At 45.9% G+C, this 71,456-nt stretch overlaps 3 protein-coding genes across 4 annotated transcripts; all 3 read right to left on the bottom strand.

The window, feature by feature from the left end:
• Positions 1–17,760: 17,760 nt before the first annotated feature.
• Positions 17,761–29,346, bottom strand: LOC144169139 (defensin-like). The gene is made up of 4 exons (XM_077698166.1): positions 29,208–29,346; positions 23,355–23,434; positions 18,401–18,460; positions 17,761–17,915 (listed from the first exon to the last, which is right to left on the bottom strand). The coding sequence occupies exons 2-4, from the start codon at positions 23,395–23,397 to the stop codon at positions 17,797–17,799; spliced, it is 222 nt and encodes a 73-aa protein (XP_077554292.1). The 5' UTR covers positions 23,398–23,434; positions 29,208–29,346; the 3' UTR covers positions 17,761–17,796.
• Positions 29,347–44,436: 15,090 nt separating this feature from the next.
• On the bottom strand, positions 44,437–51,109 carry LOC144169138 (defensin-like). Its single transcript, XM_077698165.1, has 4 exons — positions 50,963–51,109; positions 48,987–49,066; positions 45,077–45,136; positions 44,437–44,591 (listed from the first exon to the last, which is right to left on the bottom strand). Exons 2-4 carry the CDS (start codon positions 49,027–49,029, stop codon positions 44,473–44,475), a joined length of 222 nt encoding a protein of 73 aa, XP_077554291.1. The 5' UTR covers positions 49,030–49,066; positions 50,963–51,109; the 3' UTR covers positions 44,437–44,472.
• Positions 51,110–61,888: 10,779 nt separating this feature from the next.
• On the bottom strand, positions 61,889–67,142 carry LOC144169136 (defensin BmKDfsin6-like). 2 transcript variants are annotated; one of them, XM_077698163.1, is made up of 4 exons: positions 67,034–67,142; positions 64,922–64,990; positions 62,725–62,793; positions 61,889–62,194 (listed from the first exon to the last, which is right to left on the bottom strand). In XM_077698163.1, exons 1-4 carry the CDS (start codon positions 67,053–67,055, stop codon positions 62,076–62,078), a joined length of 279 nt encoding a protein of 92 aa, XP_077554289.1. In that variant the 5' UTR covers positions 67,056–67,142; the 3' UTR covers positions 61,889–62,075. The 2 variants fall into 2 exon arrangements, with proteins under 2 accessions (XP_077554289.1, XP_077554290.1); XM_077698164.1 differs by having other exon boundaries at positions 62,725–62,784; positions 67,034–67,121.
• Between the last annotated feature and the right edge of the window lie 4,314 nt (positions 67,143–71,456).

Here is a 71,456-nt window from a genome sequence, read left to right as displayed (position 1 = left end):
TGTCCCAGCTATCATGCACCAAGATTTAAAAAAAGAGTAAAGGCGTAGCTCGAAAGAAACCAGGTGCATAATGTTTGCAGTACTGTGAAGAAGCGCACAGTATTTTTTTCTTTAATGAAACCTAATTAACTAATTGTAATTAATTATCTAACTCGAGAAATACTGTCCTAATTACTAAAGTGTCAATGAGGCACTTGTAGGTAACCACGAGGGGCATCTAACTGCGGTATTTTCAGCGATGAACTAATTGCGTACACATTTATTTTGACTGATAAAGGAAACCCGCGAAATATGAAAAATACCACGTGACGGCGCCTCCGCGCGCACCATAAAGCAACGCCCTCAAACAGGCGGCCTCTGAGTTAGCCAGAATAAAATAGACAAAAGAAAGAAAGAAGAAATCGCGACCGAGTTTATTCCTTATCTGCACACGCGTCCCGCGAATCTTGCTGCTGCTGCTCCTTCCATGCATGCTTTTATCAAGGTGATGCGCTGTCTCTTCGGGCGGGTAACACGCGAAGCAGTTGCTTTCAATCAGCTTTGTTTGGGGACGCTGCTTTACAATGCGCGCATAAGCGTAGTCACGTGGTATTTTTCATATTTCGCGGGTTTCCTTTATCAGTCAGAATAAATGAGTACGCAATTAGTTCGTCGCTGAAAATAGCGCAGTTAGATGCCCCTCGTGGTTACCTACAAATTCCTCATTGACACTTTAGTGATTAGGACAGTATTTCTCGACTTAGATAATTAATTACAATTAATTAATTAGGTCTCATTAGCGAAAAAATTACTCTCCGCTTCTTCACAGTACTGCAAACATTATGCACCTGGTTTCTTTCGAGTTACGCCTTTACTCTTTTTTTAAATCTTGGTGCATGATAGCTGGGACACCCTGTATATATATATATATATATATATATATATATATATATGTCATCATCATCACCAGCCTTATTACCTCGGTCCTGTGCCAACTGTGACTAATTTATCCCCGCAAACTTCTTGATCTAATCTGACCATCTAACTTTCTGCCGTCCCCTGCTAAGCTTGCCTTCTCCAGGAATCCACTCTGTTACCCTTAATGACCACCGGTTATCTTGCCTTCGCATTACATGCCCTGCCCACGTCCATTTCTTCTTCTTAATTTCTACTAATATGTCTTTAACACCAGTTTGCTCCCTGACCCACTCCGCTCTCTTATTGTCCCTTAATGTTGCACCTATCAGTTTACGCTCCATTGCCCGCTGAGTCGTTCTCAATTTAAGTTGAACCCTCTTAGTGAGCCTCCAAGTTTCTGCCCCGTAGGTGAGTACCGGTAAGATGCAGCTGTCATACACTTTCTTCTTCGGGGACAATGGTAGGCTGCTATTCATTATCTGAGAATGTCTGCCATATGCACTCCACCCCATTCTGATCCTTCTAAATATCTCTGCCTCGTGGGTGGGATCAGGGGTCACAACTTGGCCTAAGTAGATATATTCGCTGACCAGTTCCACTGCCTTGCCACCTATCTCAAACTGCTGTGCTGAGATAGGTGGCGAGGCATATATATATATATATATATATATATATATATATATATATATATATATATATATATATATATATATATATATATATATATATATATATATATATATATATACATATATATATATATATATATATATATATATATATATATATATATATACGGATGACTAAAATTTTACAACAAATTAAGTGCGTCACTTACGTCTCCGCCATTTGCACACAGTGAAAACGCAAGTCGTTTTTCAGTATCGCTTTGCTTGCTATGTCTCACCTACCACGCCAACCTATTGCGATAGTTCGGTAATCCTTGTTGTCAGCCTGTGAATCTCACATATTACGCAATATGAAGTTATCCGAGTTACGCTTGTTACACATGCAGAACGGTGTGGCCAAAGATTATTGCGATCTCTTTATTCCTGGCCAACAGGGACCTTGACTTGCCTGAAAATTCTGTGGCAGAGCAAAAACGTTTTATGGTAAATAAATGAACAGTGGTTGGACATATGCCGCAGAATGCATCAACTTGGAGCTACATCCAGGGGGAACAAAATCAACACGTTAAAAATTTGGACTGGTTGGTACACATACGAGAAAAGCAAAAAGAGTGTAAAGAACGCGACAAAGCAGAAAACAGGACAAAGCAATGCCTAACAACCGCTGATAGTCAGCGCTTCGTCCTGTTGTCTTTCCTTGTCCCATCGTTTGCACTGTTTCTGCTTTTATAACACAAAGTATTATTTGTTTTGAGAAGAATCAATCAACGATCGCAAGAATGGGAACCTTTCAAAACTTCCTTCATGAAAATACACAATAGAATAGACTTATGCTCATTTTGGCCGTCTCAAAACATAGGGGCGAGGCGGGATGCCAAGAATCCTACCCTATTTAAAAATACGGATGCGTACGTCAGTAAGACGTTTCGCTGATGTACAGTAAAAAATAACAAAAATCACTTCTGACTCTGCGGCCTCACTAGCAGCGTTAGTCGTGTGCAAATAGTATGCGGATCGGGTATACACGAAGGAAAACTTGCGGGCACAAGACAAGGGTTAGTTGGGCAGCTGTAACACAATGAAGATTTCACGAAGTGTAATTACCTACCCAAAATGTTCAGTGGCTGCACAAAATGTACCTGAAGCTTCTGGCCTTTTATACAGCCTCTGTTGAGGATGAAGGCTATCATACACGTGTAGCAAACATGTTAAAGTTGCAGATTACATAGCGAAGTTGTATGATAACGCAATCACCAAAGCGAAAATATCCGCGCTCGATAAATGGGGCGTATAGCTGCTTGGCCATCAGAACCGTGAGCGATTATTCTGGCCTTGTGTTTTCAAGGGAGGGCGGATGTGGGATGGCCAGGGCTTGTAAAAACCAAACACGAAGGTATCGTAGATGTCCTTGCCGTTGCATGATAAAGACGTAAGTCGGAGTAAATCCCCGTGCGCTGGTATCTCTCATAGTAGTCGTTTAATGGGGTCATGTTTTGACATAGTGCTAAGTCGACCCGCTGTTATGAATACGAATATAGTTCACTGAAATAGTTTTTCAGTTGAGGCAGCAATTTTAGGCACTCCCAAAATACCCTAGTATGTCTTTATAACAAATTTCCTGTAACAAAAACATCATTTAATTTTAAGCATCAGTTTACTAAAATCTGATGTGATTAGCTCCCATTTAACTGAGTAGTGGGCCATAATAAGTGTTTGTGAAAAAGAATTCAAATACAGCAATTTCACAATAATGAGGGTTTAAGGTATATACATCTGTAGTCAAATTGTGTCAATGCGTATGATGTCAGCAACGGATTGCTCAAACAGTAAAATACTGCAGTTATGGTGCTCGATTCTGTTAAGGACCAATCGACGGGCTGCCTTTAGCGACAAAGTAAAATTTTCTTACTAGCGTATCATCAAACCCCATGATCCCAGGAGTACCGACCCTTTTCGCGAATGGGTCTCAGGGTGGTGACACTGTGATCAGCGTACCATGAGGCGTTATTATGAAAGAGCGGGCACTCAGCAGCATAGAGAGGAACAAAAAGATTGCAAAAAATTTGAAACATCCTTAGGAAACGCACGAACATTAATGTCATGTGATTTGCATGGGGAAGCGTTTTCTATGCGTAAAATATATAGATCGAAAAGGCATTTCCACGGCAAGTACAGCAGTTATCCGAATAGTTTAAAACGTGTGTCTTTATTAATCCCTCCGGAATTGGCTGCAGACTTTCCATACAATCTGTGAAATTCAACCAAACAGCACATAACCCAATATGCGGATGTGTTCGCACACTGTTCACGGTATAACTGGTATAGCTTGGGAACGCCACCGAATAGAGAAATGAAAGGGGATAGTGTGAGATTCGGTATCGTTGTAAAACTAGTCTCACGTTTGTCATTTGGCTCTTTACAGCTTTAAAGCACACTCGCGAGGTGTGAATAATAGCCTTCCTACTCTGTTAACCGTAATGAAAAAATATTGGAATTGACCATCCCGGGATGCTAAGCGAAAGCGGGCGGGATGTCAAACCAGCTGTCCATCTTTGACGAAAGGGGTGCGAGATGTCACCCTTGACCACTTTTGAAAACTGCGATGTCATTCAACTTCAATGTAAGAAAAAAGCCTCGTCCTCCTCACGTGTTCTCTGTGTGAAATCATTTGTGTAGGTGGCTGGGTCGATATTACAGCCTAACAGGAAGTTGTGAATCGGGCGCACGTTTCTGACTGCACGTGACATCGTCATCGGCTAATCGCTTTGAGTCGGTATATATGTGAGAACATTGCCCGTGAAGCCGTTGGTAACGGTAACGTCGAACCCAATAACGTATCGAGCGACCTTTAACTCATTGTATACGTTACGCGGCGGGCAACAGTTAAAAACATAGAAAGAGTTCCAGTAAATGTGAAATCTGTCGGAAGTGCACAGCAGTGATTCGCCACACACGCTGCGCCGCCAGTCATCGCTTTTCGCTGCCACCACTCACGCTCATTCGCTCTCTGTCTCAATTTTCTCTTTATGAATTAAATACAGGTTTGTTCACTGCAATCCAATTTTTCCGCATCGCAGTGCTCGCACGCATTTCCTCTGCGACCGCTCGCATCCTTTTATTCATATTTTGTTGCTTGTTCTGCCTGGAAGAGCAGGAGCAGGAGTTCTGTTCTTTTTGTGCCTTTCATCTCGCACGTACTAAAACCTTTCTGCGCCATTTTGAACGAGCGGCTTCTTTTTATTCGCGTCTCCACTTTTTCTCGCTTACTATCATAAAAGCCAACCCAATGAGCACTCCCAATTAATGGATGCGATAACTGCCGGTTAATTACATATATTTAGCCTCAATGTAGCTGCATCTTCCGTTACGCTAAATAATGGGAATGTATATCACTAGTGCAATACTTTCAAGGAGTTTCGAGCGTTTCTGCGTATATAAACCTCTTGTTCCAAGTATCCTCTTAACTCTTGGCTGGAATGCCGAATCGAGGAACAAGCGGGCTTCTTTTCGAAGTCTTGTTTGTGTACGTGACGCCGCGTGAATGCGGTGGCGAGATTCCGTGACAGAGGACGGGATACAATGAGAGGCCGGGACCCTAAAGCGCTCTCCACTAAAAAGGTTAAACCTCAAAGTGTAGCGTTGCACCTAACGTTGGTCGTTCATATCACAGTCAGACCGCCGGGCGAACGCACGCCTGCCTGCGCAGCCAGAAAACCGGCGCGGCGAAATGGGACGTTACGCCGGTTGTACCCCGGCTACCGGCCAATGTATTCCCTACTTCGCGGCAACTTCACACGTAGCAGCTTCTGGAGTATCAGGATGGAGCATTCTGGCGTCTGAGCCAATGGAGTTTTACAGCAAAGCTGAATTTCTGTGCATGCCTCATGCCAGCACCAACCTCTCAGCGTAGGAGCCACCTTTATCGCAAGGCGTCTGCAGAAAGTTTGCAGTTCTTGCCGAATTAAAATGTCTTCAAAGGAACTGCATAATAATTCCTAAATTTATTTACTTGACAGAACTATATCACCGAAAGGTTGTAAATATTTAAGAATTCCTGTACGCTGTAACTGGTTGGACTTCTACAAGAGAAGCATCGGTGCGAAACACGGCTGTAATTCTTGTTTTATTGGAAACTTTCTGAACAAACATATTTTGAAAATTCGCCGGAGATATGACTCTATAATTACGGAAAGTTTTATTAGCTGGGCATAATTAGTTCACAATATATGGGTTCCAGCCGCTGCTGAAAAGGCTGCGTCGAATTCTGGCGTGCTAAACAGCTTTACTGGTCAACCAGATTCACAGAATAGAATCGCTCATTTTTTTTTATAAAATTAGTGTTTCGTACCAGACCGAATCCACGGCACCAAGACATTGTCGCAGAGGGGGCGAAATAGTGCTTTAGCACTAAAATTGCACCTTAAATAATGGAGAGGTCACCGATGGTCTTCATCTCGAGCACTTGTGGCAAACTGTGTCTTCGATTAGAACACTTTGACGTCCCCCCAAAATTCATTATTAACAACGCCTCACTGTAAATAATGGCACACTGCAGCTGCGCTGAATTTTCTGGAGTCGATAATCGAGAAATTATTGTAATTTCAGTGGTTTCGCGCAACTAGGAAGAAAACGCGTTGTCAAGCTACCGGTGCAAACACCTTGCACTCGGTCATCGCGACCCGGAAATTATCTGTCCTGTTACTAGGCGCTTGCGAGCAGGTGGAAAGTGCTAAGCGCTGTTATGTATGAGCTTCATAAAGCGAACCAACGAACAGCGCAGCAAAACCTGATTTATGGCAAGCGCACGTTGCAACCCTAGGGATTCCTGTTTTGACATTATCCACCGACCCATGTTTTGTCATTGAATGAACGGCCGATATCAACAGCCCGCCGCGGTGGCTTAGTGGCTATGGAATTGTGCTGCTGAACAAAACGTCGCGGGTATGATCCCCGCCGCGGAGGCTGTTTTTCTGAATACGGAAAAAAGTAAAACGCCCGTGTTTCGAGGTTTCTGCGCAAGTTAATGATGCTCGGATGGCTAAAATTAATCCTGAGCTCTCCACTACGGCTTACCTCTCAGCCCAGGGGCAGTTTCGGCGCTCTAAACTCCCTTATTAATCCCTATCAGCAGAATCCTAAAATAAACCGCTCCTCGATTACAGCCAACGGCCAATGAGTAGCTGCGTTCGCGAGTCAAGATACGGCCTTCTTAAAGATTCACTGCTCCATAGCTTGACGTTTTACGTGCAGAGCATCTTAGGACCGCACAATGTCCGTCCGCGTCCGTGCGCATAGCATTTACAATCGCAAAAAATCACGCAGGCGCCGGAAGGATTGCAGCGTGTGTCTGGTAGACTAGACAGAGTTGGTGCCAGTCGTCTTACCCATTGGGCTACGACAGTGAGTGAGTACCCCAGGGTCAAACGGCTTACTCCCTTGCCTGTAACGGTGCGGAGTACGTTAGGACCTCTCAAGATCCGTCGGAGTCCATCCGTGCGGCGCGCACCACTGTCAAGCAACAATGAAGCAAAATTCGATTTGAGCCGTGAGTTGTAGTTTCACTTAGGTAATAATCAAGGTGCAACTGACTGCTGAACTCGAATGACGGTCGACGCGCAAATCGGATGTCACTTGGGGCGCAACTTGGATGTCATTTCGAGTCCCCGTACTCCGCACCCTCGCCATAATCAACGGAGTGGAGATGCTCCGATTTTTTTTAATTTTCTGGTGTTCCCTGCCTCTTTGACACTCTCACATGTACTTCCATTCACCCTGCACTCGCCCTGCCCCGCACTGGTATTTGTGCAAGCTAGCAACATTTCGAGATCAGTAACATTCTCAGTGTACTTTCTGTCCAGTTCCCTTCAAGCCACCTTAAGCCGGTAGCTGGAATTCTGTTTGTTTGCATCAGAAAAGCTGGGAGCATGAACACAACTTATATTTTGCTTGAAACTCCAGTCTTCGATGTTTCTTTCTAGCGTGCACATGGTTTGTTTTTGAAATTGTGTGGAAAGAACTTAATTAAAATTTGTGTATTTCCTCGCAGGCAATTATGCTATAATCAAACAGAACCCAATGGGTCATGCCCTCTTTGTGATCGTTAGAGAAGACGCCGCGTGTTGTAATACTGTAGACCGGAAAATGGACTTTGCAATTTCGCTTATTTAGGCTGCGTAGTACTCACATAAGTTTATGCGATTGCCACTAGAAGCTGCAACAGCTCGAAACACGGAGCAAACAAATACTCAGCATATGTGGACCAGACGTTGTGTGCGCGTGTGTGAGTGTGCATTAACTTGTAAATATGCCCCTCTCTCCCCTGTCTTCTGTAAATATGTCACTGCTATCCTCTGTCTCTCCTCTCTATGAATATCGCACCCTTGTCCCAACTCCCACACCAGCAGGGGTTCTGTTGTCCACCCCTAGGTGTGACAATTTACACCTTCTGTGGTATTTTCTTTCCTTTTCCTTGAAATAAATTCATTCATTCATTCATTCTAAGTAAGTGTTAAGCTTCGCCCGCCACGGCAGGATGTCTACGGAGCTGACTACCACCTCATCCTCCTCGGCGGCGTCTCGCCTTGTCTGTTTCTACTTACGTTCAGATAGCAATTTATCGGGTACAAAGGGGCACCCGAAGAATCCTGAGGACCCCGAAATTTATTGTAATCAGCTGTGCTCGCCTTCACCTCCACTAATTTCGTTCATGCCCGTAGCTCAGTCCAAGCGCCGAAAAGATTTTTGTGACCTTTAGCAACACTTAGCAGCTGAAGGTGCAAACAAATCAAGCAACAGTGCGCATGAACCATGCGCACTGTTGCTTGATCAAGCAACCATGCACAGTTTCCCATATCTGCTGTTCAGTGCTGTCTCACTATCGAAAGAAATGATAATTTCAACTGATTTTAAGTCAGAGATTGTTCAGCATATAAATAAAGATTTATTTTCGCTTTAACGAAAATATATAAAATCGTAGTTAATATTTCGATGTACCAGCATCTCAAGGGGCCCCGCAGGTATCTCTATTATAAAAAACCCAACGGATTGCATTCGTCCATTTTCCCTTAAGCGGACTTCAAAGCCATGTTTTAAAAGGCTAAACAAAAGAATGACAGCGTTTCACTATTAAATTGCTTATTGAGTTGAAGCTTTTTGAGCTAACAGGCGGCTTAACTAAAATTGTCCATTTTCAGGCGTAGCGTTGCGAGAATATTACGTCATCACAGAGCTGATAGTCACGGCTTTCTCGTTGGTGATGGCAGAAACGGTGATGACCTTGTAAATGTTAAGGAAAAATGCAATTTGAAATATAACATTAAAACGGAGGAATCCATTACTGTGTTATTACATAATGAAAAACAAACTACTGAAAAAGAAATTACACCATCTTCCCGTAGGGGAACCCTGAGTAGTATGAAAAGCAGCCATGGGGTCGATTCAAGTGCTCATTAGTTTTCAGTTCGTCGTTTCCGTTAGGCAGAGGTACGCAGCTACAGTGATATTTACAGTTTGGTTTCCATGGTAACTATCACACTTTTTATTTACCGGAACTACGAAATAGGAAATTGCGTTGAGGCCATGGATGTTTCGCATACTACTCAGGGTTCCGCTACGGGAAGATAGTGTAATTTTATTAGACGCGACGGGGCTATGTCCCTCCCCTGTAGTTGTTGCGCCGTCAACACCCCCACTGCGCAAGCTGGGCTTGCTGAAGGCCCGGTGCTGTCTTACCCTTTATGGCTCCTGGAGAGACAGTGTTACCGGTGTCATCTTCCTGGGCCGGCCCGAGATGAGCCGAGCATGTAAAGTTGGGGTGTGGGCGGCGCCACAACACGGGAGAGACATAGCCCTACCATGAGATGCTTGAGCGAGAGTGTTGCCGGTGTATTCCTGGGCCGGCATGAGGCGAGCCTGCTTCCCCTTAAATGGCTCCGGTAGCGGCAGTGTTGCCGGTGTCTTCTTTGGCCGGCGGATGGAGGGGCGACGGATGACGAAGTCGAGATTCAGAGATGCTTGGCATTTAAAAGCGCGATGTAGAGTTTAACAGATGCCTTTGCTTGCAAGTGGATAGGCTGCAATACGACGGCTTCCGGTATTTGGCTAATTTCTTCGTTAAAAGAAATTTCTTTCAGTGGCGTTTGTTTCCGCTTTTTTTTCTTATAATACCTATCAATTGTTAGTTTACCTGTTTAATGGAACAAATATACCTTTGTGGAGATTATATAGAACTCGACATCAAATTACACGGAGTTTCATCAGGGCTACACCTGCGCACGTCAGTGATTTCCTATGTTAAACCTACGAGAAAGCCTGGCGAATTCCCGAAGAATTCCGCAAGTCGACCATAGGGCCCTTGGCAATCATCAGTATGTAGCGAAAGTTGCACACGCAAGCGTTCTCGCCTTCAGCGTAAATGAGAAAAACTGCGCTCATTGTGTGCGCGCGGTATTCTACGCGCGCACGCACGCACACAGGCACGCCCGAACAAACAGATGGCAACTGACTTGTTTACAGCGCAGATTTCGTACCTCCAAGCGTATCCTGCCCACGACTGGCTTTATAGATATCGGCCTAACCATCACAGCCTTGACAATAGTAGCCACCGTGCCGAAAAATTCCCGTGTAAGGACGGCGCGTTCCGTCAGGTGGGCCTACATTTTATCCCCAAACATGTGTCGGTTTGCTGGCTGACTTGTGTCGGCTGTGGAGAGAGAGAGAGAGAGAAAGAGAGAGAGAGAGATAGAGAAAACATTTATTGCCCAGTCACCGACCTAAGTCCGGGTCAGCTAAACGACGGATCCTGAGGCGTCGCTGTCTTCATAGTCGTCCAGACTGTACTTTGGAGATCTTCTGGATATGAAGGCAGAGAGCCTGCTGGGCTGCCCGAACGTCTGTTCCGGGCGGGCAGCCCAGGATACGATAAATACGTCGTATCTATCGTAGAGGGTGAGCAAAGTTTGCTTCTCGACCACGGTGTCTATGTCGCAAGAGCAATTGCGCGCATTAAGCAATTTTGGTCACCAATTTCACAGATGAGTACCCGCATTTAAACAAGGGCGCTGCAATTGCGTTCCTGGAAGAAACTCAAGAAGCAAGTGACGTGATGGCGGTGGCCGACTTTGAACGTGCACCCGAAGATACATTCAAGCTTCCGAATCCCTTCGACGTGAATCCAACGTTACCGTAAGCAGAACGAAACAAATTATTGGCTTTGCTGCGTCGCTACAGGGAGTGTTTTTCGTTGCACTCAAAACTACGTCAGACACCTCTAGGGAAGCACCGAGTAATAACCGAAGATGGAACCCGACCTACCCGACAGTCCCCGTACCGCGCCTCTTCACACGAGCGTAAAGCCATCCGGACTCAAGTCGACGACATGCTCAGCGACGACATTATACAGCCATCGAAAAGCCCCTGGGCTGCGCCGGTTGTACTGGTGAGGAAAAAAGACTGCACATTAAGGTTTTGCGTTGACTACCGGCGACTGAACAAAGTCACCAAAAAGGACGTATACCCCCTGCCACGAATCGACGACGCCCTCGACCACCTCTGCCATGCGAAGTACTTCTCATCGATGTATCTGAAGACCAGCTACTGGCAAATTGAGGTGGAGAGAGAGGCTGAGAGAAGACCGCATTTATAACCCCGGACGACCTATACGAGTTCAAGGTGATGCCTTTTGGGCTGTGCACGGCGCCAGCAACGTTTCAAAGAGTCATGGACACTGTGCTAGCTGGCCTGAAGTGGCACACCTGCCTCGTATACCTCGACGACGTTGTTGTATTCGCCCGGACTTTCGACGAACACCTTGCAAGGTTGGAATCTGTACTCGAGGCTATCCGTACGTCGGGGTTAACGCTGAAGCCCGAAAAGTGCCGCTTCGCTCACGAGGAACTCAAGTTTTTGGGACACGTCGTCAACGCCGCGGGAGTCCTGCCTGACCCGGCAAAAACATCAGCCATAGCGAACTTCCCAAGACCGAAAGACAAAAAAAGCGTGCGAAGATTTCTCGCGCTGTGCGCATACTATCGGCGCTTCGTCGCAAGCTTCGCACGCATCGCAGAGCAACTCACACGCCTGACGAAAGATAGCACCCCTTTAGTCTGGGAAAATGCCCAAGAGGAAGCATTTTGCGTGCTGCAACAACGCCTGCAAAGCCCGCCCCTGGTCGATTATCTCGACGAAAACGCAGAAACAGACGTGCACACGGACGCCAGCGATATAGGTTTGGGGGCCGTCCTCGTCTAAAAGCAAAGCGGGTGCGAAAAGGTAATCGCCTATGCAAGCCGTGGTCCGTCGAAGGAGGAGAAAAACTACTCTGCCTCCGAAAAAGAGTGCCTGCAATCATATGGGCCATTTCAAAATTTCGCCCATACGTGTATGGTAGACCATTCAAGGTTGTGACAGACCACCATGCGCTGTGTTGGCTCGCCAATTTGAAGGCCCCTCTGGCCGTCTTGGGCGGTGGAGTTTAAGCCTGCAAGAGTTCGAAGTTACAATCGTCTACAAATCCGGCAGGAAACACTCCGACGCCGACTGCTTCTCCCGCGCCCCTGTCGACCCACCACCACAAGACTCTGATGAAGACAGCGCGTTCTTCGGAGTTATTACGGAGACCGACCTTGCCGCCCAGCAGAGTGCCGACCCCGACTTGCGCGTAATGATCGACTTCCTCGAAGGACGAAACGTCGCCGTGCCTAGAGCGTTCAAGCGGAACTTACCAGCATTCAGCCTAAAAAACTCCGTCCTCGTGAAGAAAAATTTCAGCCCTGGAACGAGAACGAATTATCTGCTTGTCATCCCCGCAGACCTTCGTGACGAAATTTTGGAAGCGTCCCACGACGATCCGTCTTCCGGACATCTCGGCACAGCTCGCACTATTGCAAAAATTAAGGCGAAGTACTTCTGGCCCCGCCTTACATCTGACGTCACCCACTACGTTCCGAGTTGCCGTGACTGCCAGCGACGAAACACACCGCCGACAAGATCCGCCGGACTTCTGCAACCGATCGCCGTCCCGTCGAGGCCCTTTCAACAGATTGGAATGGACCTTCTATACCCGTTCCCTACGTCACGATCAGAGAACAAGTGGATTGTCGTAGCGACAGACTACATGACGCGCTACGCAGAGACCGCTGCTCTTCCGAGGGGGACAGCACAAGAGGTCGCCAAATTCTTTATAAACCAGGTTGTGCTGCGTCATGGAACCCCTGAAGTCTTTATCACGGACCGCGGAACGGCCTTTACCGCGGAGCTGATGCAAGGAATCTTGCGCTACAGCAACACGGATCACCGAAGAACGACGGCGTACCACCCCCAAACGAACGGAATAACGGAACGTCTGAACAAGACGATTGCGGATATGCTGTCCATGTACGTCGATGTTGAACATAAGACTTGGGACGAAGTCCTCCCTTATGTCACGTTTGCGTACAATACAGCGATGCAGAAAACTACGCAGATGACACCGTTCGAGCTCGTCTACGGAAGACGGCCGACTACAATGCTCGATGCCATGCTTCCGCATGTAGAAGACGACGACCTCAACGCCGACGTCCAAGGATACCTTCAACGTGCGGAGGAGGCCCGCCAGCTCGCTCGAGTTCGTATAACGGACCAGCAGCTGGTGGATGCCGGCCGCTACAACCTCCGACGCCGAGACGCGGAGTACCAACCAGGCGATCGTGTGGGGGTTTGGACTCCCATTCGACGACGCGGACTCAGTGAGAAGCTTCTGTGACGGTATTTCGGACCCTACCAGATTCTACGACGTGTTGGCCAATTAACCTACAAAGTGATCCCCAGTGGTGATTCCAGCACATCACGACAACGCACGCGACCCGAAGTCGTCCACGTGGTTGGCCTCAAACCGTACTTCGCAAGATGACGAACTCTTTTTGTTGTTGTTTTGTTGTGGCTGTTTGTTCGGACTGTCGGTTTATTTTAGCATCGGGTTGATGCAACTCATACAGGGGGGATAATGCCGCAAACCATATATGGTTTTTTTTATTTATTGTTTGTTTTTAATGCCCGGCCGCCCCCGGCTCTGTTATCTGTGTCCCATGCGAAGCGCGTGTTGCATTCTTTATTTTTATGCCGCACGGGCTATCTCATTCAGATAAGCAGAGTGTTTGGCCCTAACGCCACTAGCCCAGTATAATCATCTGTGATCTACAATGTTCTGGATGTGAATCGACGGTTCCAGAAACTCTCGCGCCGAAAGATAAAAGCATGCACAGCAGACGCCGCGGTATTCGATGCTGCGACGCTCACCGACGCAAGTCACTTTGTTGACCGTTGCTTCGCCGCCTCTGTATTCTTTTGAGTTGTTAGGGGTGCACAAGTTCGCTCCAATAAACTTGTTTCTACTTCAAGACAACTGCGTCGTCCTTGTCTTCTTGACAATATCACACGCCGAACGTAGCACACATCAGTCCGAAGTGATTGAATTTTACTTTACTGACCATTACTTTATGGCATCAGCGATTTTTGCTAAGGCAGTGAATGAACATGTGATCATTCAACAACGAAAAAAATTTTATACATTAAACATTTGGTGCAAACATAAGTGAGACTAATTGGAACAACTAGCTGTCTCTGGACCACTTAAGTTTGTCAGTGAAAACACTGAACTTTCTCGTGACATCTACCACCACTCAAGAAGGTGTGTAAAATTAAAACAAAGCCAATTAAACAACCGATGGAATATAATGTAAACAAATTGATGGTATGAAACGATTTGAAAGATATAGCATGTCAAACATAATAGACTGGTGAGCCGGGCAAGTTGGTAGGGCGTCATTCTGGGCAACAGCGCGAAAAAAAGGTGTGGACGAAGGGAACGGACAGGACGAGCGCAGACTCCCAACTAGTTTATCCACGCGATCCGTGCGGAAAATAAGCGTTTATAACAGAAGAGAGAGAGAGAGAGAGAAAAAAAGCATTCAAATCCAACACACTCCCTCGTACCCCCTCTCCCACCACGCCAGCACTCAACACTTCAACATGAAACTCATGAAGAATAAACAGTGCGCCACAACGGGCTGAGAACTGGGATACAACACATCAGAACATCAAGAATAACGGCACGTGCTGGCCAAGTACGCATATTCTTTGTCACGCAGCGCAATAGACGTTTGGCTTACACAATTAGCTCCCGATTTTCTGATGTGAAATGCTTCAATGATTTCCCGGCCTGTCTGCCTGGCGTGTTTGGAAAGAACGGTTGTTTCTTTTAGCAAAGGATAGAAGCCGCATGCGCGGCAGTGGTCTTCCAACCGGGAGTAGGTGGTCGCTTTTAGCGACCTTCTATGCTCGCCTAGGCGAGTGTTGACACATCGGCCACTCTGACCTACATAGCTCTTGCCACAAGAGGGAGGAGGCCGATAAACTATACCCGTCTTGCACGGAACAAAGCTTGGTCTGTGTTTCACACCCCAGCTAGCCTGTGTGCGATTGCCCAATGCGGGGCTGCGCACTTGAGCACGCATCTAGGTAAGCTCATGTGGCGCAGAAAAAAACCACATCAACACCATAGCACTGGGCTACATTTTTTAGCCCATGTCGGAAAGATGTCGGAAAGAACAACAGGATACGCTAGACAAGGAAGAGTTTCGGACTCTGCAGAATGTGGTAACACCCAAAATGCCCAGGGGTAAAAGCTAATACCCTATGTCCCAATTTTCCGCACATAACATTCACAGTGAACGAACGTAGAAGATGCCCATTGAATTGACTAGAGGAGCTAAACAAGCCAACGTCAATGGCGGAATCCAAAAAACATGCATGAGAACTGAAATAAATTAACGAATCGTTTTTAGATAGGCCGCTGACACATTGAGGGGAAAGGCGGACGAAGATAAAACGCAAGCAAAAAGTACAGGCCACTATATGCGTGCGCTAGAACAGCCTCTCTGCGTCTGATTACCGATGCACAGCTTTTGAACATCACCCACGGAATGAAACTATGTAAACCGCCCGAATGTGACAAGATGAGATTGAATGAATAAAACCACGTTCATTCCACATGATACTTTGCTGAAGGCACTGCACTGGAAAGGAAGACAGTGTTATATCAGACGAAACGGTTAGAGCCGCCTCCATTTTATTAACGGACGTTTAAAAGGTAGCTCAGGAGGAGCCGCTTGAACTTTGTGGATATAGAAGAGCCGATCACCAACCGCTGGCACCGCCAGGTGTTGAAGGAACAGAAGGAGTGCTCGCCAGACCTCCGTGGCTCGATCCGGAGGATACGGATCGGGACAGGCCCATTTCCGGATAGAAGAAGGCCAGGGTCTCCGTTTTATGGGGGCCACAGCACGAAGCCTGGATCGGATGTAGAGGGAACACTCTCAACACAGGTGGTCGAGATCATCACGGCAGTTGCGCGTGGAGCAGGCGCCAGTTACAGGTAGTGGTGTGTCGCCCTTGTGAAAGTGGTTTAGCAAAAAAGGAGTAACGAGTGTGCCTGTCTGAATTCTCCGAAGCAGGGCGGACTCTCGCCGTGTGAATACCTTCGATGGGACCCGCGGTATAGAAAGTGGATTGCCTACTGCGGTGAAGCAGCCACTACGTTGTTTTGTGAAATGCCTGTCCGCCACAGCATCTGCCAGCTCGCATGGTGCAGCTAGGAGAAGAAAAGTGTTATTGGAGCCTCTGGCTAGCGCGGTGCAAAGATGAGCATGCGCTAATCTATGAGCCTTCTCTTTTCCGGGGCTACCCCAATGCGAGGGGACCCGGAGGATGGTAACATCTTGACCGCGTTCATGGAGTAAGGCACGCCTCGTGCTGGATCTGCTGCAGATCGTGATCTGTGTAAAGAACATTAAGGCATGCCCGATGGGTAGCCTGGGAAATAGTGTACCCACGATGGAGAACAGAGTCAGTTTCACATGAAATTTCGAGGGCCCATTCCAATTAATCTAAAATGGTCAGTAGCTGTACTCTGCTGCTGTCCATCACCTCTGTTGATACATGGTGGCGTCGGTTCTGGCATCCATTTGTCTGGTCGTACCACGCATTGGCATAGCAAGTATTGTTGGTACTGTGTACTGAAAGTGCAGCGTCTGTGTATACCATGCGTTCAGCAAGGGGAGGAATCTCGTAGGCTTAGCATTTCTCTTGGCATACGCAAGGCGCCGCACTCGCTGAGTAGGGTTCATATTAGGTAGAAGTGGCTTGCCATCGGTGAGTACAGTGACTTCCCACGGCGGCGTTATGTTGGGCAGAGTGGGCAATATGTGGATATAATCAAGGAGCATAGGAGTGTACCGCCGGAAGTTGTCGCGCGAAGCCTCGTCTCCCGTGTACCGATTTGCATGTCGACGAGCTGAGGCAGGTTATTGAGCTTGCTACAGCTCTTGAGCGCATCGAGGCGTGTGTACCTCGGAAGTCCAGTAACCATGCGTTTGGCCTCCTTAGGTAGCCGATCGAACGCGAGTATTTCCGTACGGTTGGCCGGATCATATCGCAGAGCATACATGATACGAGAGACGAGGAAAGCTTGACTCAACTGCCGAATTTGACGTTCATACAGTTAGAGATTCTGCGTAAAGCGTGCAGGATTTGTTTGCTCGTAACGTGTTGGAACCAAGTGCTGGCTGTGCAGTTCTCGTAAAGGTGCATACCGAGTATTCAGATATTATATTTTGGAGTTATGGATCGATCACCGATGTAAGGTATAAAAGACTGCTATTCTTCCTGTTTTATCGTGGTTGGTCGGCCACCATGGATAACGACGAAGTCGGTTTTGTCTGGGGTAGTGTGTAAACCAGTTTCCGTCGCGTAGTCAATTATGATGTTCAGGGTAAGGCGCCCTCCTGCTCACCGATGGGTCCTTGACGCGCCCACACAGTGACATCGTCGGCATACACCGCGTGTTTCAGGCCCGGTACTTCCGCAAGACGTCTGGGTAGCTGGTGCACAGCTATATTAAAAAGCGCTGGTGAGATCACGGAGCCCTGCGGAACGCCTGCCTGGTTTACTCGTACAGCACTGGCGTCTTGGCCAATTTCGCCTTGGTAGTTTCGCCCTTCTGGAGAGCCCGCTATAAAGTTACAAAAATTACAACAACCCATGAATGCCCTGAATTAGAGTCGAGGACATCCTCTTTAAGGCAAAAGAGAGAGTTTGTCTACAGAAGAAAGAGAGGAAGAACTGGAAGAATGTACCAAAACAACGGCATCTGTTCAAGCTCAACTGCAAAACTTGGACCCCCAAAATAAAACGAAGTACGCACTTGAGAGAATCGTTTATTTTTGTCTAAGAGAGACTAGTTCTTGTAGCAGTAACAAGTCATCCTGAAGTTTCCGCAGTAGCCGCCTCTGCGTCCGACGCTCTGGCAGTGAGCATGACACGCCCTTTCATCGAACGGACAGCCAAAGCCACGACCTGCAAATATTTGCATATTGCACATCATCATGCGACTCCTTATTTATGAAAAAAATTACACGGCTTCCTTTGTAAAGCACAGCAGAAGAGGTCGAGCGATAGAACTAAAACTAAGTTTTCAAGTCACACAAAACGTAATATTTTGTTGGAAGGCAGTTTCAATTTATTTCAGCTTTATGTCTGTGTAAGTATTATGCAAATGTAGAAGCAAAAATGCCAGGACAACAGTGACATCGATGACAATCTTACGTTTAGAACAAGTGGGAGTACCGAGAAACTGCTCCTTACACTTCGTTCTTGTTTTAAATTTTCACTGCTCAAAACATTCCTTGGCAATTCTTTCACGTTTTGCAGAGGTATATCGCAAGTTACAGTTCGGGTAAGCAGAGTTTTTTTGCGTGTATACAGAATTTGTCTTCGTCGCATATTACGAGAAGACTCTTCGTCTATTTTAATTAGTAACCAAGGATTAGTATTTTACTCACGGACGCGGACAAGTGGCTTGGATGAATCCTCCTCGTCTCCAGCAGCAAAAGCCAGGAAAGCTGCAAAAATTAGCCGGATGAGCTTTTTCACGCACAGATATATCAAAGCCGTTGTTTACAATAAAAGAAGTATTTACACCTGTTCAGCTACCCCAAGTTCACCTGAATTTGTATAATAAGTGGCAATCAATCCTACCTTTTTTTAACAGACACCACAGCTCTGTTACGGAATTCTGGAAATTCAGACACACTTAGATTTGCATGCGTGTGTAGAGAAAACATCTATTAGTTAGTGCTACGTGATATGTGTCTGCTGGCAGGTATGCCCTCTCCTCATTATGTCATCTTTTTGTAAATGAATCCCGTCTTATCATCGAGTCACAATGGTTGTTTCCGTTTAGCGTGGCGGTGCTTTTGTCTGCAGGGAGCGAGCGCATGCCACGGTGCTTTTTGTATGTGTGTTCTCTAGCATCTTCTGAAGCGCACTTTGTTCAGCGACCCTGTTTTACAGTTGGCTTTTAGTGAGACGCTGAGCGTTCATCGCACTAGCGAAGGCACCGACCACAGACACGGGTGCAGTGGAGCGATTGCATCTTGTCAATACCGTAGTGATTATTATTTGTTTCTTGTGTTTGTAAACATTTATCGACATTATTTTTCCGTTCGCCGATTTTTAAAGCGAAGCTTTCTTTCCTAGTAAAGCCGACTTTCACCATCGCAAAATTGTGACCTTCATTTGATCTCCGCTTTGTCGCACCCTTGGCAACGCATCCCGTCACTCGCCGCACCGAGCTCTGCCGCCGCCAGCGCCATTGCGCATGCTCCCTGCTGAGCTGGAAAGCAGCCTGACCACGCGACTCCCCGCGAGCATAGGTAAAAGAAGCGCCGCCCTCGTAGTCAATGCGAGCTTGGCCATAGATGAGATGTAGCCCGGGCGTCTCCTCTCAGCGTTTCGCGGGAGTGGGAGGCTTTGAGCCATAGCACGCAAGTGGTGTCTGAGGGTCCGGAATTCCAATCTCGCGACGGTGACGCCGGATACTGAGCAAGTGTGTGTTTAGCCAAGCCTGTGCTTCTGGTGATATTGTGCAGCTACTTCGGCGAAGCTGATAATTAAAAAAAACATTCTTTCTTTCTTCCCACAATTGGTGGTCATCCCCCTACTCACATAGAATGTGATGTTGTCACCCACGTGTTGTTTGTGTGCGTGCTCATTAGAATATTTTTAACACAGTTAATAGAGCACTTGGCCCCTCGTTTCTTTTCGTTTAACGTTTGGTGCTCAGTGCTTCTTCGGTAACCTTTTTTTTTGGATAAGCAAAATAGCTTGTTCACTTTGCTTTTTTTTAGAACTTCAACTACCATCACGAGAAGTCCCGCGTGCGCTCTTTACCTTCGGACCGTCTAGTATGCTTTTATACCTGATATATCGTGTGCACTTCTGGAAAATAAGATTCAATTCAAATTAACAAGTACAATCAAACCCGTTTATAGCGAATTGCAATATGCAGCGCGATTAGTTCGATATATCCAATAGTTCAATATAGCCGAAGCCGCCTATAACGAACCTTTTGTTACAAGTTCGCAATCCATGTGAGCCCCCCTCCCCCTCGTCAACTCCACCATCCCCGCATGCAAAAACGAACACAGTAAAGTAGCCTTGACCATACCCAAAATAATTCATTTATTGCAAGTATTAAACCTACTTTCCGACTGAACTGCCTACTTTGCAAAGAAAAAAGCGGTGATTTTTGTTTTCACTTTCGTTTTGGCGCCTTCAACTGGCATAGCATTCTCTACACGAAACATTATATGCACCAGTTCGAGTCCGCGTCCTCCAAAATCTAAGGAGCATTGGCGGAGCACACTGACTGCCGAAAGCGCTTCATTATAAGCGTCGGACGTCTTTCACTCGCGACATCATCGGGAATCTGGGGGAGCTCTCCCCACAGTTCACTGATGCTGCTGTCTTGGTCCGGACTCGCTGACTGCGCGTGTTCCGTCGTGAGTCCCGCGCGTCGGAAACGGGTACCGAAAGTGTCGGGCGGCATGTCGCTCCGTGCGAGGCGCAATGTCTAAGTCGCAACTCTTGCTCCGTGGTCGCGGCCAATCCACATCTCAATTGGCGCTCCGAGACCACGCATTTCGGCGGCCATTCTAGGCGCGCAGAGTTCGATATATCAGATGTGAACTTCGTTATAAGCAATATGTTTCCCATGTATTTCCGTAACTGAATTATTTTTGTTCGATATATAGCATAATTTGCTCTATCCGGATTCGGTATAGCCGGGTTGACTGTAAAACAGCCACTTGGAGAGCCACAAAAAAAATACGAGCATGCAAAGTTAGGACTGCTTTTTGACGAGCTGATGCTTTCCGATTTAACACACACTTGCCGTGCAGTCATCGGCACATGATTGCAATAAAGTGTTCCTCCTTTAACCGCAAGCATGCAGTGGCCATGGTTTCAAGAACTATGCTTCCAAACCTATAAAATATCCCTTTCCTGCCCAACATAAAGATTTTAGAAAAAATGGCCACGAGTAAATAAATTTTGTGTATTTACCCCTTCCCATTGATGCTTCGACAAGTTAAAATTGAAAGCCGAGAGTATTTAACACAGAAAACAAACCCGCACATATGTGTGGCCTGGGCTTCTGTTTGTATGATCTTCGGGTAGTAATAATACCTTAAAAACGGCATCCGGCACAGAAAAACTACGTTTTTACATATTATTTAAAAGTTTTGTATTGTTTTCACGAGTATTTATATTATAAATAGGATTTTGTGAAAATAAATAATAGTGAAGTTTTAATTAACATAATTATTAATTTTAATTAATACTATTATCACAAGTACCGTAAAAACCCGCGTATAATACGGACCCGCGTATAATACGAGGTGTAATTCGGGGTCAGCAAAATCAGAAAAAAAAGTTTTCATCCGCATATAATGCGAGGTAAAGAGCACCGAAAACATTTATTTGCACTGCAGTTACCGTTAAGTCATTGTCAGTTTTCGCTGGCACTGCCTCCCGATGTCCGTTCAGTCATCGTCAGGTTCGCTGTCGCTGTCTGCTGAAGTCGCCTTGTCGGAAATGTCTAGCCACAGAAAGTTGTCCTCAGTGCCATCAAGGGCGTTCGAGATGCCGCATTTCTTAAAAGAGCGACTGACGAGCTACTCTGGGATGCTGGCCCACGCATCCGCGATCCAGCCACAAAGCACCGCTGGAGAAACCCGCGTCAGCCATTCGGTAGCTGTCCCTTACGGGTCTCCTGACCTCATCCACTCTTGGTAGCAGGACCTGATGCAGTCTTTGAAAGGCTTGTTGATGCAAACGTCTAGTGGTTGCAGCTGGGATGTCATTCCTCCTGGCATGACAATGAGTTCGGTGCGGGGTTCGCGCAACAACTTCTTCACGGAATCGGCCAGGTGGCAGCGAAAGGCGTCCAACACGAGCACTGACTGGAATCCCCAACAGTGATCCAGGCCGCCGACACCACACAGACTTTATCCAGTCAAGCACCAGTTGCTTTCTCCACCCACGAATGCTGCCTTCGGTGACGCCGAACTGCCGTCCTGCGGCGCAATTCCTGATGGTCTCGGCACATGAAATAACTTTTCTTTTAAAAGCAGGCGAATACTGTTTTCGTGCTCCCGACATCGTGATAGACTTGCGGTGAACGTGCCGAAATCCTTCGCGTGGTGAAAACAATCAAAATGGCCCCGGCTGAGAGAAGCAGCAGCCAGCTAACGCCACCGCAAGATGGCGCACACTCCGCTGAAACCGAAAGTGCAAATTTTTGGCTGAAAACTTTGGGATCCACATATAATACGAGGCACAAATTTTACATAGTAAAATTTCGAAAAAAAACCTCGTATTATACGCGGGTTTTTACGGTATATACGCAACGAGTTGAAGGTTAAGGCGCAAGAAAACATTACCAATGAACTAGAACAAAACCGCGAATAAGTGAGACACCAATAAAGCAAGAACAAATTATTTATTGCTAGCGCTGCAGTGCACGAGCACGCCACCGTATGCCGCCCAGCAAAATTTTCGTGACGACGAAAGGCCAGCCGACACGTATGTGTGGGTGCATTTTTCAAGCGTGATGACAGTACGCACACGAAGAGAACGGGTGTGTTTTTTAGCTGATCGTGTTTTCCCAAGTCCTGAAAATTGCGTCTTACGCTTGTTATTCAGAAAATACGAGAATAGCAAGAAGAAATACCAGCTTTCATCGTGAAGGCGGCTAGCGTGATTGCGCCGGCTTGGGCGCCGTTTTTAATATGCGATTTCTCGCCCCCTGGTGGCGAAATGAGTGAACCACCCAAACCAATAAAGTCTCTGAAGCGTTCGCAGTGACTACCCAGGGCTCTGAAACCGAAACCGAAACAGGTGCAACTTAGTAAACGAATTTGTTGACCCACACGTTTGTGTGGGCTGTGCCGTAAAGGGATGTGGCAACATTGTCGTATGTTGGCGCCTAAATAGTGGTTGATTAAGTTTAACCTAACGTAAAAATTAAGAGTATTAATGTAATGATAGAGCTCGAAGGCAAATACTACGTGGTATGAATGAAGAAGTAGTGGTGTCTTATAATTACATTAGGGTAATTCTAATGTCTGTCGGCTATAACGGTGGTTGAAATCAGCATTGCAGCATTTTCACCCAAAGACAGCGACACCATGATTGAGTCCGCGCTCTTCTCTCGAGTGGTTGGAGTAACTGAGCAGGCCAACATGGGTTCGCGGGGCCTACATTCAGCAGAAAGGGTTCTCAGCGAAAAGGTGCGATTTCTGATAGCTATCAGCCTGTCTTGCGTGCTTTAGTAATAACTGTTCGGCTGGGGGCTACCTTTTATTTGAATATTACTTGACGAACGTTTCAACCTAAACTATTCTAACGCGTGTACTGTTCTGTAATTGTTAGGACAATTGCAGTGAAACTTACCCAGTAAAAGTCCCACCAGAAAAAGAGCCGAGAAAACCTTCATGTTGGTATTCAGCAGGACAATGACACCTGCACAAAAACTTTCAGCGGTTCTCTTATAAGTAGAATAACCCATAGCGTCAATTGGAATATAAATTGGAGAATCATTCTTTATATTCGGTTGAATTTAAATCGCTATTAAGAAGTAAGTGGGAAATCAAGTCTGCAAAGAAAACTGCGTCTATTTTAAATATCAAGCGATCGTAAAATATTTCATCCGTTTCATACAGCTTAAAAGTAAGCAATTACGGTGCACTGTTTGATTGGGGTATACACGCAACCGTCCCTCTCACGCGATATTTCGCCCTGTTTATACAGGCGCTCTAAAATCATTGCATTTTTTTCTGTATGAAGACACTACCTTGCCCAGATAAAAAAAAATGCTACTTGTTATCCCACAACATTATGCGCCCTGACGATGTTCCATATAAGCAGAATTAACCGATAAACTTGAAAAATATTGTCATCCTCAAAGACACACCTGTAATATTTTGTTACATATTGTACCATTATTATCTATGTAAATACGGCGACGTTTAATTTCCAAATAAACTCTGCATGCTTAGTAAGAGACCACTGATCTCACTGAACCAAAGAAAAAGAGCAAACATTGAAAACGAGAGCACAATGAGGCTGCTTTTGTTTGCTCTGCCCACATTTGACACGCCCCCGTTTCGCTTGTGCACAAAGGTGTGAACCAGAAAAGTATAGATACAGTAAGAAACTGATGCACATTCCGTCTACTTAGAGACTAGAATATGAAAGCACGCGGGAATTCGCAAATGCTCTAAAGAAAGCGGGCCCTGAATGTGTGGACCATGGTAGTGAATGTAGACGTTCTCAGTGATTGAGTGGCGTATTGTTTAATTCATTAAACTTTATTGTACTCGTTATATATATATATATATATAAATATATATATATATATATATATATATATATATATATATATATATATACGTCAGAAGATGATGCAATGGGCCCGGTGAAAATACCGTAGAGCGAACAGACGAACGGGTAACAAACAAACTTTATTGACGTTTCGGCCTGGGACAGACCTTCGTCAGAATAAAATCCAAGCGCACGAGCATAAGCTTATAAGGCTTCAAGGGCCAATCACAGCAAAGAGGGTTATACGTGCTGCGTGGTACGTCAGAACAACTGATAAATATTTAAAAATGATGTGCGATGCAATAGCAAAACATAACTGGTTTTCACAGTAACATATCATTCATGGCTGTAGCGAACAAAACAAAAACAAAAATACAAAAACAAAAAAAGGGAAGAGAGGGTGCAGTACAACAGAACCAGCATTCAATTGCAGTGCAAAGTAGAAAGAGAGCAACCACGACATTCGACCAATGCGTCACTGTTAAACAATATAAGATGGGGCGAAAGAAACTGATAGTAGAGTAAAAACATTAAAACTACACCAGTGAAACTGCGAGCACGCGCGCATTATCATACACAAATGCCCATACACAAAGATGTGTAATCAAGATGTGAAAGTTCACACAGACGACTATGAGTGCGCCAAAAAGGTCAGCGCGCCGATGTTTTCGTTTAAGCCTGATGTCATGGATTTGAATTTGTGAATAAGATAGGATTCTCTGACTTCTCTATCATTGTGCGAGCGGAAACCGGATTCAAGAACTGTCACTTTAATTTTATCAAACGAATGGCCAGCTGCGTTTATATGTTTGGATAACGGCAGATTGGGAAGGGTCCTAATGTGTGACTTATGATTGTTGAAACGTAGTCTGAAAGAGTTGGCGGTCTGGCCAATGTACTGAAGTCGGCATTGCGCGCATTCAAGCAGATAAATAGCATTTTCTGTGTCACAAGTGAAATTTCCTTTGATATTAAGCTTAAAATTTGAAGCTGTACTAGTGGCTGTTGTGGTGGTCGTCATATGGGGGCAAATTTGGCATCGCGGTTTTTGGCAGGGCCGACAACCGATGTAAGATGGGCGAGTGGTTTTAGATGAAGTAAGTGAATCACGTAGGTTCGTGGAACGCCGATAGACTACGCGGGGCGGATGCGGAAAAACGCGTTGAAGTTTTTGGCTTTGCATGAGAATATTATGGTGTTTTTTAAGAATTGAAGTAACTTTTGGGGCTGACGCTGAATAACTTAGAATCAGAGTAGTAGTTGGTTGGGCAAGAGGCGGCCTGGTTGGGAGCAATAGTTCGTTCCGATCAAGTTTGCTAGCGCGTTTTACTGCGTCATCAATAATCTGTGCCGGGTATTTCTGCTTTGTAAGGGAGTCACGGAGTGCTGCGCAGTTTTGGTTAAAGTCGGCTTCTTGCGAGCATACTCTTTTGAAGCGAACCGCCTGACTGTAAGGTATGCTGGTCTTGTTATGCTTTACGTGGCTGCTTTCAAAGTGTAAATATTGATGGCGATCTGTGGGCTTTCTGTAAAGCTTTGTGGTTAGTTTTCCGTCATGCAATGACACTGAGACGTCAAGAAAGTTGATTGTTTCAGCCGAAAATTGGTGGGAGAAAGAAATTTGTGGGTGGCAGTTGTTAAAATCTCTAATGAATGAAAGAAGTTCTTCTTCGCCGTGTTGCCAAATCAGAAAAATATAATCGACAAAGCGTTTGTAATAGAAAGGTTTAAGAGAACGTTTGTCGAGAAATGCGGTTTCGAGAGAGCACATGAAAATGTTAGCGTAGCTTGGTCCGACCCTCGTGCCCATTGACGTTCCGTTGATCTGAATGTAGTGCATATCATCAAATTCAAAGTTGTTAAGCTCTAGAATTAGTTTGAGCAGCGTTGCCAGTGTTTCACTGTCGATGGGATTAGATTCATGAAAGGCGTCATACGTTTCGACGACAGCTCGGACGCCATCGTCGTGAGGGATATTGGTGTACAGAGAAGCGACGTCCAAAGTGACGAGTAGTGAGTCGGGCGGGACGCGAAGTTCAATAATATCACTCAGGAAATGGTTTGTGTCTTTAACAAACGAAGGAAACTTAGTTGGCATTTTGTTTATCAGCGAGTCTACATAACAAGAGAGTTTTTCCGTTACCGTGCCGATACCGGATACGATAGGACGACCTGGATTATTCTGCTTATGTATTTTGGGCAATAAGTGAAACCTACCGGCGACAGGACTAAGAGGGACAAGTGATTTTACTGCATTAGCTGCTATTTTTTTTTTCGGCCAAGGTTTGAAGGGTTTCCTTTATTAGAGTTTTAAACTGTTGTGTGGGATCATTAAGAACACGCTTATAAAAAGAGCTGTCGGTCAGTTGTCGGAGGGCTTCATTAATATAATCACTTCTATTCATAACCACTATTGCGCCTCCCTTATCAGCCTGCTTAATAACAATGTCACTTCGCGTCGCAAGACTTTTAAGCGCATTGGTTTCCTCTGCCGAAAGGTTCTTCCGGTATGGGAGCTGCTTTTTATATATATCCAGAATGTCGCGCGTGACTGCCGAGATATAAATATCTAGGTATTTGTCGCGCTGAGTCGGGGGAGTCCAGTGTTTGTTGGAGGGCAAGGGGTCATGGGTCTCATTAGAGCTGGGATGATCATGGAAATATTCCCTGAGTCGTATATTGCGGCAGAAGTTATCTAAGTCTTTAAAGAGCGCAAAATCGTTGACACCACCGGTTGTTGGGCAGAAACTGAGACCACGAGATAGAAGACTAACTTCACTAGGAGAAAGAGTGGCACTGGACAGGTTTACAATGCAAGATTGATCTGAATTGGCTGGATGCAGTGTTGATTCGCGCCTCTCGACGACTTCAACATCTGTCCGCTGCTGAGCATAGGTTGGTTGTGGAACACCATCACGGGAAAATTTTTTTGATTTAACCAAACCAATCTCGTGAACCCTTTTCTGCTCGTATTCCTGCAATAAATGTACTTCAAGCGGGGCAAGGTGGGACGACTTTTTGAGCTGGTTTTCAGTGTTGCGCAACGCTTTTTCTGATGACTCATAGTTATCAATGAGTATTCGTGTAATTTCAAGCGATGCATTCTTTAAAACATTATCCCATTTATCGATATGGCGCGCAGACATTCCGGACGTGGCTGGTCTTAACACAATTTGGAGCCCGGTTTCTTGAATCCGGTTTCCGCTCGCACAATGATAGACAAGTCAGAGAATCCTATCTTATTCACAAATTCAAATCCATGACATCAGGCTTAAACGAAAACATCGGCGCGCTGACCTTTCTGGCGCACTCATAGTCGTCTGTGTGAACTTTCACATCTTGATTACACATCTTTGTGTATGGGCATTTGTGTATGATAATGCGCGCGTGCTCGCAGTTTCACTGGTGTAGTTTTAATGTTTTTACTCTACTATCAGTTTCTTTCGCCCCATCTTATATTGTTTAACAGTGACGCATTGGTCGAATGTCGTGGTTGCTCTCTTTCTACTTTGCCCTGCAATTGAATGCTGGTTCTGTTGTACTGCACCCTCTCTTCCCTTTTTTTTGTTTTTGTTTTTTTGTTTTTGTTTTGTTCGCTACAGCCATGAATGATATGTTACTGTGAAAACACGTTATGTTTTGCTATTGCATCGCACATCATTTTTAAATATTTATCAGTTGTTCTGACGTACCACGCAGCACGTATAACCCTCTTTGCTGTGATTGGCCCTTGAAGCCGTATAAGCTTATGCTCGTGCGCTTGGATTTTATTCTGACGAAGGTCTGTCCCAGGCCGAAACGTCAATAAAGTTTGTTTGTTACCCGTTCGTCTGTTCGCTCTACGGTATATATATATATATATATATATATATATATATATATATATATATATATATATATATATATATATATATATATATATATATATATATATATATATATATATATATATATATATATATATATATATATATTTAAAAGGATGACTGAAATTGTACAGAAAATTAGGTGCGTCACGTATGTCTCAGCCATTTCCACACAGTAAAAACGCAAGTCGTTTTTCAATATCGCTGCGCATTCTACGTCACACCAACAACGCCAACCTCTTGAGATAGTTGGTGATTCTTGTGGTCAGCCTGGGAATCTCACATAATCCGCAATATGAAGTTATCTGAGTTACGCTTGTTACAAATACAGAAAGGTGGGGCCAAAGATATTTGCGATCGCTTTATTCCTGGCCAGCGGGGACCTTGACTTGCCTCAAAATTCTGTGGCGGAGCAAAAACGCTTTATGGTAAATAAATGAACAGTGGTTGGACATATGCCGCAGCATACATAAACGTAGAGCTATATTCAGCCGGAACAACATCAACACGGTAAAAATTTCGGCTGGTTGGTACATATTCAAGAAAACCAAAAATAGAGTAAAGAACGGGACAACGAAGAACAACAGGAAAAAGGGCCGACTAACAACCGCTGATAGTCAGCGCTTAGTCCTGTTGTTCTTTCTGGTCCCATCCTTCGCACTAGTTTTGCTTTTCTAACACAAAATGTTCTTTCTTTTGGGCAGAATCGATCAACAATCGCAAAAATGGGGATCTTTCGAATCCTCCTTCGTGAAAATAAACAATAGAATAGACTTATGCTCACATTGGCAGTCACTGAAAATAGGAGCAATGCGGCGTGCAATGAATCCTACCCCCCTATTTAAAAATACGGATGCGTACGTCTGTAACACGTTTCCCTGATGTACAGCAAAAAATCAACCAACATCACATCTGGCTCTGCGGCCTCACTAGCAGCGTTAGTCGTGTGCAAATAGTATGCGGAGCGGGTATAGACGAAGGAAACATGTGGGCACAACACAAGGGTTAGTTGGTCAGCTGTAACACAATGAAAATTTAACTAAATGTAATTACTCACCCAAAATGTTCAGTGGCTGCACAAAACGTACCTGCAGCTTCTGGCCTTTTATACAGCCTCTGTTGAGGATGAGGGCTATCATACACCCGTAGCAAACATGTTGATGTGGCAGATTACATAGCGAAGGTGCATGATAACGCAATCACGTAACCGAAAATATCCGCGCTCACAAAATGGGGCGTATAGCTGCTAGATCATCAGAACAGTGCGCGATTATGCTGGCCTTGTTTTTCCAGGGAGGGCGGATGTGGGATGGCCAGGGCTAGGAGAAACCACGAAGGTATCGTAGATGTCCTTGCCGTTCTATGATAAAGATGTAAGTCGGGGGAAATCCCCGTGCGTTGGTATGTCTGATACTAGTCGCTTATGGGGTCGTGTTTCGACATAGTGCTAAGTCGAACCGCTATTATGAACACGAATATAGTTCACTGGAATAGTTTATCAGTCGAGGTAGCATTTTTAGGCACTCCCAAAATACCCTAGTACGTCTTTATAACAAAGTTATTTTAACAAAAACCTCATTTCATTTTAAGCATCAGTTTACTAAAGTCTGATGCGATTAGCTTCCATTAAACTGAGTAGTTGGCCATCATATGTTATAATAAGAAAGAATTGAAATAGAGCTATTTCACAATAAAGAGAGTTTAATGGGTATACTTCTCAAGTCATATTGTGCGAATGAGTATGATGTCAGCGACGGATCGCTCAAACAGTAAAACACTGCAGTTATGGTGCTCGATTGTGTTAGTGACCAATCGACCGGCTGCCTTTAGCGACAAAGTAAAATTTTCTTACTAGCCTATCATCATACCACGCGATCCCTGGAGTTCCGACCATTATTGTTAATGGGTCTCAGGGTGGTGACACTGGGATCACCGTACCAGGAGGCGTTATTATGGCGCTGCACTGAAAAAGACAGAACACTCAGCAGCACAGTGAGAAACAAAAAGATTACATAAAAATTTGAAACATTCTTAAGAAACACACGAACATTAATGCAGTGTGATGCACATGGGAAAACGTTTTCTATGCGTAAAATATCGAGACCGAAAAGTCACTTCCACGCCCAGTACAGCAGTTATCCGAATAAATAAAAAATTGTGTCTTTATCACTCCCGAATAGGCTGGAGACTTTCTATGCCGTCGGTGAAATCCCATCAAATACCACATAACCCAACATACAGATGTGTTCGCGCACTTTTACGGTATAACTGGTATAGCTTGGGAACGCCACTGAACAAAAGTGAAAGGGGATAGTGTGAGATGCGGTATCGTTGTACAATTAGCCTCACGTTTGTCATTTGGCACCATACAGCTTCAAAGCACCCTCACGAGGTGTGAATAATAGCCTTCCTAGTCTGCTGACCGTAATGAAAAATATCGGAATTGACCATCGCGGGATGCTAAGCTAAATTGGCCGGGATGTCAAACCTGCTGTCCATCTTTGTCGAAAGGGGTGCGAAATGTCACCCTTGACCACTTTTGAAAACTGCGATGTAATTCAACTTCAATGTAAGAAAAAAGCCTCGTCCTCCTCACGTGCGCTCTGTGTGAAATCATTTGTGTAGGTGGCTGGGTCGATATTACAGCCTCATGGGAAGTTGTGAATCGGCCGCAAGTTTCTGACTGCACGTGACATCGTCATCGGCTAATCGCTTTGAGTCGGTATGTGAGAACATTGCCCATGAAGCCGTTGGTAACCGTAACGTCGAACCCAATAACGTATCGAGTGACCTTTACTCATTGTATACGTTACGCTGCGGGCACCGGTTAAAAACATAGAACGAGTTCCAGTAAACGTGGTCGGAAGTGCACAGCAGTTATTCGCCACACACGCTGCGGCGCCAGTCTTCGCTTTTCGCTGCCACCACTCACGCTCATTCACTCTCTGTCTCAATTTTCTCTTTATGAATTAAACAGAGGTTTGTTCACTGCAATCCAATTTTCCCGCGTCGCAGTGCTCGTACGCATTTTCTCTGCGACCGCTGGCTTCCTTTTATTCATATTTTGTTGCTTGTTCTGCCTGGAACAACAGGAGCAGGAGTTCTGTTCTTTTTGTGCCCGCTTTCATCTCCCACGTACTAAAACCTTTTTGCGCCATTTTGAACGAGCGGCTTCTTTTTATTCGCGGCTGCCACTTTTTCTCGCTTACTATCGTAAAAGCCAACCCAATGAGCACTCCCAACTAATTGATGCGATAACGGCCGGTTAATTAAATATATTTAACCTCAAATGTAGCTGCAGCTTCCGTTACGCTAAATAATGGGAATATATATCACTAGTGCAAAAGGTTCAAGGAGTTTCGAGCGGTCCTGCGTATATAAGCCTCTTGTTCCAAGTATCCTCTTAACTCTTGGCCGGAATGCCGAATCGAGGAACAAGTGGGCTTCTTTCCGAAGTCTTGTTTGAGTACGTGACGCGGCGTGAATGCGGTGGCGAGATTCCGTGGCAGAGGACGGGATACAATGAAAGGCCGGGACCCTAAAGCGCTCTCCACTTAAAACGTTAAACCCCAAAGCGTAGCGTTACACCTAACGTAGGCCGTCGATATCACAGTCGGATCGCCGGGCGAACGCACGCCTGCCTGCGCAGCCAGAAAACCGGCGCTGCGAAATGGAACGTTACGCCGGTTGTACCCCCGCTCCCGGCCATTGTAATCCCGACTTCGCGGCAACGCCACACGTAGCAGCTTCTGGAGTATTAGGATGGCGAATACTGGCGCCTGCAGCCAATGAAGTTTTACAGCAAAGCTGAATTTCCGTGCATGTCTCATGCCAGCCCAAACCTTGCAGCAGAGGAGCCACCTTTATCGCAAGTCATCTGCACAAAGTTTGCAGTTCTTGCTGAAATAAAATGGCTGCAAAGATGACTCCATCATAACTTCTAAATTCACTTACTAAACAGAATTATATCACCGCAAAGTTGTAAATGTTTTAGCATTCCTGTATGGTGTAACTGCTTGGACTTCTACAAGAGAAGCATCGGTAGGAAACACGGCTGCAATTCTTGTTTTATTGTAAGCTTTCTCAACAATCATACCTAGAAAATTCGCCGGAGATATGACTCTATCATTACGGAAAGTTTTATTAGCTGGGCATAATTAGTCACAGTATATAGGTTTCAGCCGCTGCTGAAAAGGCTGTGTCGAATTATGGTAGGCTAAACAGCTTTACTGGTCAACCAGATTCAGAGAATAGAATCGCTCATTTTTTTTATAAAATTAGTGTTTCGTACCAGACCGAATCCACGGCACCGAGACATTGTCCCAGAGGGGGCGAAATAGTGCTTTAACACTACAATTGCAGCTTGAATGGTGGAGAGGTCACCGATGGTCTCCATCTCGGGCACTTGTGGCAAACTGTGTCTTCGATTAGAACACTTTGACGTCCCCCCAAAACTCATTATTAACAACGCCTCACTGTAAATAATGGCACACTGCAGCTGCGCTGAATTTTCTGGAGTCGATAATCGAGAAATTATTGTAATTTCAGTGGTTTCGCGCAACTAGGAAGAAAACGCGTTGTCAAGCTACCGGTGCAAACCCCTTGCACTCTGTCATCGCGACCCGGAAATTATCTGTCTTGTTACTAGGCGCTTGCGAGCAGGTGGAAAGTGCTAAGCGCTGTTATGTATGAGCTTCATAAAGCGAACCAACGAACAGCGCAGCAAAACCTGATTTATGGCAAGCGCACGTTGGAACCCTAGGGATTCCTGTTTTGACATTATCCACCGACCCATGTTTTGTCATTGAATCAACGGCCGATATCAACAGCCCGCCGCGGTGGCTTAGTGGCTATGGAATTGTGCTGCTGAACAAAACGTCGCGGGTATGATCCCCGCCGCGGAGGCTGTTTTTCTGAACGCGGAAAAAAGTAAAACGCCCGTGTTTCGAGGTTTCTGCGCGAGTTAATGATGCTCGGATGGCTAAAATTAATCCTGAGCTCTCCACTACGGCTTACCTCTCAGCCCAGGGGCAGTTTCGGCGCTCTAAACTCCCTTATTAATCCCTATCAGCAGCATCCTAAAATAAACCGCTCCTCGATTACAGCCAACGGCCAATGAGTAGCTGCGTTCGCGAGTCAAGATACGGCCTTCTTAAAGATTCACTGCTCCATAGCTTGACGTTTTACGTGCAGAGCATCTTAGGACCACACAATGTCCATCCGCGTCCGTGCGCATAGCATTTACAATCGCAAAAAATCACGCAGGCGCCGGAAGGATTGGAGCCTGTGTCTGGTAGACTAGACAGTGTTGGTGCCAGTCGTCTTACCCATTGGGCTACGACAGTGACTGAGTACCCCAGGGTCAAACGGCTAACTCCCTCGCCTGTAACGGTGCGGAGTACGTTAGGACCTCTCAAGATCCGTCGGAGTCCATCCGTGCGGCGCGCACCACTGTCAAGCAACAATGAAGCAAAATTCGATTTGAGCCGTGAGTTGTAGTTTCACTTAGGTAATAATCAAGGTGCAACTGACTGCTGGACTCGAATGACGGTCGACGCGCAAATCGGATGTCACCTGGGGCGCAACTTGGATGTCATTTCGAGTCCCCGTACTCCGCACCCTCGCCATAATCAACGGAGTGGAGATGCTCCGATTTGTTTTGATTTTCTGGTTTTCCCTGCCTCTTTGACACTCTCACATGTACTTCCATTTACCCTGCACTCGCCCTGCCCCGCACTGGCATTTGTGCAAGCTAGCAACATTTCGAGATCAGTAACATTCTCAGTGTACTTTCTGTCCAGTTCCCTTCAAGCCACCTTAAGCCGGTAGCTGGAATTCTGTTTGTTTGCATCAGAAAAGCTCGGAGCATGAACACAACTTATATTTTGCTTGAAACTCCAGTCTTCGATGTTTCTTTCTAGCGTGCACATGGTTTGTTTTAGAAATTGTGTGGAAAGAACTTAATTAAAATTTGTGTATTTCCTCGCAGGCAATTATGCTATAATCAAACAAAACCCAATGGGTCATGCCCTCTTTGTGATCGTTAGAGAAGACGCCGCGTGTTGTAATACTGTAGACCGGAAAATGGACTTTGCAATTTCGCTTATTTAGGCTGCGTAGTACTCACATAAGTTTATGTGATTGCCACTAGAAGCTGCAACAGCTCGAAACACGGAGCAAACAAATACTCAGCATATGTGGACCAGACGTTGTGTGTGCGTGTGTGAGTGTGCATTAACTTGTAAATATGCCCCTCTCTCCCCTGTCTTCTGTAAATATGTCGCTGCTATCCTCTGTCTCTGCTCTCTATGAATATCTCACCCTTGTCCCAACTCCCTCACCAGCAGGGGTTCTGTTGTCCACCCCTAGGTGTGACAATTTACACCTTCTGTGGTCTTTTCTTTCCTTTTCCTTGAAATAAATTCATTCATTCATTCATTCTAAGTAAGCTTCGCCCGCCACGGCAGGATGTCTACGGAGCTCACTACCCTCTCTCATCCTCCTCGGCGGCGTCTCGCCTTGTCTGTTTCTACTTACGTTCAGATAGCAATTTATCGGGTACAAAGGGGCAACCGAATAATCCTGAGGACCCCGAAATTTATTGTAATCAGCTGTGCTCGCCTTCACCTCCACTAATTTCGTTCATGCCCGTAGCTCAGTCCAAGCGCCGAAATGATTTTTTGTGAACTTTAGCAATACTTAGCAGCTGTAGCTGCAAACAAACCAAGCAACAGTGCGCATAGACCCCCCAAAAATGACGTCACTTCAGGCCTATTTTTTGCAACTCAATTTAGATGCTACAAGCTTATTCTACATTGCTTTGCTTTATGCCCCTAAATTTGCCGAATAATTTTTAGTACTTGGGAACCGCGAATATACACCATGCACAGTTTCCCATATCTGCTGTAGAGTGCTGTCTCACTATCGAAAGAAATACTAATTTCAACTGATATTAAGTCACAGATTGTTCAGCATATGAATAAAGATTTATTTTCGCTTAACGAAACTAAATAAAATCGTAGTTAATATTTCGATGTACCAGCATCTCAAGGGGCCCCGCAGGTCTCTCTATTATAAAAAACCCAACGGATTGCATTCGTCCATTTTCCCTTAAGCGGACTTCAAAGCCATGTTTTAAAAGGCTAAAGAAAAGAATGACAGCGTTTCACTATTAAATTGCTTATTGAGTTGAAGCTTTTTGAGCTAATAGGCGGCTTAACTAAACTTGTCCATTTTCAGGCGTAGCGTTGCGCGAATATTACGTCATCACAGAGCTGATAGTCACGGCTTTCTCGTTGGTGATGGCAGAAACGATGATGACCTTGTAAATGTTAAGGAAAAATGCAATTTGAAATATAACATTAAAACGGAGGAATCCATTACTCTGTTATTACATAATGAAAAACAAACTACTGAAAAAGAAATTACACCATCTTCCCGTATGGGAACCCTGAGTACTATGAAAAGCAGCCATGGGGTCGATTCAAGTGCTCATTAGTTTTCAGTTCGTCGTTTCCGTTAGGCAGAGGTACGCAGCTACCGTTATATTTACAGTTTGGTTTCCATTGGTAACTATCACACTTTTTATTTACCGGAACTACGAAATAGGAAATTGCGTTGAGTCCATGGCTGTTTCGCATACTACTCAGGGTTCCGCTACGGGAAGATAGTGTAATTTTATTAGACGCGACGGGGCTATGTCCCTCCCCTGTGGTTGTTGCGCCGTCAACACCCCCACAGCGCAAGCTGGGCTTGCTGAAGGCCCGGTGCTATCTTAACCTTTAATGGCTCCTGGAGAGACAGTGTTACCGGTGTCATCTTCCTGGGCCGGCCCGAGATGAGCCGAGCATGTACAGTTGGGGTGTGGACGGCGCCACAACACGGGAGAGACATAGCCCTACCATGAGATGCTGGAGCGACAGTGTTGCCGGTGTCTTGCTGGGACGGCACGAGACGAGCACGCTTCCCTTTAAATGGCTCCTGGAGCGGCAGTGTTGCCGGTGTCTTCTTTGGCCGGCGGATGGAGGGGCGACGGATGACGAAGTCGAGATAAACAGGTGCTTGGCATTTAAAAGCGCGATGTAGAGTTTAACAGATGCCTTTGCTTGCAAGTGGATAGGCTGCAATACGACAGCTTCCGGTATTTGGCTAATTTCTTCGTTAAAAGAAATTTCTTTCAGTGGCGTTGGTTTCCGGTTTTTTTCCTATAATACCTATCAAATGTTAGTTTACATGTTTAATGGAACAAATATACCTTTGTGGAGATTATATAGAACTCGACATCAAATTACACGAAGTTTCATGAGGGCTACACCTGCGCACGTCAGTGATTGCCTATGTTAAACCTACGAGAAAGCCTGGCGAATTCCCGATGAAATCCGCAAGTCGACAATAGGGCCCTTGGCAATCATCAGTATGTAGCGAAAGTTGCACACGCAAGCGTTCTCGCCTTCAGCGTAAATGAGAAAAACTGCGCATATTGCGTGCGCGCGGTATTCTACGCGCGCACGCACGCACACAGGCACGCCCGAACAAACAGATGGCAACTGACTTGTTTACAGCGCAGATTTCGTACCTCCAAACGTATCCTGCCCACGACTGGCTTTATAGATAGCGGCCTGCCCATCACAGCCTTGACAATAGTAGCCACCGTGCCGAAAAATTCCCGTGTAAGGACGGCGGGTTCCGTCAGGTGGGCCTACATTTTATCCCCAAACATGTGTCGGTTTGCTGGCTGACTTGTGTCGGCTGTAGAGAGAGAGAGAGAGAGAGAGAGAGAGAGAGAGAGAGAGAGAGAGAGAGAGAGAAAACATTTATTGCCCAGTCACCGACCTAAGTCTGGATCAGCTAAACGACGGATCCTGAAGCGTCACTGTCTTCATAGTCGTCCAGAATGTACTTTGGAGATCTTCTGGATATGAAGGCAGAGAGCCTCCTGGGCTGCCCGAACGTCTGTTCCGGGCGGGCAGCCCAGGATACGATAGATACGTCGTATCTATCGTAGCGGGTGAGCAAAGTTTGCTTCTCGACCACGGTGTCTATGTCGCAAGAGCAATTGCGCGCATTAAGCAGTTTTGGTCACCAATTTCACAGACGAGTACCCGCATTTAAACAAGGGCGCTGCAATTGCGTTCCTGGAAGAAACTCAAGAAGCAAGTGACGTGATCGCGGTGGCCGACTTTGGACGTGCACCCGAAGATACATTAAAGCTTCCGAATCCCTTCGACGTGAATCCAACGTTACCGCAAGCAGAACGAAACAAATTATTGGCTTTGCTTTGTCGCTACAGGGAGCGTTTTTCGTTGCACTCAAAACTACGTCAGACACCTCTAGGGAAGCACCGAATAATAACCGAAGATGGAGCCCGACCTACCCGACAGTCCCCGTACCGCGCCTCTTCACACGAGCGTAAAGCCATCCGGACTCAAGTCGACGACATGCTCAGCGACGACATTATACAGCCATCGAAAAGCCCCTGGGCTGCGCCGGTTGTACTGGTGAAGAAAAAAGACTGCACATTAAGGTTTTGCGTTGACTACCGGCGACTGAACAAAGTCACCAAAAAGGACGTATACCCCCTGCCACGAATCGACGACGCCCTCGACCACCTCTGCCATGCGAAGTACTTCTCATCGATGGATCTGAAGACCGGCTACTGGCAAATGGAGGTGGACGAGAGAGACTGAGAGAAGACCGCATTTATAACCCCGGACGACCTATACGAGTTCAAGGTGATGCCTTTTGGGCTGTGCACGGCGCCAGCAACGTTTCAAAGAGTCATGGACACTGCGCTAGCTGGCCTGAAGTGGCACACCTGCCTCGTATACCTCGACGACGTTGTGGTATTCGCCCGCACCTTGCAAGGTTGGAATCTGTACTCGAGGCCATCCGTACGTCGGGGTTAACGCTGAAGCCCGAAAAGTGCCGCTTCGCTTACGAGGAACTCAAGTTTTTGGGACACGTCGTCAACGCCGCGGGAGTCCTGCCTGACCCGGCAAAAACATCAGCCATAGCGAACTTCCCAAGACCGAAAGACAAAAAGAGCGTGCGAAGATTTCTCGGGCTGTGCGCATACTACCGGCGCTTCGTCGCTAGCTTCGCACGCATCGCAGAGCAACTCACGAACCTGACGAAAGATAGCACCCCTTTAGTCTGGGAAAATGCCCAAGAGGAAACATTTTGCGCGCCGCAACAACGCCTGCAAAGCCCGCCCCTGGTCGATTATTTCGACGAAAACGCAGAAACAGACGTGCACACGGACGCCAGCGATATAGGTTTGGGGGCCGTCCTCGTCCAAAAGCAAAGCGGCTGCGAAAAGGTAATCGCCTATGCAAGCCGTGGTCCGTCGAAGGAGGAGAAAAACTACTCTGCCTCCGAAAAAGAGTGCCTACAATCATATGGGCCATTTCAAAATTTCGCCCATACGTGTATGGTAGACCATTCAAGGTTGTGACAGACCACCATGCGCTGTGTTGGCTCGCCAATTTGAAGGACCCCTCTGGCCGTCTTGGGCGGTGGAGTTAAACCTGCAAGAGTTCGAAGTTACAATAGTCTACAAATCCGGCAGGAAACACTCCGACGCCGACTGCCTGTCCCGCGCCCCTGTCGAGCCACCACCACAAGACTCCGATGAAGACAGCGCGTTCTTCGGAGTTATTACGGAGAACGACCTTGCCGCCCAGCAGAGTGCCGACCCCGACTTGCGCGTAATGATCGACTTCCTCGAAGGACGAAACGTCGCCGTGCCTAGAGCGTTCAAGCGGAACTTACCAGCATTCAGCCTAAAAAACTCCGTCCTCATGAAGAAAAATTTCAGCCCTGGAACGAGAACGAATTATCTACTTGTCATCCCCGCAGACCTTCGTGACGAAATTTTGGAAGCGTCCCACGACGATCCGTCTTCCGGACATCTCGGCACAGCTCGCACTATTGCAAAAATTAAGGCGAAGTACTTCTGGCCCCGCCTTACATCTGACGTCACCCACTACGTTCCGAGTTGCCGTGACTGCCAGCGACGAAACACACCGCCGACAAGATCCGCCGGATTTCTGCAACCGATCGCCGTCCCATCGAGGCCCTTTCAACAGATTGGAATGGACCTTCTAGGCCCGTTCCCTACTTCACGATCAGAGAACAAGTGGATTGTCGTAGCGACAGACTACATGACGCGCTACGCAGAGACCGCTGCTCTTCCGAGGGGGACAGCACAAGAGGTCGCCAAATTTTTTATAAACCAGGTTGTGCTGCGTCATGGAACCCCTGAAGTCTTTATCACGGACCGCGGAACGGCCTTTACCGCGGAGCTGATGCAAGGAATCTTACGCTACAGCAACACGGATCACCGAAGAACGACGACGTACCACCCCCAAACGAACGGACTAACGGAACGTCTGAACAAGACGATTGCGGATATGCTGTCCATGTACGTCGACGTTGAACATAAGACTTGGGACGAAGTCCTCCCGTATGTCACGTTTGCGTACAATACAGCGATGCAGGAAACTCGCAGATGACACCGTTCGAGCTCGTCTACGGAAGACGGCCGACTACAATGCTCGACGCCATGCTTCCGCATGTAGAAGACGACGACCTCAACGCCGACGTCCAAGGATACCTTCAACGTGCGGAGGAGGCCCGCCAGCTCGCTCGAGTTCGTATAACGGACCAGCAGCTGGTGGATGCCGGCCGCTACAACCTCCGACGCCGAGACGCGGAGTACCAACCAGGCGATCGTGTGGAGGTTTGGACTCCCATTCGACGACGCGGACTCAGTGAGAAGCTTCTGTGACGGTATTTCGGACCCTACCAGATTCTACGACGTGTTGGCCAATTATCCTACAAAGTGATCCCCAGTGGTGATTCCAGCACATCACGACAACGCACGCGACCCGAAGTCGTCCACGTGGTTGGCCTCAAACCGTTCTTCGCAAGATGACGAACTCTTTTTGTTGTTTTGCTGTGGCTGTTTGTTCGGACTGTCGGTTTATTTTAGCATCGGGTTGATGCAACTCATACAGGGGGGATAATTCCGCAAACCATGTATGGTTTTTTTTATTTATTGTTTGTTTTTAATGCCCAGCCGCGCCCGGCTCTGTTATCTGTGTCCCATGCGAAGCGTGTGTTGCATTCTTTATTTTTATGCCGCACGGGCTATCTCATTCAGGTAAGCAGAGTGTTTGGCCCTAACGCCACTATCCCAGAATAATCATCTGTGATCTACAATGTTCTGGATGTGAATCGACGGTTCCAGAAACTCTCGCGCCAAAAGATAAAAGCATGCACAGCAGACGCCGCGGTATTCGATGCTGCGACGCTCACCGACGCAAGTCACTTTGTTGACCGCTGCTTCGCCGCCTCTGTATTCTTTTGAGTTGTTAGGGGAGCACAAGTTCGCTCCAATAAACTTGTTTCTACTTCAAGACAACTGCGTCGTCCTTGTCTTCTTGACAATATCACACGCCGAACATAGCACACATCAGTCCGAAGTGATTAAATTTTACTTTACTGACCATTACTTTATGGCATCAGCGATTTTTGCTAAGGCAGTGAATGAACATGTGATCATTCAACAACGAAAAAAATTTTATACGTTAAACATTTGGTGCAAACATAAGTGAGACTAATTGGAACAACTAGCTGTCTCTGGACAACTTATGTTTGTCAGTGAAAACACTGAACTTTCTCGTGACATCTACCACCACTCAAGAAGGTGTGTAAAATTAAAACAAAGCCAATTAAAAAACCGATGGAATATAATGTAAACAAATTGATGGTATGAAACTATTTGAAAGATATAGCATGTCAAACATAATAGACTGGTGAGCTGGGCAAGTTGGTATGGCGTCATTCTGGGCAACAGCGCGAAAAAAAGGCGTAGACGAAGGGAACGGACAGGACGAGCGCAGACTCCCAACTTGTTTATCCACGCGATCCGTGCGGAAAATAAGCGTTTATAACAGAAGAGAGAGAGAGAGAAAAAAAAAGCATTCAAATACAACACACTCCCTCGTACCCCCTCTCCCACCACGCCCGCACTCAACACTTCAACATGAAACTCATGAAGAATAAATAAATAGTGCGCCACACAGGGCTGAGAACTGGGATACAACACATCAAAACAGCAAGAATAACGGCACGTGCTGGCCAAGTACACATATTCTTTGTCACGCAGCACAATAGACTTTTGGCTTACACAATTAGCTCCCGATTTTCTGATGTGAAATGCTTCAATGATTTCGAAGGCTGTCTCCCCGGCGTGTCTGGAAAGAACGGTTGTTTCTTTAAGCAAAGGATAGAAGCCGCATGCGCGGCAGTGGTCTGCCAGCCGGGAGAAGGTGGTTCGTTTTAGCGACCTTCTATGCACGCCTTGGCGAGTGTTGACACATCGGCCACTCTGACCTACATAGCTCTTGCCACAAGAGGGAGGAAGCCGATAAACTATACCCGTCTTGCACGGAACAAAGCTTGGTCTGTGTTTCACACCCCAGCTAGCCTGTGTGCGATTGCCCAATGCGGGGCTGCGCACTTGAGCACGCATCTAGGTAAGCTTATGTGGCGCAGAAAAAAACCACATCAAAACCATAGCCCTGGGCTACATTTTTTAGCCCATGTCGGAAAGATGTCGTAAAGAACAACAGGATACGCTAGACAAGGAAGAGTTTCGGACTCTGCAGAATGTGGTAACAGCCAAAATGCCCAGGGGTAAAAGCTAATACTCTATGTCCCAATTTTCCGCACATAACATTCACAGGGAACGAACGTAGAAGATGCCCATCGAATTGACTAGAGGAGCTAAACAAGCCAACGTCAATGGCGGAATCCAAAAAAGATGCATGAGTACTGAAATAAATTGACGAATCGTTTTTAGATAGGCCGCTGACACATTGAGGGGAAAGGCGGACGAAGATAAAACGCAAGCAAAAAAGTACAGGCCACTATATGCGTGCGCTAGAACAGCCTCTCTGCGTCTGATTACCGATGCACAGCTTTTGAACATCACCCACGGAATGAAACTGTGTAAACCGCCCGAATGTGACAAGATGAGATTGAATGAATAAAACCACGTTCATTCCACATGATACTTTGCTGAAGGCACTGCACTGGAAAGGAAGACAGTGTTATATCAGACGAAACGGTTAGAGCCGCCTCCATTTTATTAACGGACGTTTACAAGGTAGCTCAGGAGGGGCCGCTTGAACTTTGTGGATATAGAAGAGCCGATCACCAACCGCTGGCACCGCCAGGTGTTGAAGGAACAGAAGGAGTGCTCGCCAGACCTCCGTGGCTCGATCCGGAGGATACGGATCCGGACAGGCCCATTTCCGGAGAGAAGAAGGCCAAGGTCTCCGTTTTATGGGGGCCACAGCACGAAGCCTGGATCGGATGTACAGGGAACACTCTCAACACAGGTGGTCGAGATCATCACGGCAGTTGCGCGTGGAGCAGGCCCCAGTTACAGGTAGTGGTGTGTCGCCCTTGTGAAAGTGGTTTAGCAAAAAAGGAGTAACGAGTGTGCCTGTCTGAATTCTCCGAAGCAGGGCAGACTCTCGCCGTGTGAATACCTTCGACGGGACCCGCGGTATAGAAAGTGGATTGCCTACTGCAGTGAAGCAGCCACTACGTTGTTTTGTGAAATGCATGTCCGCCATAGCATCTGCCAGCTCGCATGGTGTAGCTAGGAGAAGAAAAGTGTTATTGGAGCCTCTGGCTAGCGCGGTGCAAAGATGAGCATGCGCTAATCTATGAGCCTTCTCTTTTCCGGGGATACCCCAATGCGAGGGGACCCGGAGGATGGTAACATCTTGACCGCGTTCATGGAGTAAGGCACGCCTCGTGCTGGATCTTCTGCAGATCGTGATCTGTGTAAAGAACATTAAGGCATGCCCGCTGGGTAGCCTGGGAAAGAGTGTACCCACGATGGAGAACAGAGTCAGTTTCACATGAAATTTCGAGGGCCCATTCCAAATAATCTAAAATGGTCAGTAGCTGTACTCTGATGCTGTCCATCACCTCTGTTGATACATGGTGGCGTCGGTTCTGGCATCCATTTGTCTGGTCGTACCACGCATTGGCATAGCAAGTGTTGTTGGTACTGTGTACTGAAAGTGCAGCCTCTGTGTATACCATGCGTTCAGCAAGGGGAGGAATCTAGTAGGCTTAGCATTTCTCTTGGCATACGCAAGGCGCCGCACTCGCTGAGTAGGGTTCATATTAGGTAGAAGTGGCTTGCCATCGGTGAGTACAGTGACTTCCCACGGCGGCGTTATGTTGGGCAGAGTGGGAAGTGTGTGGATATCCTAACCAAGGAGCATAGGCGTGTACCGCCCGGAACTTGTCGCGCGAAGCTTCGTCTCACGTGTACGGATTTGCATGTCGATGAGCTCAGACAGGTTGTTGAGCTTGCTACAGCTATTGAGCGCATCGAGGCGTGTGTACCTCGAAAGTCCAGTAACCATGCGTTGGGCCTCCTTAGGTAGCCGATCGAACGCGAGTATTTCCGTACGGTTGGCCGGATCATATCGCAGAGCATACATGATACGAGAGAAGTGGAAAGCTTGACTCAAATGCCGAATTTGACGTTCATACAGTTAGAGATTCTGCGTAAAGCGTGCAGGATTTGTTTGCTCGTAACGCGTTGGAACCAGGTGCTGGCTGTGCAGTTCTCATAAAGGTGCATACCGAGTATTCGGATATTATATTTTGGAGTTATGGATCGATCACCGATGTAAGGTATAAAAGACTGCTATTCTTCCTGTTTTATCGTGGTTGGTCGAACACCATGGATAACGACGAAGTCGGTTTTGTCTGGGGTAGTGTGTAAACCAGTTTCCGTCGCGTAGTCAATTATGATGTTCAGGGTAAGGCGCCCTCCTGCTCACCGATGGGTCCTTGACGCGCCCACACAGTGACATCGTCGGCATACACCGCGTGTTTCAGGCCCGGTACTTCCGCAAGACGTCTGGGTAGCTGGTGCACAGCTATATTAAAAAACGCTGGTGAGATCACGGAGCCCTGCGGAACGCCTGCCTGGTTTACTCGTACAGCAGTGGCGTCTTGGCCAATTTCGCCTTGGTAGTTTCGCCCTTCTGGAGAGCCCGCTATAAAGTTACAAAAATTACAACAACCCATGAATGCCCTGAATTAGAGTCGAGGACATCCTCTTTAAGGCAAAAGAGAGAGTGTGTCTGCAGAAGAGAGAGAGGAAGAACTGGAAGAATGTGCCAAAACAACGGCATCTGTTCAAGCTCAACTGCAAAACTTGGACCCCCAAAATAAAACGAAGTACGCACTTGAGAGAATCGTTTATTTTTGTCTAAGAGAGACTAGTTCTTGTAGCAGTAACAAGTCATCCTGAAGTTTCCGCAGTAGCCGCCTCTGCGTCCGACGCTCTGGCAGTGAGCATGACACGCCCTTTCATCGAACGGACAGCCAAAGCCACGACCTGCAAATATTTGCATATTGCACATCACATGCGACTCCTTATTTATAAAAAAAATTACCCGGCTTCCTTTGTAGAGCACAGGCAGAAGAGGTCGAGCGATAGAACTAAAACTAAGTTTTCAAGTGAAACAAAACGTAATATTTTGTTGGAAGGCAGTTTCAATTTATTTCAGTTTTATGTCTGTGTAAGTATTATGCAAATGTAGAAGCAAAAATGCCAGGACAACAGTGACATCGATGACAATCTTACGTTTAGAACAAGTGGTAGTACCGAGAAACTGCCGCTTACACTTCGTTCTTGTTTTAAATTTTCACTGCTCAAAACATTCCTTGGCAATTCTTTCACGTTTTGCAGAGGTATATCGGAAGTTACAGTTCGGGTAAGCAGAGTTTCTTTGCGTGTATACAGAATTTTTCTTTGTCGCATATTACGAGAAGAATCTTCGTCTATTTTAATTAGTAACCAAGGATTAGTATTTTACTCACGGACGCGGACAAGTGGCTTGGATGAATCCTCCTCGTCTCCAGCAGCAAAAGCCAGGAAAGCTGCAAGAACTGGCCGAATGAGCTTTTTCGCTTACAGATATATCAAAGCCGTTGTTTACAATAAAAGAAGTATTTACACCTGTTCAGCTACCCCAATTTCACCTGAATTTGTATAATAAGTGGCAATCAATCCTACCTTTTTTTAACAGACACCACAGCTCTGTTACGGAATTCTGGAAATTCAGACACACTTAGATTTGCATGCGTGTCTAGAGAAAACATCTATTAGTTAGTGCTACGTGATATGTGTCTGCTGGCAGGTATGCCCTCTCCTCATTATGTCATCTTTTTGTAAATGAATCCCGTCTTATCATCGAGTCACAATGGTTGCTTCCGTTTAGCGTGGCGGTGCTTTTGTCTGCAGGGAGCGAGCGCATGCCACGGTGCTTTTTGTATGTGTGTTCTCTAGCATCTTCTGAAGCGCACTTCGTTCAGCGACCCTGTTTTACAGTTGGCTTTTAGTGAGACGCTGCGAGTTCATCGCACTAGCGAAGGCACCGACCACAGACACGGGTGCAGTGGAGCGATTGCATCTTGTCAATACCGTAGTGATGATCATTTTTTTCTTGTGTTTCTAAACATTTATCGACATTATTTTTCCGTTCGCCGATTTTTAAAACGAAGCTTTCTTTCCTAGTAAAGCCGACTTTCACCATCGCAAAAATGTGACCTTCATTTGATCTCCGCTTTGTCGCACCCTTGGCAACGCATCCCGTCACTCGCCGCACCGAGCTCTGCCGCCGCCAGCGCCATTGCGCATGCGCCCTGCTGAGCTGGGTAGCAGCCTGACCACGCGACTCCCCGCGAGCATAGGTAAAAGAAGCGCCGCCCTCGTAGTCAATGCGAGCTTGGCCGTAGATGAGATGTAGCCCGGGCGTCTCCTCTCAGCGTTTCGCGGGAGTGGGAGGCTTTGAGCCATAGCACGCAAGTGGTGTCTGAGAGTCCGGAATGCCAATCTCGCGACGGTGACGCCGGATACTGAGCAAGTGTGTGTTTAGCCAAGCCTGTGCTTCTGGTGATATTGTGCAGCTACTTCAGCGAAGCTGATAATAAAAAAAAAAAACATTCGTTATTTCTTCCCACAATTGGTGGTCATCCCCCTACTCACATAGAATGTGACGTTGTCACCCATGTGTTGTTTGTGTGCGTGCTCATTATAATATTTTTAACACAGTTAATAGAGTACTTGGCCCCTCGTTTTGTTTCGTTTAACGTTTGGTGCTCAGTGCTTCTTCGGTAACCTTTTTTTTGGATAAGCAAAATAGCTTGTTCACTTTGCTTTGTTTTAGAACTTCAACCTATATCACGAGAAGTCCCGCGTGCGCTCTTTACCTTCGGACCGTCTAGTATGCATTTATACCTGATGTATAGTGTGCACTTCATGAAAATAAGATTCAATTCAAATTAACAAGTATAGTCAAACCCGTTTATAGCGAATTGCAATATGCAGCGCGATTAGTTCGATATATTCAATAGTTCGATATAGCCGAAGCCGCCTATAACGAACTTATTGTTACAAGTTGGCAATCCACGGGAGCCCCCCTCCCCCTCGTCAACTCCATCATCCCCGCATGCAAAAACGAACACAGTAAAGTAGCCTTGACCATACCCAAAATAATCCATTTATTGCAAGTATTAAAGCTACTTTCCGACTGAACTGCCTACTTTGCAAAGAAAAAAGCGGTGATTTTTGTTTTCACTTTCGTTTTGGCGCCTTCAACTAGCATAGCATTCTCTACACGAAACATTATTTGCACCAGTTCGAGTCCGCGTCCTCCAAAATCTAAGGAGCATTGGCGGAGCACACTGACTGCCGAAAGCGCTTCATTATAAGCGTCGGACGTCTTTCACTCGCGACATCATCGGGAATCTGGGGGAGCTCTCCCCACAGTTCACTGATGCTGCTGTCTTGGTCCGGACTCGCTGACTGCGCGTGTTCCGTCGTGAGTCCCGCGCGTCGGAAACTGGTACCGAAAGTGTCGGGCGGCATGTCGCTCCGTGCGAGGCGCAATGTCCAAGTCCCAACTCTTGTTCCCTGGTCGCGGCCAATCCACATCTCAATCGGCGCTCCGAGACCACGCATTTCGGCGGCCATTCTAGGCGCGCAGAGTCCGATATATCAGATGTGAACTTCGTTATAAGCAATATGTTTCCCATGTATTTCCGTAACTGAATTATTTTTGTTCGATATATAGTATAATTTGCTCTATCCGGATTCGGTATAGCCGGGTTTGACTGTAAAACAGCCACTTGGAGAGCCACGAAAAAATACGAGCATGCAAAGTTAGGACTGCTTTTTGAGGTGCTGATGCTTTCCGATTTAACAGGCACTTGCCGTGCAGTCATCGGCACATGATTGCAATAAAGTGTTCCTCCCTCAACCGCAAGCATGCAGTGGCCATGGTTTCAAGAACTATGCTTCCAAACCTATAAAATATCCCTTTCCTGCCCAACATAAAGATTTTAGAAAAAATGGCCACGAGTAAATAAATTTTGTGTATTTACCCCTTCCCATTGATCCTTTGACAAGTTAAAATTGAAAGCCTAGAGTATTTCACACACAAAACAAACCCGCACATATGTGTGGCCTGGGCTTCTGTTTGTATGATCTTCGGGTAGTAATAATACCTTAAAAACGGCATCCGGCGCAGAAAAACTACGTTTTTACATATTATTTGAAAGTTTTGTATTGTTTTCGCGAGTATTTATATTATAAATAGGATTTTGTGAAAATAAATAATAGTGAAGTTTTAATTAACATAATTGTAATTATAATTAATACTATTATCACAAGTATATACGCAACGAGTTGAAGGTTAAGGCGCAAGAAAACATTACCAATGAACTAGAACAAAACCGCGAATAAGTGAGACACCAATAAAGCAAGAACAAATTATTTATTGCTAGCGCTGCAGTGCACGAGCACGCCACCGTATGCCGCCCAGCAAAATTTTCGTAACGACGAAAGGCCAGCCGACACGTATGTGTGGGTGCATTTTTCAAGCGTGATGACAGTACGCACACGAAGAGAACGGGTGTGTTTTTTAGCTGATCGTGTTTTCCCAAGTCCTAAAAATCGCGTCTTACGCTTGTTATTCCGAAAATACGAGAATAGCAAGAAGAAATACCAGCTTTCATCGTGAAGGCGGCTAGCGTGATTGCGACGGCGTGGGCGCCGTTTTTAATATGCGATTTCTCGCCCCCTGGTGGCGAAATGAGTGAACCACCGAAACCAATAAAGTCTCTGAAGCGTTCGCAGTGACTACCCAGGGCTCTGAAACCGAAACCGAAACAGGTGGAACTTAGTAAACGAATTTGTTGACCCACACGTTTGTGTGGGCTGTGCCGTAAAGGGATGTGGCAACATTGCCGTATGTTGGCGCCTAAATAGTGGTTGATTAAGTTTAACCTAACGTAAAAATTAAAAGTATTAATGTAATGATAAAGCTCGAAGGCAAATACTACGTGGTATAAATGAAGAAGTAGTGGTGTCTTATAATTACATTAGGGTAATTCTAATGTCTGTCGGCTATAACGGTGGTTGAAATCAGCATTGCAGCATTTTCACCCAAAGACAGGGACACCATGATTGAGTCCGCGCTCTTCCCTCGAGTAGTGGGAAAAACCGAGCAGGCCAACATGGGTTCGCGGGGCCTACATTCAGCAGAAAGGGTTCTCAGCGAAAAGGTTGGATTTCTGATAGCTATCAGCCTGTCTTGCGTGCTTTAGTAAGAACTGTTCGGCTGGGGGCTACCTTTTATTTGAATATTACTTGACGAACGTTTCAACCTAAACTATTCTAACGCGTGTACTGTTCTGTAATTGTTAGGACAATTGCAGTGAAACTTACCCAGTAAAAGTCCCACCAGAAAAAGAGCCGAGAAAACCTTCATGTTGGTATTCAGCAGGACAATGACACCTGCACAAAAACTTTCAGCGGTTCTCTTATAAGTAGAATAACCCATAGCGTCAATTGGAATATAAATTGGAGAATCATTCTTTATATTCGGTTGAATTTAAATCGCTATTAAGAAGTAAGTGGGAAATCAAGTCTGCAAAGAAAACTGCGTCTATTTTAAATATCAAGCGATCGTAAAATATTTCATCCGTTTCATACAGCTTAAAAGTAAGCAATTACGGTGCACTGTTTGATTGGGGTATACACGCAACCGTCCCTTTCACGCGATATTTCGCCCCGTTTCTACAGGCGGTCTAAAATCATTGCATTTTTTTCTCTATGAAGACACTACCATGCCCAGATAAAAAAAAATGCTACTTGTTATCCCGCAACATTTCGCGCACTGACGATGTTCCATATAAGCAGAATTAACCGATAAACTTGAAAAATATTGTCATCCTCAAAGACACACCTGTAATATTTTGTTGCATATTGTACCATTACTATCTATGTAAATACGGCGACGTTTAATTTCCAAATAAACTCTGCATGCTTAGTAAGAGACCACTGATCTCACTGAACCAAAGAAAAAGAGCAAACATTGAAAACGAGAGCACAATGAGGCTGCTTTTGTTTGCTCTGCCCACATTTGACACGCCCCCGTTTCGCTTGTGCACAAAGGTGTGAACCAGAAAAGTATAGATACAGTAAGAAACTGATGCACATTCCGTCTACTTAGAGACTAGAATATGAAAGCACGCGGGAATTCGCAAATGCTCTAAAGAAAGCGGGCCCTGAATGTGTGGACCATGGTAGTGAATGTAGACGTTCTCAGTGAGTGAGTGGCGTATTGTTTATTGCATTAAACTTTATTGTACTCGTTATAAATCTATATATATATATATATATATATATATATATATATGTATATATATATGTATATATATATATATACATATATATATTTATATATATATATTTAAAAGGATGACTGAAATTGTACAATAAATTAAGTGCGTCACGTATGTCTCAGCCATTTCCACAAAGTGAAAACGCAAGTCGTTTTTCAATATCGCATCGCATGCTACGTCACACCTACAACGCCAACCTCTTGCGATAGGTTGTGATTCTTGTGGTCAGCCTGGGAATCTCACATAATCCGCAATATGAAGTTATCTGAGTTACGCTTGTTACAAATACAAAAAGGTGGGGCCAAATATATTTGCGATCGCTTTATTCCTGGCCAGCGGGGACCTTGACTTGCCTCAAAATTCTGTGGCGGAGCAAAAACGCTTTATGGTAAATAAATGAACAGTGGTTGGACATATGCCGCAGCATACATAAACGTAGAGCTATATTCAGCGGGAACAACATCAACACGGTAAAAATTTCGGCTGGTTGGTACATATTCAAGAAAACCAAAAATAGAGTAAAGAACGGGACAACGAAGAACAACAGGAAAAAGGGCCGACTAACAACCGCTGATAGTCAGCGCTTAGTCCTGTTGTTCTTCCTGGTCCCATCCTTCGCACTAGTTTTGCTTTTCTAACACAAAATTTGATTTCTTTTGGGCAGAATCGATCAACCATCGCAAAAATGGGGATCTTTCAAATCCCCCTTTGTGAAAATAAACAATAGAATAGACTTATGCTCACATTGGCAGTCACTGAAAATAGGAGCAATGCGGCATGCAATGAATCCTACCCCCCTATTTAAAAATACGGATGCGTACGTCTGTAACACGTTTCCTTGATGTACAGCAAAAAATCAACCAAAATCACTTCTGGCTCTGCGGCCTCACTAGCAGCGTTAGTCGTGTGCAAATAGTATGCGGAGCGGGTATAGACGAAGGAAACATGTGGGCACAACACAAGGGTTAGTTGGTCAGCTGTAACACAATGAAAATTTAACTAAATGTGATTACTCACCCAAAATGTTCAGTGGCTGCACAAAATGTACCTGCAGCTTCTGGCCTTTTATACAGCCTCTGTTGAGGATGAGGGCTATCATACACCCGTAGCAAACATGTTGATGTGGCAGATTACATAGCGAAGGTGCATGATAACGCAATCACGTAACCGAAAATATCCGCGCTCACAAAATGGGGCGTATAGCTGCTTGATCATCAGAACAGTGCGCGATTATGCTCGCCTTGTTTTTTCAGGGAGGGCGGATGTGGGATGGCCAGGGCTAGGAAAACCCACAAAGGTATCGTAGATGTCCTTGCCGTTCTATGATAAAGATGTAAGTCGGAGGAAATCCCCGTGCGTTGGTATGTCTGATAGTAGTCGCTTATGGGGTCGTGTTTCGACATAGTGCTAAGTCCAACCGCTATTATGAACACGAATATAGTTCACTGGAATAGTTTATCAGTCGAGGCAGCAATTTTAGGCACTCCCAAAATGCCCTAGTACGTCTTTATAACAAAGTTCTTTTAACAAAAATCTCATTTCATTTTAAGCATCAGTTTACTAAAGTCTGATGCGATTAGCTTCCATTAAACTGAGTAGTTGGCCATCATATGTTATAATAAAAAAGAATTGAAATAGAGCTATTTCACAATAATGAGAGTTTAATGGGTATACTTCTCAAGTCAAATTGTGTGAATGAGTATGATGTCAGCAACGGATCGCTGAAACAGTAAAACACTGCAGTTATGGTGCTCGATTGTGTTAGGGACCAATCGACCGGCTGCCTTTAGCGACAAAGTAAAATTTTCTTACTAACCTATCATCATACCACGCGATCCCTGGAGTTCCGACCGTTATTGTTAATGAGTCTCGGGGTGGTGACACTGGGATCACCGTACCAGGAGGCATTATTATGGCGCTGCACTGAAAAAGACAGAGCACTCAGCAGCACAGTGAGAAACAAAAAGATTACATAAAAATTTGAAACATCCTTAGGAAACACACGAACATTAGTGCAGTTTGATGCACATGAGAAAACGTTTTCTATGCGTAAAATATCGAGATGGAAAAGTCATTTCCACGCCCAGTACAGCAGTTATCCGAATAGATAAAAAAGTGTGTCTTTATTAATCAGTCCCGAATTGGCTGCAGACTTTCTATGCCGTCTGTGAAATCCCACCAAATACCACATAACCCAACATACAGATGTGTTCGCGCGCTTTTACGGTATAACTGGTATAGCTTGGGAACGCCACTGAACAAAAGTGAAAGGGGATAGTGTGAGATGCGGTATCGTTGTACAATTAGTCTCACGTTTGTCATTTGGCACCATACAGCTTCAAAGCACCCTCACGAGGTGTGAATAATAGCCTTCCTAGTCTGTTGACCGTAATGAAAAATATCGGAATTGACCATCGCGGGATGCTAAGCTAAATTGGGCGGGATGTCAATCCTGCTGTCTATCTTTGTCGAAAGGGGTGCGAGATGTCACCCTTGACCACTTTTGAAAACTGCGATGTCATTCAACTTCAATGTAAAAAAAAGCCTCGTACTCCTCACATGTGCTCTGTGTGAAATCATTTGTGTAGGTGGCTGGGTCGATATTACAGCCTCATGGGAAGTTGTGAATCGGCCGCACATTTCTGACTGCACGTGACATCGTCATCGGCTAATCGCTTTGAGTCGGTATGTGAGAACATTGCCCGTAAAGCCGTTTGTAACCGTAACGTCGAAATAAATAACGTATCGAGCGACCTTAACTCATTGTATACGTTACGCTGCGGGCACCGGTTAAAAACATACAACGAGTTCCAGTAAACGTGAAATCTGTCGGAAGTGCACAGCAGTTATTCGCCACACACGCGGCGGCGCCAGTCTTCGCTTTTCGCTGCCACCACTCACGCTCATTCACTCTCTGTCCTAATTTTCTCTTTATGAATTAAACAGAGGTTTGTTCACTGCAATCCAATTTTTCCGCATCGCAGTGCTCGCACGCATTTTCTCTGCGACCGCTCGCTTCCTTTTATTCATACTTTGTTGCTTGCTTTGCCTGGAACAGCAGGAGCAGGAGTTCTGTTCTATTTGTGCCTGCTTTCATCTCCCACGTACTAAAACCTTTTTGCGCCATTTTGAACGAGCGGCTTCTTTTTATTCGCGGCTGCCACTTTTTCTCGCTTACTATCGTAAAAGCCAACCCAATGAGCACTCCCAACTAATGGATGCGATAACGGCCGGTTAATTAAATATATTTAACCTGAAATGTAGCTGCAGCTTCCGTTACGCTAAATAATGGGAATATATATCACTAGTGCAAAAGGTTCAAGGCGTTTCGAGCGGTCCTGCGTATATAAGCCTCTTGTTCCAAGTATCTTCTTAACTCTTGGCCGGAATGCCGAATCTAGGAACCAGCGGGTTTCTTTTCGAAGCCTTATTTGAGTACGTGACGCGGCGTGAATGCGGTGGCGAGATTCCGTGGCAGAGGACGGGATACAATGAAAGGCCGCGACCCTAAAGTGCTCTCCACTTAAAACGTTAAACCCCAAAGCGTAGCGTTACACCTAACGTAGGCCGTCGATATCACAGTCGGATCGCCGGGCGAACGCACGCCTGCCTGCGCAGCCAGAAAACCGGCGCTGCGAAATGGAACACTACGCCGGTTGTACCCCCGCTCCCGGCCAGTGTAATCCCGACTTCGCGGCAACGCCACACGTAGCAGCTTCTGGAGTATTAGGATGGCGAATACTGGCGCCTGCAGCCAATGAAGTTTTACAGCAAAGCTGAATTTCCGTGCATGTCTCCTGCCAGCCCAAACCTTGCAGCACAGGAGCCACCTTTATCGCAAGTCATCTGCAGAAAGTTTGCAGTTCTTGCTGAAATAAAATGGCTGCAAAGATGACTCCATCATAACTTCTAAATTCATTTACTTGACAGAATTATATCACCGCAAAGTTGTAAATGTTTCAGCATTCCTGTATGCTGTAACTGCTTGGACTTCTACAAGAGAAGCATCGGTAGGAAACACGGCTGTAATTCTTGTTTTATTGTAAGCTTTCTCAACAATCATACCTAGAAAATTCGCCGGAGATATGACTCTATCATTACGGAAAGTTTTATTAGCTGGGCATAATTAGTTCACAGTATATAGGTTCCAGCCGCTGCTGAAAAGGCTGTGTCGAATTATGGTGGGCTAAACAGCTTTACTGGTGAACCAGATTCACAGAATAGAATGGCTCAAATTTTTTTTATCAAATTAGTGCTTCGTACCAGACCGAATCCAAAGCACCGAGACATTGTCCCAGAGGGGGAGAAATAGTGCTTTAACACTACAATTGCAGCTTGAATGGTGGAGAGGTCACCGATGGTCTCCATCTCGGGCACTTGTGGCAAACTGTGTCTTCGATTAGAACATTTTGACGTCCCCCCAAAATTCATTATTAACAATGCCTCACTGTAAAAAAATGGCACACAGCAGCTTCACTGAATTTTCTGGAGTCGAGAATCGAGAAATTATTGTAATTTCAGTGGTTTCTCGCAGCTAGGAGGAAAACACGTTGTCAAGGTGCTGGTGCGAACCCCTTGCACTCTGTCATCGCGACCCGGAAATTATCTGTCTTGTTACTAGGCGCTTGCAAGCAGGTGGAAAGTGCTAAGCGCTGTTATATATGAGCTTCATAAAGCGAACCTACGGACCGCGCAGCAAACCATGATTTATGGCAAGCGCACGTTGCAACCGTAGGGATTCCTGCTTTGACATTAGCCACCGACCCCTTGTTTTGTCATTGAATGAACGGCCGATATCACCAGCCCGCTGCGGCGGCTTAGTGGCTATGGAATTGTGCTGCTGAACCCAACGTGGCGAGTATGATCCCCGCCGCGGAGGCTGTTTTCTTAAGGCGGAAAAAAGTAAAACGCCCGTGTCTCGAGATTTCTGCGCGAGTTAACGATCCTCAGGTGGCTAAAAGTATTCCTGAGCTCTCCACTACGGCTTACCTCTCAGCCCAGGGGCAGTTTCGGCGCTCTAAACTCCCTTATTAATCCCTGTCAGCAGAATCCTAAAACAAACCGCTCCTAGATTACAGCCAACGCCCAAGGAGTAGTTGCGTTCGCGAGTCAAGATACGGCCTTCTTAAAGATTCACTGCTCCGTAGCTTGACGTTTTACGTGCAGAGCATCTTAGGACTGCACAATGTCCGTCCGCGTCCGTGCGCATAGCATTTACAATCGCAAAAAATCACGCAGGCACCGGAAGGATTGAGGATTGGAGCCTGTGTTTGGTAGACTAGACAGAGTTAGTGTCAGTCGTCTTACCCATTGGGCTACGACAGTGAGTGAGTACGCCAGGGTCAAACGGCTTACTCCCTCGCCTGTAACGGTGCGGAGTACATTAGGACCTCTCAAAATCCGTCGGAGTCCATCCGTGCGCACTCCAGCGTCAAGCAAAAATCAAGCGAAATTCGATTTGAGCCGTGAGTTGCAGTTTCATTTATGGAATAATGATGGTGCAACTCATAGCTCAAATAGAATAACGGTCGAGGCGCTAATCGGTTGTCACTTGGGACGCAACTTGGATGTCATTTTGAGTCCCCGTACTCCGCACCCTCGCCATCATCAAAGTGGAGATGCTGACATTATTTTCTTTTAATTTTGGGGTTTTCCCTGCCTCTTTGACACTCTCCCATGTACTTTCATTCCCCCTCCACTCTCCCTGCCCCGCACTGGCTTTTGTGCAGGCGAGCAACAGTTTGAGATCAGTAATATTCCCAGTGTACTTCCTGTCCGGTTCCCTTCAAGCCACCTTAAGCCACCTTAAGTGAGGCGCTCTGCAAGCCGGTAGCTCAAATTCTGTTTGTTTGCATCAGAAAAGCTGGGACAATGAACACAACTTACATTTTGCTTGAAACTCCAGTCTTCGATGTTTCTTTCTACCATGCACATAGTTTTGTATTAAAATTGGGTGGAAAGCACTTCATTAAAATTTATGTATTTCCTCCCAGGCAATTATGTTAATATTGCAACATTATCCAATGGGCCATGCCCTCTTTGGGATCGGTAGAGAAGACGCCGCGTGTTGTAATACTGTAGACCGGAAAATGGACTTTGCAATTTCGCTTATTTAGGCTGCGTAGTACTCACACAAGTTTATGTAATTGCCAGTAGAATCTGCAACAGCTCGGCACACGTAGCAAACAAATACTCAGCAGATGCCTCTAAGTAAGTGTTAAGCTTCGCCCGCATTGTCAGGATGTCCAAGGAGCTGACTACCCTCTCTCATCCTCCTCGGCGGCGTCTCGCCTTCTCTGTTTCCACTTACGTTCAGATAGCAATTTATCGGGTACAAAGGGGCAACCGAAGAATCCTGAAGACCCCGAAATTTGTTGCAATCAGCAATGCTCGCCTTCGCCTCCACAAATTTCGTTCATGCCCGTAGCTCAGTCCAAGCGCCGAAATGATTTTTTGTGACCTTTAGCAACACTTAGCACCTGTAGCTGCAAACAAATAAAGCAACAGTGTGCATGGACCTCTAAAATGACGTCACTTCCGCCCAATTTTTTGTAACTCCTTTGAGATGCTACAAGCTTCGTCGACTTTGCTTTGCTTTATGCCCCTGAATTGGTCGAATAATTTTTGGCAGCTTGGGAACCACGAATTTACACGATGCACAGTTTCCAATGTCTGCTGTTTAGTGCTGTCCCACTATCAAAAGAAATATAATTTCAACTGATTTTAAGTCAGAGATTGTTCAGCATATAAATAAAGATTTATTTTCGCTTTAACAAAACTAAATAAAATCGTAGTTAATATTTTGATGTACCAGTATCTCAAGGGGCCCCGCAGCTCTCTCTATCATAAAAGAAAACGGAATGCATTCGTCCATATTCCCTTAAGCGGACTTCAAAGCCATGTTTTAAATACTGTAAAAATAAGCAGGTGGAGCAGATAGCCTTTATTACATCAGGAAGACGCTAGGTCAAGTGGGGGAAGTGGGAGTAGAGGGTGGGATATTCGTAGCTTGGGACATCTTGAAAATAAACCGTTCAAGTTGAAGCTGGTTGGCTCCTTACGAAGGCGGAAGAGGCCACTTGGGGTGAGGAGAGCAGGCTCACGGCTCTAAACTGCTCGCGCTAGACGGCTTTCTAGAGAGTAGTGCGCAATTAAAGTCAGCGTGGAAGGTTCCAGTGGTCGAGGGTCGATGTATGAGGATGGCGTTTCATTATTAGATTGCTTATTAGATGCAGAGCATCTCATTCACTCGTCTTGTCCCTCTGGCGTCGTCGTCGTCGGCGTTGTCCGCCCCTCCCCCATTCTCCTTGCCGCGCCAGAAGCGCTCTCCGCCGCTCACCCCCTCTCCTTTCCGATAGCGAACACTCTCTCGCGAGGGGCATTGGATTGGATTCGATTGGATTGGCTTGGTTTGTATTGGCTTGGCTTGGCTTGGCTGAGCTTGGCTTGACTTGGCTTAGCTTGGATTGGATTGGATTGGATTGGATTTGGATTTGATTGGAATAAAGTGGATTGTGTTGCGTTATAGCCGCGGCACGTTGCGTCATAGCCGCGGAAGACCCGCTGGGGCCGGCGCATGTGCAGTACTCTCTCTTCCGCGGTTTCCTCTCCTTCGGGCGCGCTGCGCATATAACCAGTGTGCCGTTCTCCGGCGAAGCAACATCCACGCTTGCCTCAAACACCTAGAGTACACGACGCTTTCCAAGTACGCCAACGTCGTCATCGACTGGGACCGGCTTACACAGTCCCCTCAACGTTATGCGCGCTATAAAAAGCGGTCCCTTCGCCGCTCCGCCTATGCGTCGCATCTACACAGGGGTTCCCGCGAGGGGAGGTGGGAGTTTTTGAGTTGAAGCGTTTTGAGCTAATATAATAGGCGGCTTAAGAAAAACTGTACATTTTCAGGCGGAGCGTTGCGCGAATAATATGTCATCACAGAGCTGATAGTCACGGCTTTCCCGTTGGTGACGGCAGAAACGCTGATGACCTTGAAAATGTTAAGGTAAAATGCAATTTGCAATATAACATTAAAACGGGAGCCTCTATTACTGTGTTATTACATAATGAAAAACAAAATACTGAACAAAAAATTACACCCTCTTCCCGTGCGAACCCTGAGTAATATGAAACGCAGCCATGGGGTCGATTCAAGTGCCCATTGGTTTTCAGTTCGTCGTTTCCGTTAGGTAGAGGCAAGTAGATACCTTTATATTTACAGTTTGGTTTCCATGGTAAATACGACACTTTTCATTTACCTTAACTACGAAATGGGAAATTGCGTTGAGCCCATGGCTGTTTCGCATACTACTCAGGGTTCCCCTACGGGAAGATGGTGTAATTTTATTAGATGCGACGGGGCTATGTCCCTACCTTGTCGTTGTTGCGCAGTCCACACCCCCACTGCGCAGGCTCGGCTTGCTGAACGCCCGGTGGTGTCTTACCCTTAAAGGGCTCCTGGAGCGGCAGTGTTGCCGGTGTCTTCCTGGGCCGGCGGATGGAGGGACGACGGACGACGGAGCCGAGAGCAAGAGATGCTTTGCATTTAAAAGCGCGATGTAGAGTTTAACACATACCTTTACTTGCAACTGGATAGGCTGCAATACCCCGCCTTCCGGTATTTGGCTTATTTCTTCATTAAAAGAAGTTTCTTTCAGTGGCGTTTGTTTCCGCTTTTTTTCTTATAATACCTATCAAATTTTAGTTTACCTGTTCAATGGAATAAAAATACCTTTGTGGAGATTATATAGAACTCGATATCAAATTACACGAAATTTCGTCACGACTACACCTGCGGACATCAGTGATTGCCTGTCTTAAACCTCCGAGAAAGCCTGGCGAATTCCCGAAGAATTCCGCAAGTCGACAATAGGGCCCTCGGCAATCATCAGTATGTCGCAGAAGTTGCACACGCTAGCGTTCTCGCCTTTAAAGTAAATGAGAAAAACGGCCCTCATTGCGTGCGCGAGGTATTCTACGCGGGCACGCACGCAAGGCACGCCCGAACAAACAGGTAGCAACTCACTTGTCCACAGCGCAGATTTTGTACCTCCAACCGTATCCTGCCCACGACTGGCTTTATAGATAGCGGCCTGCCCATCGCAGCCTTGACAATAGTAGCCACCGTGCCGAAAACTTCCCGTGTAAGGACGGTGCGTTCCGTCAGGTTGGGCTACGTTTTATCCCCAAACTGGTGTCTGTATGCCGGGTGGCTTGTGTCGGCTGTGGAGGTCGACGGTCGTACAGAGCGCGGCGGACGCATCGACGACAAAGACATATATGTGTTTTAGTTTTGACATTTTGTTTTTAGAGTGGCAATGCTTTAGAGAAAGCCGATGAACTGTTACTGAATAGGGTTAGGTGGAATGAGGCAAGATGTCTCAGTAATCAGTATAGGGAAGTGACCAAGCGAATCAAATCTTACATGCGGTTGCTGTACGTGATAGTTTAAACGTGTTTAGTTAGTGTTTCTGGTTAATACTTAGTGAGAAAAGAATTGATGCTCTAGGAAAGCATCACACGGTGTGTGTTATTTTTTATTAGAGTGGAGTGCACGGCAGAACGCGGCAGTGCTAAAAGGTTAGAGTAGAACAACCCTTGGCGCGTGCTACCATGACTTCGAAGAAGTAGCCGGGTTTTCTGTGCACGGGGAGTAAGCACAAATACCCGCTCGAGGAGACGAGGTTCGAGGCGGTCGAGGATACGGAAGGGCAGGCCTTTAGGCGCAGAGTGTGTGTACTAGCGTCGCGCCTCAACCGGCTCAATGACGAAAATCAGCAGCTTAGGTTTCAAGTACTGAGCTGCAGGAGCAGCTGCGGCATGCAAGAAAGCAGCGGCAGACACTCGAAAAGAGGTTGCTGCAAATGGAAGGAAGCTAGCGGTGGGACGACATTTCAGCGAAGAATGGGTTGCGCAGCGAGACTGGCGTGCGGAGTGCTTGGCCCCGAAGAAAACGATGGCGGACAGGCAACGCTGGTCAGCGATGGGGTCAAGTACGACCGCCGCAAAATTGTGTATCGAAGCAGGGGAACCGGTCGAAAGGGATCCGGGCGAGGAGGTGAGGCCGACTCAGGTGCAGCCGGACCACGTGGCCTTGGCCGGGGACGGTCAAAAGGCAGGAGATGGGCGCATGGTGATTCTGGAAGCGGACTCGAAACTAGCGATCTCCGAGAGGGAGATCAGAGGATGGCTGACTCTCGCCGTGTGAATACCTTCGACGGGACCCGCGGTATAGAAAATGGGTTGCCTACTGCGTTGACGCAGCCACTACGTTGTTTTGTCAAATGCGTGTCCGCCATAGCATCTGGCAGCTCGCATGGGGTAGCTAGGAGAAGAAAAGTGTTATTGGAGGCTCTGGCTAGCGCGGTGCAACGATGAGCGTGCGCTAATATATAAGCCTTCTCTTTTCCCGAGATGCCCCTATGCGAGAGGACCCGGAGGATGGTGAAATCTTCACCGCGTTCACGGAGTAAGGCACGCCTGGTGCTGGATCTTCTGCAGTACGTGATCTGTGTAAGGAACATTAGGGCATGCCCGATGGGTAGCCTGGGAATGAGGGTACCTACGATGGTGACCAGAGCTAGTTTCAGATGAAATTTCGAGGGCCCAATCTACATAATCTAAAATTGTCATTAGCTGTTCTCTGCTGCTGTACATCACAACTGTTGATACAGGGTGGCGTCGGTTCTGGCATCCCATTGTCTGGTCCTACCAAGCATTGGCATAGCAAGTGTTGTTGGTACTGTGTACTGAAAGTGCAGCGTCTGCGTATTCCATGCGTTCAGCCAAGGGGAGGAATCTCGTAGCCTTAGCATTACTCTTGGCATACGCAAGGCGCCGCACTCGCTGACTATGGTTCATATTATGTAGAAGTGGCTTGCCATCGGTGAGTACAGTGACTTCCCACGGCGGCGTTATGTTGGGCAGAGTGGGCAATTTGTGGATATCATAACCAAGGAGCATACACGTGTACCACCCGGAAGTTGTCGCGCGAAGCCTCGTCTCGCGTGTACGGATTTGCATGTCGACGAGCTCAGGCAGGTTGTTGCGCTTGCTACAGCTCTTGATCGCATCGAGGCGTGTGTACCTTGGAAGTCCAGTAACCATGCGCTTGGCCTCCTTAAGTAGCCGATCGAACGCGAGTATTTGCGTATGGTTGGCCGGATCATATCGCAGAGAATACATGATACGGCAGACGAGGAAAGTTTGAGTAAACTGCCGAATTTGACGTTCATACAGTTAGAGATTCTGCGTAAAGCGTGCAGGATTTGTTTGCTCGTAACGCGTTGGAACCAAGTGCTGGCTGTGCAGTTCTCGTAAAGGTGCATACCGAGTATTCGGATAGTATATTTCCGAGTTATGGGTCGATCACCGATGTAAAGTTTAAAAGACTTCTTTTCTTCCTGTTTTACAGTGGTTGGTCGGCCTCCATGAATGACGACGAAGCCGGTTTTTGTCTGGGGTAGTTTTTAAACCTGTTTCCGTCGCGTAATCAATTATGATGTTGAGGGTAACACGTCCTCCTGCTCACCGATGGGTCCTTGATGCGCCCACACAGTGACATCGTCGGCATACACCGCGTGTTTCAGGCCCGGTACTTCCGCAGGACGTCTGGGTAGCTGGTGCACAGCTATATTAAAAAGGGCTGGTGAGATCACCGAGCCCTGCGGAACGCCTGCCTGGTTTACTCGTACAGCACTGGCGTCTTTGCCAATTTCGCCTTGGTAGTTTCGCCCTTCTGGAGAGCCCGCTATAAAGTTAGAGAAATTAGAACAACCCATGAATGCACTGAAATAGAGTCGAGGACATCCTCTTTAAGGCAAAAGAGAGAGAGAGAGAGAGAGTCTGCAGAAGAGAGAGAGGAAGAACTGGAGGAATGTACCAAAACAACAGCATCTGTGCAAGCTGAACTGCGAAACTTGGACCCCCAAAATAAAACGAAGTACGCACTTGAGAGAATCGTTTATTTTTGTCTAACAGAGACTAGCCCAGGTACTCAGAGTCGTGGCTCCACTCGAGCCTCCGGTCGAGGAAATCCTTGAAATCGATTTCCCCATGCATAACAATTGCGGAGTCTTCCCCCAAGCCGAGTGGAGGGAGCAAATGGAGTGGAGAAGGGACTCAGAATACGGCCCTAGTTCTGGTAGCAGTAACAAGTCATCCTGAAGTTTCCGCAGTAGCCGCCTCTGCGTCCGACGCTCTGGCAGTGAGCATGACACTCCCTTTCATCGAACGGACACCCAAAGCCACGACCTGCAAATATGCGCATCACGCATGTCTTAATCCACTTTATGAGAATATTAACCAGGTTCTTTCGACACATCATCATGCGACTCCCCATTTATGAAAAAATGACACGGCTTACACTAAAAGCACAGGCAGAAGAGGTCGAGTGATAAAACTGAAACTAAGTTTTCAAGTGAAACAAAACGTATTGTTTGGTTGGAAGGCAGTTTCAATTTATTTTCAGTTTTATGTCCGTGTATGTATTATGCAAATCTAGAAGCAAATATGGCAGGACAACAGTGACATCAATAACAAACTTACGTTTAGAACAAGTGGTAGTACTGAGAAACTGCCGCTTACACTTCATTCTTGTTTTAAATTTTCACTGCTCAAAACATTCCTTGGCAATTCTTTCACGTTTTGCAGAGGTATATCGCAAGTTACAGTTCGGGTAAGCAGAGTTTGTTTGCGTGTATACAGAATTGGTCTTCGTCGCATATTACGAGAAGACTCTTCGTCTATTTTAATTAGTAACCAAGGATTAGTATTTTACTCACGGACGCGGACAAGTGGCTTGGATGAATCTTCCTCGTCTCCAGCAGCAAAAGCCAGGAAAGCTGCAAGAACTGGCCGAATGAGCTTTTTCGCGCACAGATATATCAAAGCCGTTGTTTACAATAAAAGAAGTATTTACACCTTTTCAGCTACCCCAATTTAACCTGAATTGGTATAACAAGTGGCAATCAATTCAACCTTTTTTTAACAGACACCACAGCTTTGTTACGGAATTCTGGAAATTCACACACACTTGGATTTGCATGTGTGTATAGAGAAAACATCTATTAGTTAGTGCTACGTGATATGTGTCTGCTGGCAAGGATGCGCTCTCCTCATTATGCCATCTTTTTGGAAATGTATCCCGTCTTATCATCGAGTCACAATGGTTGCTTCCGTTTAGCGTGGTGGTGCTTTTGTCTGCAGGGAGCGAGCGCATGCCACGGCGCTCCGTGTATGTGTGTTCTCTAGCATCTTCTGAAGCGCACTTTCCTCAGCGACCCTGTTTTGCAATTGGCTTTCATTGAGACGCTGAGAGGTCATTGCACTAGCGACGACGCCAGCTGCAGGCACGAGTTCCATGGAGCGATTGCATCTTGTCAATACCGTAGTGATGATCATTTTTTCTTGTGTTTGTAAACGTTTATCGGCATTATTTTGCCGTTCGCTGATTTTTAAAACGAAACTTTCTTTCCTAGTCAAGCCGACTTTCACCGTCGCAAAAATGTGACCCACATTTGATCTCAGCTTTGTCGCACCCTTGGCAATGCATCCCGTCACTCGCCGCACCGAGCTCTGCCGCCGCCGGCGCCATTGCGCATGCGCCCTGCTGAGCTGGGTAGCAGCCTGACCACGTGACTCTTCGCGAGCATAGGTAAGAGGAGCGCCGCCCTCGCCTAGTCCATAGATGAGGTGTAGCCCGGGCGTCTCCTCTCAGCGTTTCGCGGGAATGGGAGGCTTTGAGCCGTAGCACGCAAGTGGTGTGTGCCCACCGCGCGAATATTTCCCGCCGAGCTGCTTCACTAGGGCGGGTCCGGAATGCCGATATCGCCACGCTGACGGCGGATACTGAGCAAGTGTGCGTTTAGCCAAGCCTGTGCTTGAGGTGATATTGGGCAGATACATCGGTTATGCTGACAATAAAAAAACATTCTTTATTTCTTCCTCGTCGTCCCCCTACTCTGGTCGTCCCGCCACTCTGGCAGAATGTGACGTTATCACCCATGTTGTTCGTGTCCCTGCTCATAAAAATATTTTTTAACGTAGTTAATAGAATACTTGGCGCCTCGTTTCTTTTTTTTAACTTTTTGTGATGAGTGCTTCTTCTGTTATCGTTTTTTTTCGGATCAACAAAATAGCTTGTGCTCTTTGCTTTTTTTAGATGTTCAACTACCAGCACGAGAAGTCCCGCCTCGGTTCTTTACCTTCGGACCCCATAGTTTGCTTGTAACAATTCATGTATCATGTGCACTTTTTCGAGATGAGATTCAATTCAATTAAGAAATAAAACAGCCACTTGGAGAGCCATGACAGAAAAATACGTGCATACAAAATTAGCGCTGCTTTTTTAGGTGCTGATCCTTTCCGACTTAACAGACACTTGCCGTGCAGTCATCGGCACATGATTGCAGATAAGTGTTCCGCCCTCAACTGCAAGCACGCAGCGGCCTTGGTTTCAAGAACTATGTTTCCAAACGTATAAAATCTGGCAACATTGCCGTATGTTGGCGCCTAAATAGTGGTTGATTAAGTTTAAACTAGCGCAAAAATTAGAAGTATCAATATAATTGTTAAAGCTGGAAGGCAAATACTACGCGGTATCAATGAAGAAGTAGTTGTGTCTTATAATTACATTCGGGTAATTCTAATGTCTGTCGGCTATAACGGTGGTTGAAATGAGCATTGCAGCATTTTCACCCAATGACAGGGACACCATGATTGCGTCCGCGCGCTTCCCTCGAGTGGTGGCAAAAACCGAGCAGGCGAACATGGGTTCGCGGAGCCTACATTCAGCAGAAAGGGTTCTCCGCCAAAAGATGTGATTTCTGACGGCTCTAAGCCCGTTTTGCATGCTTTAGTACTAACTTCTCGGCTGGCGGTTACCTTTTATTTGAATATCACTTGACGAATGTTTGAACCTAAACTATTCTTTCGTGTGTTCTGTTCTGTAATTGTTTGGACAATTGCAGTGAAACTTACCCAGTAAGAGCACCATCAGAAAAAGAGCCGAGAAAACCTTCATGTTGGTATTCAGCAGGACAATGACACCTGCAAGAAAAGTTTCAGCGATAGCCTTTCATGTAGAATAACCCATAGCGTAAATTTGGATATAAATTGGAGAATCATTCTTTATATTCGGTTAAATTTAGATCCCTTTTAAGAAGTAAGTGGGAAATCAAGTCTGCAAACATACCCGCGTCGATTTTAAATATGAAATGGTGGTAAAATATTTCATTCGTTTCATACAGCTAAAAAGTAAGCAATTATGGTGCACTGTGCGATGGGGGTATGCAAGAAACCATCCCATTGACACGATAGTTGCCACGTTTCTATTGGCACTCTTAAATCATTGCATTTTTTCTGTATGAAGACACACTAGCAAGCCCAGATAAAAAAAAGTTTCATACTTGTTAAGACACAACATTTCGCGCACTGCCGACGTTCCATATGAGCAGAATGAGCCGATAAACGTGAAAAAAATAGTCATCCTCAAAGACACACCTTGTAAATACGGCGACGTATAATTTCCAAAAAAACTCGTCATGCTTAGTAACAGACCACTGATCTCACTGACCCAACAAAAAACAACAAACATTAAAAACCAGGGAACCCGCCGCGATGGCTCAGTGGCTAAGGCGTTGCGCTTCTGGGCACGACGTCATGGGTTCGACTCCCGGCCATGGCGGCTGCTTGTGCGATGCAGGCGAAAAGCAAAAACCCCCACGTGTAGGTGATTTCGGCGCACGCTAAAGACCCCAGGGGGTCTAAATTAATCCGGAGCCCTCCACTACGGCGCGCCTCATCGCCTGCGTTGCTTCGGCTCGTTAAACGCAACAATAAAATAAAATCAAAACGAGAGCACAATGCGGATACTTTTGTTTACTCTGCCCCCAATTGACACGCCCACCTTTTGCTTGTGCGGCAAGGAGTGAACTAGACAAGTATACCTACAGAAAGAAAGTGATGTACATTCGGACTACTCACAGGCTGGCTATACTTTGAACGAACACTGGAAATCGCAAATGCTCTAAACAAAGCGGGCTGTGAATGGGTGGAGCATGGCTTTCCATCTAAACGTTCTTAGTGAGCGAGTGGCGTATCGTGTATTGCATTAAACTCCGATCACCGGTTTCAGGTACCTTGTTAGATTCATGCCTAGAACTTCGTGAGCTAGCGGAACAATTTGCAGTCGTGCATGTATATATTGTTACGTGGCGGCAGATGACACGGACCATGTAGCGATGAAGCGATGTATTTACATAATGGTTTAAGAACTATTTACATAATGCCAAAACCGAGCCCGGCCTGGCAGCGCGGGGCACACAGCTCTTCTTCGTCGTCACCATCCTTGGTCGTGGGCCATAGCGCCACGGGGATTGTCCGCCACGTCCCGTGACAATATATACATATATATATACATATATATATACATATATACATACATATATACATACATATATACATACATATATATACATATATACATACATATATATATACATATATACATACATATATATAGACATATATACATACATATATACATATATATATATATATATATATATATATATATATATATATATATTATATATATATATATATATATATATATATATATATATATATATATATATATATATATATATATATATATGTGTGTGTGTGTGTGTGTGTGTGTGTGTGTGTGTGTACATAACAAGGTAACTGACATCGTCGATCTGAGTTTAATGCAATACACCATAGGCCACTCGCTCTCTAAGAACGTTTGGATTCCCTCAGCTTCCGTCATTCAAATAGACAATAGAAAAGACTTATTCTCATCTTGCAGTCACTGAAAATAGAGGCAATGCGGCATGCAAAGAATTCTACCGTATTTAAAAATGTGGATGCGTTCGTCTGAAAACGTTTCGCATGATGTTCAGTGTAAAATCAACAAAATCACTTCTGACTCTCCGGCATCACTAGCAGCGTTAGTCGTGATCAGATGCTATACGGAGCGGGTATATACGGAGGAAAGGTTGTGGGCACAACACAACGTTAAAAGTTCAGCTATACCAAAATGAAAATTTTACAAAATAAATTACTCACCCAAAATGTTCAATGGCTGCATAAAATGTACCTGCAGCTTCTGGCCTTTTATACTACCTCTGTTGAGGATGAAGACTTCATACCCGCGTAACAAACATGTTGGGGTGGCAGATTAGATGGCGACGTTGTATGATATCGCTATCGCGTAACCGAAGATATCCGCGCTCGTGACTCCGAACGTATGGCTGCTTGCTCATCAGAAAAGTGTTCTATTTTGTTTAATTGTTTTCTGAGCTGCTTGCTCATCAGAACAGTGCGCGAATATACTGGCCTTGTTTTCTCAGCTGCTTGCTCATCAGAACAGTGTGTGATTATGCTAGCCTTGTTTTTTCAGCTGCTTTCTCATCAGAACAGTATGCGATTATGTTGGCCGCGTGTTTTTCCAGTGATGGCGGATGTGAGATGCCCAGGACTTGGAAAAACCACGAAGGTATCGTAGATATCCTTGCCGTTGAATGATATTGCGGTAAGTCGAAGGAAATCCCCCTGCGCTGCTATCACTGAGAGTAGTCACTTAACGGGGTCGTGTTTCGGCATAGTGCAAAGTTGACCCGCTGTTATGAACAAGAATATAGTGTTACATATGAGTTCACTGGAATAGTTAATCAGTCAAGGCAGCAATTTTAGGCACTTCCAAAATACTCTAGTACCTTTTTATAACAAATTTCTTTGAAGAAAAAACTCATTTCGTTTTAAGCGTCGGTTTAATAAAATCGGATGTGATTAGCTACCTTTGGAATGAATAGTGGGCCATAAGAAGTTGTAGTGAAAATAATTGAAATACAGCATTTTCGTAATAATTAGGTTTTAATGCGTATACACCTCGAGTCAAATTGTGTGAACGCGTGAAATTTCCGCGACGAATCGCTCAAAAAGTACCACGCCGCACTTATGGTGCTCGATTGCGTGAAAAAGCAATCGGCCGGCTGCTTTTAGCGACAAAGCAAAATTTTCTTACCAGCTTATCATCAAACCCCACAATCCCCGTAGTTCGGACCGTTTTCGCGAATGGGCCTCGGGGTGGTGACACTGTGATCATCATACCAGTAGGCGTTATTAATGCGCTGTACTGAAAAAGAGAGAGCGCTCAGCAGCGCAGAGAACAAAAAACGATTACATTGAAATTAGAAACATCCCTAGAAACGCACGAAAATTATTGCCGTGTTATTTTTTTGAGAAAACGCTTTCTATACGTTAAATATCCAGTTACACACGGCTGATTACAGCAGTTATTCATGTAGTTTAAACGTGTATCTTTACGAATCGCTACCAAATTGGCTGCAGACATTCTATACCGTCGGTAAAACTCTACAAAACACGACACAACTCAATATACAGATGTGTTCACAGACTGTTTAATGTTTAACTGGTATAGCTTTGGAACGCCTCTGAACAAAGGCGTGAAAGGGGTTGGTTCAAGCTGCCGTACCGTTTTACAACTAGCCTGCCGTTTTTTTATTTGGCACCTTACAGATTTAAAGCATCATCGCGCGCTGTGAGTAATAGCCTTCTTAGTCTGTTGAGCGTAATGGAAAAAAATGGAATTCACAATCGTGGCATGCTAACTTAAAGCGGGCGGGATGTCAAACCTGGTGTAAATCTTTGACGAAGGGGGTGCGAGATTTCACGCTGGACCACTTCAGAAAACTGCGATGTCATCCAACTTTAATGTGTGAAAGACGCCTTGTCCTCCTCACGTGTGCTATGTGTGAAATAATTTGTGTAGGTGGCTGTGTCGATATAAGAGCCAAATGGGAAGTGGTCATCGGCCGTAAGCTTCTGACTGCACGTGACATCGTCATCAGCAAATCGCTTGGAGTCGGTATGTGAGAATATTGCCAGTGAATAGATGCCATGATTTGAAGAGAACAAAACCACACGGACGAAGAACAGAGTAGACGAGACAGGCGCTGTTCTTCGTCCGTGTGTTTTTGTGGCGCTTCAAATCATAGCATCTATTCACCAACTAGCCCAACAAGAAGTTCTCCTCATTGCAAGTGAAGCCATTGGTACCCGTAACGTCAAACGTAATGACGTACCGCGCAACCTTTAACTCATTGAGTTGCGCTGCGGGCTGCGGTTAAAAAAATAGAAAGACTTACACTAAACGTGAAATCTGTCGGAAGTGCACAGCAGTGATTCGCCACACGGGGTAAGGCGCCAGTCTTCTCTTTTTGCTGTCACCCCTCACGCTCTTTCACTCTCTATCTCTCTTTTGTCTTGATGAATTGAACAGAGCTTTGTTCATTGGAATTCAATATTCCCGCTGTCACAGTGCTCGCATACTTGCTCTTGCGACCGCTCGCATCCTTTTCTTTATATTGTGATTCTTGTTGTGCTTGGAACAGCACGAGCGGGAGTTCTGTTCTTGTGCCTCCTTTCATTCGCACATGCTAAAACCTTTCTACACCATTTTGAACGCGTGGTTTTTTTTATTCGCGCCGGCCACTTTTTCTGGCGCACTATCGTAAAAACCAACACAATGAGCATTCCCACCTGAATGGACGCGAGGACTTCCGGTTAATAACCTATATTTAGCCTCAAATGTAGCTTCAGCTTTCTTTGGCGTAAATGATGGGAACAGATAGCACTAGAGCAAGCGGTTTAAGGAGCGTCGAACGGTTCTGCGTACGCAAACCTCCTGTTCCAATTAACCTCTTAACTCTTGGCCGGAATGCTGTTTCGAGGAACAAGCGGCTATCTCTTCGAAGCCCCTGTTTAGATGCGTGAGGCCGCTGTGCTCTGTTTGGGTATGTAACGCCACGTGACGGCGGTGGTGAGATTCCGTGACCGAAGACGGGCTACGATGAGAGGCCGGGAGCCTAAAGTACTCTGCACTTAAAGCGTTAAACCAAAAAGCGTAGCGTTACACCTAACTTTGGATGTCGATTTCACAGTGAGGACGCCGGGCGACCGCACGCCTGCCTGCGCAGCCAGAAAACCCGTCGCTGCCAAATGGGACTTTATGCCGGTTATAACCCCGTTCGTGGCCAATGTATGCCCGACTTCATGACGACATGACACGTAGCAGCCACTGGAGCATTAGGATGGCGCATACTGGTGTTCCCAGCCAATAGAGTTTTACAGCAAAGCTGAATTTCCCTGCATGTCTCATGTCAGCACCAACATCGCAGCATTAGATCCAACTTTATCGCAAGTGCTCAGCAGAAAGTTTGCAATTCTTGTTGAATTAAAATGGCTTCAAATGTGACTGCAACATAACTCTGAGTTTCATTTACTTGACATAATTAGTTCACAGGAAAGTTGTAAATGTTTCAGAATTCCCGTATGCTGTGTGTGCTTGGACTTATACGGGAGGACCATCGCTAAGGAACACGGCGGTAATTCTTGCTTTATGGAAACTTTCTCAATAGACATATTTTCACAATTGACCGCCGATACGATTACATCATTACGGAAAGTTTTATTTTGTGGGCATAATTACTTAGCTCACAATATACGGGTTCGAGCCGCTGCTCAAAACGCTGTGTCGCCTCTGTGTGATGTGCTAAGCTGCTTCACTGCTCATCCGTATTCACAGAATAGAATGGCTGATAATTTCTTTCATTCAATTAGTGTTTCCAACCACACCGCATCAACGGCACCGAATAATTGTCGCAGAGGGGGCGAACTAGGGCTTTAACACTAAATTGCAGCAGAAATAGTGAAGAGGCCAGCGATCGTCTTCATCTCGGGCACTTGTTGCAAACTGTGGCTTCGGTTACAACGCTGTGACGTTTCCCCGAATACATTATTAACAATGCCTCACTGTAAAAAATGACGCACTTAAGCTGCGCTGAATTTTCTGTCGTCGAGAATCGAGAAATGAATGCAATTTCAGTGGTTTCTCGCAAGAGGAACACGCGTTGTCAAGCTACCGGTGCCTACCCCATGCAGTCTATCATTGCGACAAGGAAAATCTCTTTCTTGTTTTTAGGCGCTTACGTAAAGGTGGAAAGTTCTACGCACTGTTATATTTGACGCCATAAAGCAAACCTGTGAATCGAACAGGAAAACACGAGTAATGGCAAGCGCACGCTGCTACCCTAGGGGTCACTGCTTTGACACTGGCCACCGACCCATGTTTTCTAATTGAATGAACGGCCGATATCAACAACAGCCCGCGGCGGTGGCTCAATGGCTATAGAATTGTGCTTCTTAACACAAGGTCGCGAGTTCGATACCGGCTGCGAAGGCTGTTTTTCTGAAGGTGGCGAAAAGCGAAAACCCACTGTGTCGACATTCCTGCGCGCGGTAAAGATCGCCAGGTGGTCAAAATTATTCGTGAACTCTCTACTACGGCTTACCTCTTAGCCCAAGTATAGCTTCGGCGCTTTAAACCCCACAATCAATCCATATGAGAAACTCCCTAAAACAAGCCGCTTCGAGATTGCGCACACAGGCCGAACCATGGCTTCGTTTA

This window comes from Haemaphysalis longicornis, unplaced genomic scaffold (assembly GCF_048455015.1).
Source record: "Haemaphysalis longicornis isolate Haplotype H1 unplaced genomic scaffold, Haemaphysalis longicornis Haplotype H1 scaffold_2, whole genome shotgun sequence".
NCBI classification, from domain to species: Eukaryota; Metazoa; Arthropoda; class Arachnida; order Ixodida; family Ixodidae; genus Haemaphysalis; species Haemaphysalis longicornis.
This window is presented reverse-complemented; position numbering and strand designations above follow the sequence as displayed.

Coding starts and splice junctions, on each gene's coding strand:
- LOC144169139 (XM_077698166.1), bottom strand. CDS start 23,397: ATGAAGGTTTTCTCGGCTCTTTTTCTGGTGGGACTTTTACTGG. Junction 18,461..23,354: donor TCTGGTGGGACTTTTACTGG/GTAAGTTTCACT, acceptor TAATTTTTGCAG/CTTTCCTGGCTTTTGCTGCT. Junction 17,916..18,400: donor CAAGCCACTTGTCCGCGTCC/GTGAGTAAAATA, acceptor AAATATTTGCAG/GTCGTGGCTTTGGCTGTCCG.
- LOC144169136 (XM_077698163.1), bottom strand. CDS start 67,055: ATGCAGCCATTGAACATTTTGG. Junction 62,794..64,921: donor TCTGATGGTGCTCTTACTGG/GTAAGTTTCACT, acceptor TCATTCGGCCAG/TTCTTGCAGCTTTCCTGGCT. Junction 62,195..62,724: donor CAAGCCACTTGTCCGCGTCC/GTGAGTAAAATA, acceptor GCATATTTGCAG/GTCGTGGCTTTGGGTGTCCG.
- LOC144169138 (XM_077698165.1), bottom strand. CDS start 49,029: ATGAAGGTTTTCTCGGCTCTTTTTCTGGTGGGACTTTTACTGG. Junction 45,137..48,986: donor TCTGGTGGGACTTTTACTGG/GTAAGTTTCACT, acceptor CAGTTCTTGCAG/CTTTCCTGGCTTTTGCTGCT. Junction 44,592..45,076: donor CAAGCCACTTGTCCGCGTCC/GTGAGTAAAATA, acceptor AAATATTTGCAG/GTCGTGGCTTTGGCTGTCCG.